The 72,089-nt window shown below is 38.6% G+C and overlaps 1 protein-coding gene across 1 annotated transcript; it reads left to right on the top strand.

Moving 5' to 3' along the window:
* The first annotated feature begins 22,404 nt into the window (after nucleotides 1-22,404).
* LOC150079080 (uncharacterized) lies at nucleotides 22,405-68,552 on the top strand. Its single transcript, XM_090382943.1, has 6 exons — nucleotides 22,405-22,491; nucleotides 41,054-41,203; nucleotides 51,905-52,048; nucleotides 55,857-55,946; nucleotides 57,309-57,432; nucleotides 68,464-68,552. Exons 1-6 carry the CDS (start codon nucleotides 22,405-22,407, stop codon nucleotides 68,520-68,522), a joined length of 654 nt encoding a protein of 217 aa, XP_090239069.1. The 3' UTR covers nucleotides 68,523-68,552.
* The last annotated feature ends 3,537 nt before the right edge of the window (nucleotides 68,553-72,089 follow it).

Below are 72,089 nucleotides of genomic sequence, written 5' to 3'. Positions count from 1 at the left end.
TGGGGAACACCACTAATAACATTAGTCCACAAAGAACAGTGTCCATTGGTTACCACTCTCTCTTTACCCTCTCAGCCATCCATTTATCCATTGTAGCAACTTGCCCCTAATGGCATACTGCTCCAATTTGTACAGCAGTCTTCCATGTGCAACAGTAGCAGAAGCTTTCCTGAAATCCAAGTATATGATATCAAAACATATATTTTTTGCATCCAGTTCCTTTGTGGCCACATCATAGTATCCAGTCAAGGCTTAACAAACCCTTAACAAACCCATGGTGTGTCTGAATTATTACTGCAGTCTTGTCTAGAATGATCCTCAAGTGCTTCTTTAACCAGTGACTCCATTCTTTTCCCTGGAAAAGAAGTTAAACTAACAGATCTGTAATTATTTGTGTCACCCTTTGATCCACTTTGTGAATTGGAGATACATTTGCACATCTCCAGTCTGTGTGGACTTCCCCCTGAGTCCAAGGATTCTCTCATAATTATGGCTAAGGGTTTGCTTACTTCCTTTGCTGCCTCCTTTAATATAGGTGGGTAGATCCCATCTGCCCTAGGTGCCTTTCTTACGTTTAACTTGAACAATTTCTCCTGCACTTTGCTTTCAGATATTACAAAATTATTTAACTCCTTGTTAAAGTTTGATAAACATATTGCCATCTCCTCCTTGAATAACTCCTCGTGTGAATGTAGATGCAAAATACTCATTTAGTTTGGCAGCTATCTGAGAATGATCATCTGCAGTCAAACCATTGATATCAAGTGGACCAATCTGTTTCACCCCCTTCCTTTTAGAGTTTGTATAAGTAAAGAAGTCTTTGCTGTTTTAAAATTTCTCATAATCTGCCTTCACTTGCCTAACCTCCTTTGTGACTTGATTACAAATTAGCTTATATCTACCATAGGCATCTGTGTCTCCTGATAATTTATATGCATCCCATGCATTTTTATTCTCTGCCACAAGTCTCATGCCAACCTGGCTATCCAGGTGGCAAAAGTGCCTGCCTGGCAATCCAAAGGTGTATGTAAAGTGTATTGATGTCTAACGGCACCAGGGATTCCCCCATCTCTGCGTTGCTTTCATTGTAGGTGTACCAGTTCACTGGGAAGGCCAGAGATTTAAAATTGTATGGATTTTGTATAAGTGTAATGTTATGTATCGTTGTTCATCCGGCCATTTAGCCGCTGGACCCCTACTGAGGCCCAACATTGCCCACACTTGGCCCCGTGGAGGCAGACCAGGTACACAGTAGTATGGAGCTTTACTCTGGCAGGCCCTGCCACCTAGTTTCCTGAGATTTCAATGGCTAGGGCCTATGTAAAAAAAAAATAAAAAAAAATAAAAAAATTGTAATGTAACACGCGGCGATTTTCAGGGTAAGACGCTAAGAGATTATTAGAGGCTAAAAGGCATGCGTGACTTGATTTGAACAATTAAAATTTTGGTGGTGTGGGGCATACGCTATGATATTTAGCCAGAGTGGGGAGGAGACTGAAGGCTGGGGGGAAAAGTCAGAAATATGGGGTCAATAGGGAAGACGGCCCCAGAGAAGGTCAGTGGGGCATGCCCATGCCCCACCAGGAGGAAAAGAGGTGTGGGCGAGGGGGAGAGAAAAACAGCAGAGCCGTCCCCTCTCTCCCCCACTCAAGAATTGGAGTAATAGCCCTGTGCAAGTGAGCACAGGTGTAGGATCGCCTTGTGGCGTCGGCAGCAAAGCTGCGTGTAGTCCCAGTAGTTGAAGTGTCCAAGCCGTGAAAGTTCGTCATTCCTGGGACAGTCCCGACCTGTCTAGTAGTTAGCACTGTATATCCATTTTTGTGCAGGCGATTAATGAGCGGGTATCCTCACACTCGTCATTCATATTTCCGCGCCTCTATCAGATAGGTTATTGTGCTAAGCGTCCGCGAGGTCCCTCCTTATTGAAGTTTCTTATATTCAGAAGTTGTGTTTTGCGCTGGAGGGGTAAGCAGATCTTGCACGAGTTTCTCCTTATTATTGTGGTTCCCTGTGAACAGCAATTCGTGTTTTGCGCTGGGTGAACAACTGCTGCGCGAATTTGGCTAGTGCCTTGTACTCTTTGCATGAATCTAGTAGGTGCGACTCGAGATGTCTTGGGAAGTATGTGGTTGCTGTCATAAGTCTGCAGCATAGGTCTTCATAGTTGGTACATTCATACATTATGTGTGTCCAGGTTTCTGGCTCCCCACAGGAGCAACGTGGGTCCTCTAGGATTCTGAAAGATGTTAATTTCGCGTTGAACGCTCCGTGGCCTGTCAGCAAATAGGTTGTGAAGAGACTGGGCAACCCAAAGGTCGTGGGTTCGTATCCTGCCTTGGGCTTGGATCAGAGTAAAATGCAAAAACTTTGGGAGGTGTATTATGGCCACAGAAGCTGATTCGCCAATAACTAACAAAAAAAAAAAAAAAAAGTCTCATCTGACATCCATTTGTGCCCAAACCTAGAACAATATTTCTTAGTTAGAACTAAAAGCCTAGTAGCTTCCTTGAATGCTTCCTATTTAGAATTTGCTGTTGGTAACATCATCAGTTGGTACCACTGTATAGAATTTAAAATATCTCTGAGACCACTGTAGTCTCCTTTACGAAAGCAAAAACCCTTCCCCTTACCCCAGATGGCAGTTACATCTTTAAGTGAATTCCACATAAGTACACTGCGATCACTGCCACCTAGTTGTTCCTTTATCTGCAGATTTTTAATGCATGAATAATCACTGCTCTAGAATATTACACCCTCTGGTTGCCTCTTGGACATGCTGCTGTAGAAAACAGTCATACAATAAATCCATAAAAGCCTTGCTAGTGTGAAAATGACCAACCCACAAGTTCCAGTCAATATCTGGGAAGTTAACATCTCCCATCTGACGCAGTATCCCCCAAGACCTCTCTCATGCTTCTAGATTCCATTCAGAAGGCAGCCAGCCAGGTTTATTAATGTCTCATCTCTCTTACAGAGTCTCTTCACTCTCTGTCTCATAGACTTTTTTTTCTGTTGCATGCATTTTCTATAGATACTTACATGGGCACTGTTCTTCTGAATTGGTTTCTATAATCCCCCCCCCCTCTCTCTCTCTTTCTCTCATAGACTTTTTTTCTGTTGCATGCATTTTCTATAGATACTTGAATGGGCACTATTCTTCTGAATGGTTTCTATAATTCCTGCCGTCTTTCAAAGCATTCTGAACATGTGCCGCAACCAGTCAACATCCTTTTACTGTCCAAATTCAAATTCACAGAACCAACTTTTCTTCTTCCTCGTTTATTCATTCAACTTCTGTTTGCTGGAAGAACCTTCCTTCATATGTATTTCCTGAAAATTACCATCTACAGAAGTTCAGATCTAACGTCAACAAGTATCTTCTTTATCTTTTCAACTTTCAACCCATGCACGATGCTAAGCACTGTAGGCTCTAAAAAAAAAAAAGTACTTATACGTAACAATGATCCTTAAGAAAGAAAAAAAAATTTGTATGGAAAACATTTATTTAACATGATATACTGTAAGATAGTAAACTAATAAGGAATTGTGGGAGATGTGGTTTCTTTCTTTGGAAATTCTCTACTTTTTATTTAATTTTATTTTACTTTATTGTTAGTTTTATTTTGTAGTTTACAATAATATATCCATGTAAATCTAAGCAGACGCCATTACAGAATTTTTTGTGCGAACTCCTTGGAACACATTCTCGAACCACCAGTTGGGAACTGCTGACTTATAGTTAGCAACCCAAGCCAGTTTTTCTCTAGTGACACATGACTTCCATTGCTCTTTTTTCTTAAAGAGCACAGTTAGGCATTGTTTTAAATACCATATGTAAATGGCATTTCTTCTTGGTAATCCATCTAGATTCCAGAATGTGGTTTGTTAAAAAAAAAAAAAAAAAAACCAGCACTGCCATTGGCTTGCATAACCTTTGTAATATACTGTTGGAGAAAATACAAAATTTAAAAAAAAAAAATAGTTCCATAGGATGGGTGGCTTTATCATGTTGCAGATGTGTTGCCACCAGAGAATAAAAATAGACCAGAGGCATGAAACAGGATAACTGTCAGTTAGTTATTTATTTATTATTTTTTTTTTTCAGTATGTATGGCATGGTCTATGCATACTTTTATTGTTCATCTTTTTTTTTTTTTTTTTTTCCTTCAAACAGGCCTCTGAGGTTGGGTATGTTCATATTGTAGTTTTAAATGTTTTTCACCAACCTTATGTAGAAATAAAACACAAAGAAAACGAAAACTGGAATCTTGATAACTGTATTTATAATAAGTTATATTTGTCTGTATTTACAATAAATTATATTAACTTTACAACTAAAATATATGAAATATACATTAAAATATACTGGGTTAAGAACAATAAAATACATTAAAATATACTAAATTAAAATCGATAAAACCAAAGCTTTCGAAGGCTCCTGCCTTCTTCTTCAGCGGTATTTTCTTTGTCCTGCGGTGCGTCTTTAAATACCAGCAGGTTCACGGTACTCATCATGTGTTTCATTCCCACGTGTTCCGTTCTCTTGTGTTACAGAATCGGAAGTGGCTCGAGAGTGGTCATGTGGAACCGTTCATCCCTTCTGAGGATAGTAGCCTCAAAGAGGGGATGGATCCGCATTCCTCTATCTCTATTAATGTTCACTGTGGAACAGATCCACAAACTCTCAAGCCACTTCCGGTCCCAGAACTTATTCGCCCGATCGGTGATGATAGCCTCGTCCGGGGAGAAAAACATTTAAAACTACAATATACTTTTATTGTACAGAATTTACAAGGGTGATAACTTCATATTTATGGAAAGCTAGGGAGTGTTTTCATTTAATATAAAATGCACCAAGTATTATGCAATTATGTGCTGTTAATCATGAGTTCATTTCTTGTTTGGTGATTATTACATTTATAATTGTAATTAATGGCATATGCCACATTTTGACTTTGTTTTTGAAAAAAACGACTTGTGTGTGTTGAAGGGTGGGTTAAGAATTTACTTGCTGCTTTGCTGAATAATGCTCTGCTGTTGCAGATCATTAGCATTAGCATTAGTAGAGGCATTTGATGCAAGAAAGCAAGCTTATGCAGCATCAGCCAAAAAAAAAAAAAAAAAAAACCACTTCCACTTCACCCCTCTGTTCGTTCAAAATACCTGTCCAGCTGAGCCTTAAACTTATTTAGGCTATCAACCTCCACCACAAGGGATGGAAGTCTGTTCCACCAACCAACCACACGCTGGCTAAAGGCAAATTTCCGCACGTCTATCCTACATCTGTCTTTCCTCAATTTGAATTTATGCCCTCTCAGGTGATTATTCTGAGCTAGAGGAAGAATCCCATCAGCATTGAGCATGCTTAAACCATTCAAGGCTTTATACACCTCTATCAGATCACCTCGCTGGTGCCTAGTCTCCAGACACTGTAATTTGCAAAACTTAAGCCTTTCTTCGTAAGAGCACCCCTTTGCTCCATTCACTAATCTTGTTGCCCTTCTCTGTACTCGTTCCAGCAGCTCTACATCCTTCTTGAAATGAGGCCTCCAGACCTGTATACAGTACTCTAGGTGTGGCCTGACCATCGCCTTATACAATGGAATAATCACCTCCTTATCCCTGCTGGAAAAATTCCTGTATATCATTGACAATACTCCATGAGCTACTCTTGCAGCCCGTCTGCACTGCTCAGAGAACTTCATATCTGCCTGCACAACCACCCCCAAGTCCCTTTCATTCTCTACCACTGTCAGTGTTGTACCACAGAGTTGATACGTTGCTCTGGGGTTGCTGTTTCCCATGTGTAGTACTTTACATTTGTCAATGTTAAACTTCATTTGCCACCTCTCAGCCCATCTGCTCAACCTTTCCAGATCCTGTTGCAGCAGCATAGTGTCAGTAGTGTCCTTGACAACCCTGCCAACCTTTGTATCGTCTGCAAACTTGGACATTAATCCCGATATACCATCATCAATATCATTTATAAATACAGAAAACAATAATGGACCCAACACTGAGCCCTGAGGGACTCCACTAATAACATCAGTCCACGATGAGCAGTGTCCATTGATTACCACTCTCTGTCTTCTCCCCCTCAACCACCCCTTTATCCATAGCAGCAATTTGCCTCCAATGTCACACTGTTCCAATTTGTGTAGCAGTCTTCCATGTGCAACAGTATCAAAAGCCTTTCTAAGATCCAAGTATATAATATCAAAGTTATTCCCTGCATCCAGTTCTTTTGTGACTGCATCATAGTATCCAATCAAGTTGGTCAGGCAAGACTTCCCCGTAACAAACCATGCTGTGTCTGAGCTATAACTGAAGTCTTGTCTAAATGATCCTGCAGTGCTTCTTTAACCAGTGCCTCCATTAATTTTCCTGGAACAGAAGTTAAGCTCACAGGTCTATAATTACTTGTGTCAGCCTTTGATCCTCCTTTGTGAATTGGGGTCACATTTGCACATTTCCAGTCTATGGGTACCTCCCCTGAGTCCAAGGAAGCTCTCATAATTATGGCTAAGGGTTTGCTTACTTCCTTTGCTGCCTCCTTTCATATAACTGGATAGATCCCATCCACCCCGGGTGCCTTTCTTGTGTTTATCTTCAACAGTTTCTCCTCCACTTTACTCCCAGTTATTTCAGGATTCTGTAACTTACTGCTAGAGTTGAATACACCTCTGGCATTCCCCTCGCTGAATAACTCCTCATGTGTGAATGTCGATGCAAAATATTCATTTAGTTTGTTAGCTACCTGAGCAGGATCATCAACACTTGACCCATCAATATCAAGTGGACCAATCTGATTCATCCCTTTCCTTCTAGAGTTTACATAAGTAAAGAACTCTTTGCTGTTTTTCTTTGCATCCCTTGCCAAGGATTTCTCGTAATCTGCCTTCGCCTGCCTAACCTCCTTTGTAACTTGGTTGCATATCAACTTGTATCTATCATAGGCTTCTGTGTCATGTGTTAATTTGTAAGTATCCCATGCATTTTTCTTCTCTGCCATATGCCTCATTAGTTCATCTGACATCCATTTTGGCCTAAACCTTGAACAATATTTCTTAGTTGGTATGTAAAGCCTAGTAGCTTCCAAGATAAGTTCTTTGAATGCTTCCCATTTTGAATTTGCTGTTGGTAACATCATCAGTTGGTCCCACTGTATAGAATTTAAATACTGTCTCAGTCCATCGTAGTCGCCTTTACGGAAGCAATAACCCTTCCCTTTACCACTAATGGTAGTTACCTCTTTGAGTAAATCCCACTTCAGCACACTGTGATCACTGCCACCTAGTGGTTCATTTATCTGCAGATTCTTAATGCATGAAGAATCACTGCTGATAATCAAATCAAGAGTATTACTCCCTCTAGTTGCCTCCCGAACATGCTGATGTAGAAAACAATCATCCAATAAATCCACAAAAGCCCTGCTAGTGTGTGAGTATCCAGCCCCCAAATTCCAGTCAATATCTGGGAAATTAAAATCTCCCATTATAAGACACTCTGATTTACTGGCCCACTCTATTTCCCTGTACAGTTCCTTATTATACTCATCAGAGTCATTAGGCCTATAGCACACTCCTACTCTCAATTTTGATCTCCCAATGTTTATGTCACACCAAACTGACTCCACACTGCACTGTCCAGCGATGTCGACTGGCTTCACTTCCTTGGTTTTTATGTGTTTCTTAACTAATAGCATAACACCTCCCCCCTTCCTATCCTGTCTATCCTTTCTGTAGACGTTGTACTCCCCAAATTGCAGTTCCACATCCCTTATATCTGTGTGACACCACGTCTCTGATATCCCAACAATATCTACCTTCGATGTTTTGAGCAATACCTCAAATTCATCAAATTTATTTACTAAACTCCTAGCATTGGTGTACACGCAAGTATACCTGCACCTGTTTCTATTCTTAGCTACCCTAACACAACCCATGTGTTTACTTGTACCACAATGGCTTCCAGCAGTCTCTGAAATACCATGCATCTTGTTTTTCAGGCTTCTGCTCATTCTAATAGAAGCAGTGCAAGAATCTCTTTCACCTCTGCCAGTGGCTACTGTCAATCTATTGGTCTTTGTCTCCCCCCAAGCTAGCAGTTTTCCGACCCACCTAACACTGCCTCGATAGCATCAGCAAATATTCTTGCACCCTTTCTATTTAAGTGTATCCCATCCCTGTAGAAGCAATCTCTCCTGTTAACAAGTACAGTCCAGGCTGAAAAAAATTCTACCCCTTGAGCCTTGCACAATCTTTCCAGGGCCGAATTGATCGACAAGGCTCTCATCATATACTCCCTCCTATCGTGTCTGGGCAGAATTGCAGACACTTTCAAATTCAACCCTAATTCTCGGCTTTTTTTCAACAGTGACCTGTACTTGTTGAGTAATTCTGCCGGTCTCCTACTCTTAATATTATTAGTGCCAACGTGTACAACTATATCACCTTTTGTGCCCTTAATCATTGTTGGATAGAATGGCATTAAATCTTAACTCGCATTCCCATATTGAGATCTTGGACTAAATGCACAATTATCACCTTTGCTCGTGGTTGAAAGTGCCCCAGCTGTGGGTGGCAAGTCTGAATATGTGAATTCCCGCATACACCCTATTATGGAGGGAGTTATTCTCCAGCATAATGAGCATTGGCAGTCTGCTCATTTAAACATCTAATGCATGCCTTCTTGTTTCCGCAGAGCCTGATTTATATGTGTATGTAGTTTGTATGTATGTTGTATAACTACACAATTGTATGTAGTTATACAACATTTTTTTTTTATCATATGCTGGCCAATCATACTTACCTAGTATAAAATGATCTTTTACTCTACCATAATTCCTATAGTTTTTTCATTGCCTTGAAAGCTACTAATGTGTATTAATTTATCGCTTTATATTCTGTGCTCCTGATTGCTTTTATACTTTTAATTTTTTATTTTAATTAAATTTATTTGTACAGTTTTATTTTATTAAAGTTTTATTTTTACAGTATGTCAGTGGCAACAAGATCTGTTTCAAATCATTTGGATTTCGTAGGTGGTTTTTGTGAATGATTTAAAATTAATAATTTATAAAAATATTTGTTCGGCAGATGGCTGTCACTCTTGCAATATCGGAATAATTTTGTAGTTTGGTCCGGAAATAATTTCTGAATACCAGAATAGCAAAATATATGCATTGTTATTTTAACTATAAGTATTTATTTGTTATTTGCATATTTTTCTACTTATTCCACAAATTGTTATTGAGATTCCAGAACAGGGATAGATAACTTTTTAGATTTGTTGTCTGGTTCACTTTAGCACCAGATTCACTCTTGTCTGATGTCAGTTGCAAGTAGTTTCTTCCTTATACTTACATGTGTAAGGAAACTGACTTCTAATTTCCCAAAATGGATTCGTGCTAGGAGGTGGGAGATTTAAACTTCCCAGATATTGACTGGAACTTGTTGTTGGTCACTCGCACACTAGCAAGACTTTTGTGGATTTATTGTATGATTGTTTTCGACAGTAGCATGTTCGAGAGGCAACCAGAGGGAGTAATATTCTAGAAGTGATTTTTCCTGCATTAAAAATCTGCAGATAAAGGAACAACTAGGTGGCAGTGAACATAGTGTACTGATGTGGAATTTACTCAAAGATGTAACTACCATCAGGGGTAAGGGGAAGGATTTTTTCTTTCATAAAGGTGACTACAGTGGTCTCAGACAGTTTTCAAATTCTATACAGTGGTACCAACTGATGATGTTACCAACAGCAAATTCTAAATCGGAAGCATTCAAGGAATTAATCTTGGAAGCTACTGGGCTTTTCATACCAACTAAGAAATACTGTTCAAGGTTTAGGCCTAAATGAATGTCAGATGAACTAATGAGACTCATGGCAGAGAAGAAAAATGCAAAGGATGTATACAAATTATCAGGTGACACAGAAGCCTATGATAGATATAATCTAGTCTGTAATGAAGTCACTTCTCTTTCTTGGTGATTCCCATCTGCTCTCTCTCTCTGGGTAACACAGAAAATTTTTTTTTTTTTGGCTGGTTCAGCATAAGCCTCAGGCTTCCTTGCACCACATGGCTAATAATAATAAATAAAGGAGGTTAGGCAAGCAAAGGCAGATTATGAGAAATCTTTGCAAAGGACAGAGGAAAAACAGCAAAGATTTCTTATATCAACTCTAGAAGGAAGGGGATGAATCAGATTGGTCCACGTTACCATTGGTTTGACTGTTGATGATCCTGCTCAAATAGCTGACAAACTGAATGAGTATTTTCCATCTACAATTCACACATGAGGAATTATTTAGGGAGGGAAATGTCAAAAGTTTATCAAACTCAACAGGGAGCTAAAGGATTTTGTAATAACAGAACAAAGTGGATTAGAAATTGTAGAAGTTAAACATAAGAAAGGCACCTGGGGTGGATGGAATCTATCCAGTTATACTAAAGGAGGCAGCAAAGGAAGTAAGCAAACCCTTATCCATTATTATGAGAGCAACCTTGGACTCATACATTTGCACATCTCCAGTCTGTGAAGGCTCCACAGACTGGAGATGTGCAAATGTATGACCAATTCACAAAGAGGAATCAAAGGGCAGACATGGGTAATTACAGAACCGTTTGTTTAACTTCTCTTCTGGGGAAAATAATGGAGTCACTGGTTAAAAGAAGCATTACAGGATCATCTAGACAAGACTGCACTTATAGTTCAGACACATCGTGGGTTTGTTAAGGGAAAGTCTTCTCTGACAAATATGATTGGATACTATGATGTGGTTACGAAGGAACTGGATGCTGCAAAAAATAATTTTGATATCATATACATAGTACTTGGATTTCAGGAAAGCTTTTGATCCTGTTGCACATAGAAGACTACTGCACAAATTGGAGCAGTATGGATTGGTGAGTGGGAGAAGACAGAAGAGTCATAATCAATTTACACTGCTTTTCATGGACTAATATTATTAGTGGAGTCCCCCAGGGTTCGGTGTTGGGCCCATTCTTGTTTTTTGTATTTATGAATGATATTGATGAAGATATATCAGGCTTAATGTCCAAGTTTAGAGATGATACGAAGGTTGACAGTAATGACGATATGCTACTACAACAAGGTCTAGAAAAGTTATGCAGATGAGCTGAGAGGTAGCAACTGAATTTGAATATTGGCAAATGTGAAGTGCTGCATGTGGGTAGCAGTAACTGCAGCGTAATGTGCCAGTGAGGTGCTACACTCATGGTAGTGTAGAATGAAAAAGACCTGGTAGTAATTGTGCAATCAGACATGAAGTTTTCTGAACTGTGCAAACAGGCTACAGTTGCAGCTCATGGGGTATTGTTAGTGATATACAGGGAATTTTACTAGCAGGAATAACACGAGGCTTCATTAGAACTGCTGGAATGAGAACTGAGAAGGATAGCAAGATTGATGAGAGGAACAAAGGGTTACTCTTACCAAGAAAGTTCTGCAAATTGTAGCATTTTGGAGACTAGGCACCTGTGAAGTGATCTGATTTGGTGTATAAGGCCTTGATTGGCGAACGGGAAGTTTTTTTAGCTATATTTAGCTGCTTTATTGACTAATTGTTATATTTAATTATTTTCTATAAGTAGCTTCTAGACCTAGTCAAGATCCTTGGTTTATTCTGAATTGAGACAGCGAGATTTTGGAAGTTAATTAATACTTAAGTGTGTGTAAATTTATCATTCGTAACTTGCCACCATTGTTATACGATACAACATTATATCCCGAACTAGATAGCATTAGCTTAATATAGTATAGTCTTCTTCTTTGTCTTCGCCTTTTCCCACGTTATATGGGGTCGGCATTCAATGTTCCCAATTCACACTTTACATCCTCTAGTTGGATTAACTTCTTAACCGGAACACATATATTGGTTTTAGCATAGTTTTTACGACCGGATGCCCTTCCTGACGTCAACCCTCACCATTTATCCGGGCTTGGGATTTAAGCTGCCGATCTACTAAACCTGCCACAGCCATATAAATGGAGTAGCTCTTATTCAGTGATGAAGCTTCCTCGTGATGTCACAATTTAATAATTTTACGCAATTTATGTCGAATTTCTAGTCACCACTGAACAAGCAGGTGGCACTGCCGTAGTTCTTTTATCTCCTGGAAACATCCAAATGGCTGACTGAGTAGAATTACTGTCACCTTGAAAATACCAATAATGTATAACTCAGAAACACGTGAGTATTTTTAAATACAATTTGGTATCCTGAAAACTTCTACATCAAAGCTATCAGGTAGCACAACTATTCTACTAAGAATTCCCAGTGACTGATTATAGTTCCTTAAAAATTTAATGACCTTGAAATTTCCTGTTTTCCGATGTCCGAACATAATGATAGCCATTTTAAAAAAGTTCAGTCCGAAAAATAAAACCACCTTTAGGTCTCAAATCTTAACCTATCACTCACCCACACTTATTTTATCTGAAATATAACTTCTTTTTGAGCAACACTCCTGAAAACCTTTATTAATTAATTTTAATAGTGCACTAATTTAGCTAGCATACAGCTGGTGCCACCAGCTTAGTATAGTATAGTATATATTATCAATTAATCAGTAAAATTTATTAATCTTGTTGAACTTCATTGTCAATTAAATTGTACTTTTTAACTAAATACATATTAGTGATGGCTGCATGGTGCAAGAAAGCCTATGGCTTATGCTGCACCAGCCAAAAAAAAAAAAAAAAAAAAACCGAACAAAACAATGATTAAATAAATAATAATAATAAAAAAGGAAATTAAACCTATCATCCTATGCGCTTCTCTGACCCGAAGGTACTGTCCAGATGACCTTTGAATCCCCCAAAACTGTTAGCCTTTACCACCCATGTAGGCAATTTATTCCAGTAATTTATAACTCGCTGGCTAAAATAAAACTTCCTGCAGTCCAATCTAAACATTTCCTCCCCCTGTAGAATTTATGTCCCCTAGTTCTAGCATCATTTATAATCATGAAAATTTTGTCCTCATTCATTTTACTGATGCCTCTCAGAGCCTTAAACACCTCAATCAAATCTCCTCTAAGATGTCTAGTTTCCAAACTGCAACCCGCATATTCGAAGTCTTTCTTCGTAAGGATGCCCTTTTGCCAATTTCACTAGGCGAGTGACCCGTCTTTGCACCCTTTCAAGAAGCTCGATATCTTTCTTTAGGTGCAGTCTCCATACTTGAACACAGTATTCCTAGTGCGGCCTAACAAAAGCCTTATATAATGGGATTATCACGTCCCTATCTCTACTTGCAAAAGTTTGATAGATCATCGATAGGACACCATGGGCCTTCCTTGCAACCTATTTACAATGCTCAGAGAATTTCATGTCTGGCTGTATCGTAACACCCAAGTCCCTTTCCTCCAGTACTGGGTTTAGTTGAACTCCAAGTGAATAAGTTATTTTGGGATTACTGTTTCCCAGGTGTAATACCTTGCACTTTGTTGGATTAAAGCATAGCTGCCATTTTTCTGACCATTCCTGAAGTCTATCTAGGTCTCTCTGAAGAACCTCAGCTTGACAGTGATCATGAACCACTCTACAAATTTTAACATCTGCAAATTTAGACATCACACCCTCTATCCCTTCATCAATGTTTATGAAAATTAAAAACAACAGTGGTCCTAATACTGATCCTTGGGGAACCCCACTTCTTACATCAGCCCAATCTGAGAATAGCCATTTATCACAACCCTCTGCCTCCTGCCCTGAAGCCATCCTGCTATCCATCTAAGGATTTTCCCAGTGATTACAACCTGTTCCAGCTTATAAAGCAAACCGCTCATGTGGGACTGAGTCAAAAGCTTTGCTGAAATCTAAATAAACAATGTCGAAATTATTCCCTAAATCCAGCTCATGAGTAACCCTTTTAAAATAGCGAACCAGATTTGTTAAACATGATTTTCCCTTTACAAAGCCATGCTGAGTATCCTTGAAAATTTCTGTTCGATCCAAATGATCCTGAATTCCACCCTTGATCATTGCCTCCATGATTTTCCCTACCACTGAAGTCAGACTGACAGGTCGATAATTTCCAACTTCACTTTTAGAGCCACCCTTATGTATGGGAGATACATTGGCATTTTTCCAATCCAAGGGAATCTCCCCAGAGTCTAGTGATGCTTGCATAATTAGCCTCAATGGTTCAATGCACTCACTTGCCGCCTCCCTTAAGATTATGGGGTATATTCCATCAACTCCAGGAGCCTGAGTTGATGGAATGAGTTGATGGAGTTGAAGCCTAGAGACGGTCGTTTTCAAAGCCGCTAAGTGGATTTTTGTTAATTATTGATTTGAAATTGTTTTTCTAAAACTTTTGATTTAAATTTAGTAGTATAACATTATTTTGTGATTTTCTGATTAATTTGGTGTATTTATTCTTTACTCGGCCTTGTAATTGCATAAAAGTATCGGTAAAGGTTTCCACGTGTTTCAACTCCGCTAACCGTTCGTAATTTTCCCGCCTTTGTGATACGATATACCGTACTAGATAGCGTTAGTTGAACTTCGTTAGCAGTTAAATTGTACGTTTAAATAAATACATATAACGACTTAGATTACAAACGTAATATAATTAATTTTATTTAACATAATTAATTATACATATAACCACTTAGGTTACGTAACATAAATAATTAGTAAAAACAAATAATTAATACATAACTTGATACGAAAGTTATATAAAGGGATTTCGCAGATAACACTCGTTACTGAAACGTAAATATTTCGTAGATAACACTCGTTACTGAAACGTAAATATTCCGTAGATAACACTCGTTACTGAAACATAAATATAGCGTTATAACTGTGTTTGGATACAAGTTTAGGATTTAATTTTGTACAGAAATTGAAATTTTATTGAAAGTAAATCTAAATCATGACTCAAACCAGAGCAGCAAAGCAAAGGGCTCAAGCTAATGGGAATGCTGTGGCCCAGGGGAGAACTGAGGGGGGCAGTTGTCCTCTGAATCACAGCCTTGTAAGATGCACTATTTGCTTGATGTTTGCGGAGCAGTCAAGTATGGGACATGATACTGCCATGGGGGATGTCTTTGTGTGTGTGCGATGCAAGGAGTGTAAGGAGATAAGGCGACAACTCAGCGTTGTTATGGGCCTATATGAGAGCTTGAAGGATAGGGTGGATGCCCTCGAAGGATTACAAGTGAGGGGCCCATCAAGCTCTCAGCTGCCCACACCAATGCCAGAGCTTGCACTTGGTCATCGCGGAACACGGCGGCAACCCCCAAGGCAGAATGCGCTGGTCCCAAAGGAACTAGTAGTTGTTGGTGACTCTATTGTCAGGGAAACGGGAAACATGCTTTGTAAAAAGGATAGGTGGAATAGGACCAGGGTATGTCTGCCAGGGGCAAAAGTTGATGACGTTGTAGAGCGGATATCATCTTTTAAGGGCACAAAAGGTGATATAGTTGTACACGTTGGCACTAATGACATTAAGAGTAGGAGACCGGCGGAATTACTTGACAAGTACAGGTCACTGATGAAAAAAAGCCGTGAATTAGGGTTGAAATTGAAAGTGTCTGCAATTCTGCCCAGACACGATAGGAGGGAGTATATGATGAGAGCCCTGTCAATCAATTCGGCCCTGGAAAGATTGTGCAGGGCTCAAGGGGTAGAATTTTTTTCAGCCTGGTCTGTACTTGTTAACAGGAGAGACTGCTTCTACAGGGATGGGATACACTTAAATAGAAAGGGTGCAAGAATGTTTGCTGATGCTATCGAGGCAATGTTAGGTGGGTCGGAAAACTGCTAGATTGGGGGGATACAAGGACTAATAGATTAACAGTAGCCACTGGCAGAGGTGAAAGTGATTCTTGCACTGCTTCTATTGGAATGAGCCGCAGCCTGGAAAATAAGATGCAGGATATTTCAGAGACTGCTGGGAATCATTGGGGTACAAGTAAACACATGGGTTGTGTTAGGGTAGCTAAGAAAAAGAACAGGTGCATGTATACTTGTGTGTACACCAATGCTAGGAGTTTAGTAAATAAATTTGATGAATTTGAGGTATTGCTCAAAACATCAAAGGCAGATATTGTGGGGATTTCAGAGACGTGGTGTCACACATATATAAGAAATGCAGAACTGGAATTTGGGGAGTACAATGTGTACAGAAAGGATAGACAGGATAGGAAGGGAGGAGGGGTTATGCTATTAATTAAGAAACACATAAAATCCAAGGAAGTGAAGCCAGTCGACATCGCTGGACAGTGCAGTGTCGAGTCAGTTTGGTGTGACATAAGCATTGGGAGATCAAAATTGAGAGTAGGAGTGTGCTATAGGCCTAATGACTCTGATGAGTATAATAAGAAACTGTTCGGAGAAATAGAGTGGGCCAGTAAATCAGAGAGTCTTATAATGGGGGATTTTAATTTCCCAGATATTGACTGGAATTTGGGGGCTGGTCACTCACACAGTAGCAAGGCTTTTGTGGATTTATTGGATGATTGTTTTCTACATCAGCATGTTCGGGAGGCAACTAGAGGGAGTAATACTCTTGATTTGATTATCAGTAGTGATTCTTCATGCATTCAGAATCTGCAGATAAATGAACCACTTGGTGGCAGTGATCACAGTGTGCTGAAGTGGGAGTTACTCAAAGAGGTAACTACCATTAGGGGTAAAGGGAAGGGGTATTGCTTTCGTAAAGGCGACTACAATGGACTGACACAGTATTTAAATTCTATACAGTGGGATCAACTGATGATATTGCCAACAGCAAATTCAAAATGGGAAGCATTCAAAGAACTTATCGTGGAAGCTACTAGGCTTTACATACCAACTAAGAAATATTGTTCAAGGTTTAGGCCTAAATGGTTGTCAGATGAACTAATGAGGCATATGGCAGAGAAGAAAAATGCATGGGATACATACAAATTAACACGTGACACGGATGCCTATGATAGATACAAGTTGATCTGTAACCAAGTTACAAAGGAGGTTAGGCAGGCGAAGGCAGATTAGGAGAGATCCTTGGCAAGGGATGCGAAGAAAAACAGCAAAGAGTTCTTTACTTATGTAAACTCTAGAAGGAAGGGGATGAATCAGATTGGTCCACTTGAGATCGATGGGTCAACTGTTGATGACCCTGCTCGGGTAGCTAACAAACTAAATGAATATTTTGCATCGACATTCACACATGAGGAGTTATTCAGCGAGGGGAATGCCAGAGGTGTATTCAACTCTAGCAGTAAGCTAGAGAATCTTGTAATAACTGAGAGCAAAGTGGAGGAGAAATTGTTGAAGATAAACACAAGAAAGGCACCTGGGGTGGATGGGATCTATCCAGTTATATTAAAGGAGGCAGCAAAGGAGGTAAGCAAACCCTTAGCCATAATTATGAGAGCTTCCTTGGACTCAGGGGAGGTACCCATTGACTGGAGATGTGCAAATGTGAACCCAATTCACAAAGGGGGATCAAAGGCTGACACAAGTAATTATAGACCTGTGAGTTTAACTTCTGTTCCCGGAAAATTAATGGAGGCACTGGTGAAAGAAGCACTGCAGGATCATCTAGACAAGACTTCAGTTATAGCTAGGACACAGCATGGTTTTGTTAAGGGGAAGTCTTGCCTGACCAATTTGATTGGATACTATGATGCAGTCACAAAAGAACTGGATGCAGGGAATAACTTTGATATTATATACTTGGATCTTAGAAAGGCTTTTGATACTGTTGCACATGGAAGACTGCTGCACAAATTGGAGCAGTGTGGCATTGGAGGCAAGTTGCTGCTATGGATAAAGGGGTGGTTGAGGGGGAGAAGACAGAGAGTGGTAATCAATGGACACTGCTCATCGTGGACTAATGTTATTAGTGGAGTCCCTCAGGGTTCAGTATTGGGGCCTTTATTGTTTTCTGTATTTATAAATGATATTGATGATGGTATATCAGGCTTAATGTCCAAGTTTGCAGACGATACAAAGGTTGGCAGGGTTGTCAAGGACACTACTGACACTATGCTGCTGCAACAGGATTTGGAAAGGTTGAGCAGATGGGCTTCGAGGTGGCAAATGAAGTTTAACATTGACAAATGTAAAGTACTACATATGGGAAACAGCAACCCCAGAGCAACGTATCAACTCTGTGGTACTACACTGACAGTGGTAGAGAATGAAAGGGACCTGGGGGTGGTGGTGCAGGCAGATATGAAGTTCTCTGAGCAGTGCAGACGAGCTGCAAGAGTAGCTCATGGTGTATTGTCAATGATATATAGAAATTTTTCTAGCAGGGATAAGGAGGTGATTATTCCCTTGTATAAGGCAATGGTCAGGCCACACCTAGAGTACTGTATACAGGCCTGGAGGCCTCATTTCAGGAAGGATGTAGAGCTGCTGGAACGAGTACAGAGAAGGGCAACTAGATTGGTGAATGGGACAAAGGGGTTCTCTTACGAAGAAAGGCTTAAGTTTTGCAAATTACAGTGTCTGGAAACTAGGCACCAGCGGGGTGATCTGATAGAGGTGTACAAAGCCTTGAATGGTTTGAGCATGCTCAATGCTGATGGGATTCTTCCTCTAGCTCAGAAAAATCACCTGAGAGGGCATAAATTCAAATTGAGGAAAGACAGATGTAGGATAGATGTGCGGAAATTTGCCTTTAGCCAGCGGGTGGTTGGTGGGTGGAACAGACTTCCATCCCTTGTCGTGGAAGTTGATAGCCTAAATAAGTTTAAGGCTCAGCTGGACAGGTATTTCGAACGAACAGAGGGGTGAAGTGGAAGTGGTTATTTTTATTTATTTATGTTACTTTTTTTTTTTTTTTTTTTTTTTTTTGGCTGATGCTGCATAAGCTTGCTTTCTTGCATCAAATGCCTCTACTAATGCTAATGCTAATGCTATCCAGTTAATAGAGGCCATGTAGCATCTTAAGCCGTCGTAATTTCCTTTCCTGAAATTTTATCCCATTCCTTTGCCTTTAATTGTTGTCCACCGTACAACTCCGTACGGTGGACAACAATTAAAAATGGAAACTTCGTTGTCCACCGTACAACTCCGTGATCACTTCCTGATACTGGTTCCTGTACTGTTAGCCCTATTATGTCATCTAGTTCATGAGTGATGATGAGGTCTAGAATATTCTTTTCGCTAGTATTTTCCCTGACATCATGTTGATACAAATAACAATCATCTAGTTTATTTAAAAATTTTGTCCCCCCCATTGTGTAGTTTCCTTCCCATTCATTCCAGTCAAATTAAAATCACCCATAATAAGACATTGTTGCTTACTTGCCCATTCCACTTGCATGTAGAGGCTCTCATCATAATCCTCACAATCACCGGGCCTGTAGATTACTCCCACTGTCATTATAGTTTTGCTTACAACTATCTCACATCACAGAGATTCTATACTAGCATGCGAAACACCTGAATCCGGGAAAGCCACCGTCGCGCTCAGGCTGCTTTTGATAAGAAGCATGACCCCCATCACCCCATCTATCTTCCTTATCCTTCTTAAAAACATACCGTACTGAAACTCATCATTCGCTATCTCCGGGTGGCACGACTATTTCGTAAGCCCTATTATGTCAGCGTTACTTGTCCTAACCAACAGTTCGAATTCACTCATTTTATTGACGACACTTCTGACATTACTATATAAACAATTAACACAGTGTTCTTGTATAGTTAACTACCCTGGCACACCCCTTAAAGTTATTTAAGCTCGCTTCCCTGTCAGTGGCGTAGCTGCCATGTAGGTAGGCAAGGAAATTTCCTCCGGGCCCTTTTGGGGCCTGGCGTCTTTGGCTGTCTCCTGTTTTTGCAATTTTCATTAATTAAGTAGGGGCCGAACATGTTCTTTGCCTCCGGGCCCAAAAAAAGGGTAGCTACGCTACTGTTCCCTGGCATTAGCTATCCGCTCATTTGAAACGGTTCTGCCCTCAGAACATCTTGCTAATATATATTCTGTTGCGGTAACAAACAAGAACTCTTGCGGTAGTGTAAGTGTTACTGTTTTTGGTAACAAAAAGTTTATCTAACACATGTAAACAATACACCAGGCATGAAACTCTATGAAGGCATACCCCACGATGGTGCGTATTTCCTATACGTATTTCGCATACACTTGTTCAAGTGAAGTTTTCAATATGGTAATGAACTAAAATGGCACACATGGATAAAGGTTGCCGATTTTTACATTATACACTATAATTTCGGTAATTTTATTAAATGTAATGATGTTTTTAATTGTTTCAGATATAAATTATTTGCGTTATTCACCCAACTTAATTAATATGTACTGTATTACTATATTTTTGCATTACGAAGCAACGAAACATGGAACGTTGTTAAAAAAAATAATAAGTAGTTTCTTAAAAATAACTTGGTCAGGAAAGTCCGTTGCATCAAATGCTGAACTACTTGTGTAGTCGTCTATGTCGGCGTCCTCACTGAGCCCTGAATCTTTACAGATTATGTTCCTGGTTGTTGATCTTGTTTTGATACCTGCTCCAGTAATTATTATTATTATTATTATTATTATTATATATCAACAAAGGCTATCCATATATTGTGTATTATAGTTGAAGCATTCTGGACATCATGTTTGTTGTATTGCGCTCATTAGAGGAATATACTAAATTGTGCTCATTGGAGGAAACTACTAAATTCATTTAGTAGTTTCCTTTTCTTATTTTTGCGCTTTCTGAGATTTTTTTTATTTGGGTCTAAAGCTTTTTCATAGCCCCCTAGAAGTCAGTCCAATGGAAAATCTTTCTGCTTGAGGTCGGCTAACAAATTTCCGTAGCCGAGTGGTCATGAGCGGGAGTGTAGTAGCACACGCTCTTTGAGTAGACCCGGGTTCAAGCCCCTGACTGCTAAATACGGTCGATCTGCCAACCCGCACTGGACCAGCGTGGCAAATTATGATCCATTTCCCTTGGCATGAATTGTTGAGGAAGCTTCCATCCTGCAGTGGGTTGATACTTTCCGTGGTAAAAAAACAGGTAAACTTCAGCCCTGCAAAGGGCTGAAGTTTACCTGTTTTTTTACCACGGAAAGTAGCTTTGCAGATTAGCGGTATAGAAATACAAAGAATTATGTCTGTTAGACTACAACGCTGCTTTGGCATACTTAAAAAAAAAACCAACATTCTTCTCGCACTCAGCTGTGTATGCTATGAAAAAAGGTATTTAACGAGAGTATGTTCAAATTTTTGTAGTAGAAGCGTTAAAATAATACCTCGGTTTTATCCTCTAGTAAGTACTTTAAGAAGCTGGGATCAAAAAGGGGATCGCTTATTTAGTGAATATTATCGGATTGTCTCCCTTTATACCACTTATAGGCAACCTTGGGCCAGCGGGCCAGATGTGGCCCGCAACCAATTCAGACAATATATTCAATATACTGTAAATTTTTAATATACTGTAAATTCTGCTATGAAAGATTTATAATTTTGCAGAAGTATAAGTGTTTGGTTAAATAAAATAAATAATATAATAATGGTAATTCATATATATGCCTAAAATGAAATAAAATTAAGTTAAACACGTATAAGTCCAAATTGTTGTTTTAGATAAATTTACCCTCATATCCTTTTCCCAGCCATTTTCTCTTATTTCCATTAAACAGCTGACACGTTTTCTACTTTTCTTCTGACAACCCATTCAGTTGGCCGGAAAAATCTTACTTTGTTCATATTTACGCCCTTTTTTTTTTTTTTTTTTTTTTTCTACCTAAACGTTTTGCGGAAAGCGAAGGTCTTTGCTCTGAACTATTTTCATAATTATCATAATTACAATACTGTATATATTTTTAGAATTTGATGAATGTTGATTATATATATGAAAATATTATTGCTTCAACTATATAATTTCTTAATATTTCTTAATTCATAATTTTTATGATTTATTTATAATAAAATAGTTGCAATTTTATTATTTTATGTTATTACAAGTTACGACTATTAGATAAATTTTCCATTCTTTTAGTAGTGTGGCCCGAATCAGGATGGACTTAAGTCTTGTGTGGCCCACTGAACAAAAAAAGTTATACTAAAAAAAGTAAGAAAGAAATATTTCTCTTTCTTATTTTTTTAGCACGCTTTAGTACTCATGAAGAATGTTTAATAAAGTAGCCCCCTAGAAGTTAATTCATCGGGTGTTCTGAATGGCGGAATCATAGGAGTCCCAAACAGGTGACCGAAACACGTGCTCACAGAGAACAAGCCGTTAACCTAATCATCGGTGCATTCACACTGCCGCCTACCTGTTTTGTGTGTAACGGTGTCCTGGGCAGTACCTGTTGCGCTTGAGACACCGTTATAAACATTACTGGCAGTTACTTTTCGATCAGTTTGTGTGTGGAGAGTATCATTCAGGAACTTGGGCCTGTGTTGTGCTAGACGGCAGCTACAATGGAAAAATCCAAAGTGGATGGGACTTCTGTAGTGGACTATGGCTCTGAAGTGCAGAGTTCTATTGGAGGTGATTTACCACCTCCGGTAAGTTTTTTATTTTTTATATTCTCTCTGATTACAGTATTACAAACAATTTTAAACAATCATGAATTTTTAGCGCTATACTGAAACAAAATTTCATGAAGTATTTCTGAAAGGTTATTAATAAATTCCCGTACCCACTTAATGATCTAATAGAAATTCATTTACAAAACGTTTGGAACAGAAACCTGGCTTTAAAAAAAAAATAGTAGTATAAAACAATTTAAATATCATTTAATAAACACTTTCCTTTTGAATGAACGTTAATCTTTCGTCCATTTTGTAGAATACATTTTGATATTGTATTATCCTGCTTGCTTCAGACAAAACTGCAACGTGGGTACGTTTCGTTATATTTCAGGCGCGTTCGAATTTTTATATTTATTCAATTATTTGAAGAAAAGCCCTAGTGCATCGTAGCATAGTTGGTAGGATCGCCATCCTCCCCGCACCGTGTGGTAAAGACATGAGTTCGAGTCCCATCAATAACGTGAGGAATTTTTATAGGCCGTATTCACAACGTGGCTGATTTAGTCGGTCCCAGGCGAGGATAGCATGGTTTTTTCACCCGGAAACTCTGGTTTTTCGTCCAAACAGAAAATTGACCTCAAACGCACGCAATTTAGAGACAACAGCATTTATGTTTATGAGCAAGATGGCCTTAGTCACTGATGCTCCTAAAACCAAACAACAAACAACATTTGAGTAGATTTATGTATTACTGAATAGTTCGATTTGATATTTAATGAAAATCAGTGGAATATAACCCAAGATATGAAAGAATTTTGTTCATACCTTGCATTCGATGGTTGTTGTTATTTGGTTTTTAGGAGCATTAGAAACTAAGGCCATATTGCTCCGGGAATATGCGGTGGTCATTCCCTGACCTTTCCGCATCCTCCGTATTTGGTGGTGAGGGGCTCGAACCCGGTCTAATCAAGAAGCGTGTGCTACGCACTGCTGCTCCTTCCCACCTGGCTACGGAGGTGCCCGCATTCGATGTATATACTCGAATTCCATTGAAAATCTATTCAGTGGGAGTCGAGTTGTTAAATCTCGTAGTTGCCAAAGCTAATAACTACTAGGCACTTGCATCATTTTGTGAGAGCGTCTAAAAACTTCTGCGCGGAGTGTGCATTCTATTTTTGGAAATCCGATCTTGTAATGAAGTTTTTCAAAACTGTCGTACGCGTACCCCCAGGGGTACGCGAAAGGGTTTTAAAGGACACCCAGCACAATTTTTTTTATTTTACTGTATCATAGTTTTTTTTTTTTTTTTAGCTGCAGAAAACAATTCAGTAAAATTTAGCACAGTGGGTTCCGCTTATAGGAACAATTAACAATTGGCTCAACCGCTTTATTGAATCGAAACTTAAAAACGTGGCAGTGTGTAAGAACTCTTCTCTCATTAGAATCACAATTTCAGTTTACTGAATCATAAAAGATGATAGAACTATAAAATGCTTATTTTTTATGGGGGGGGGGGGCTCTTTCTTATTTTCTCCGCTTTCATCTAATTTTATTGGACTAAAATTAGGACTTAAGGATGTAATTTTATTACATCCTGAAGTGCTCCGGTATATGCGTATAGCTCGCTGTGTATGTGTGTGGTTTACATGTAGACTCAAGCAACATTTCACCGGACATCTGCGGGAAGTAATCACTTGATAATTATGCATAACATTTAAACTTAATTTAAATGTATACATTTTAATACCAATTTCAATTTCAGTACCAAAATAGTAACTGTTAAAAATGTGCTTTAATTTCAGACTGGTGCGAATCCACCATATGTCTGCTCTGTCCTATCAGAATGTTTGTTGATGTTTATTATTATTTCCATTTTTTTAAATTATTATGTCTATATATAGTATATATGTACAGCATTTATTATATGTCAATAAATGAATGCCATATATTGTACTGTAATTGCTTTAGTCCAAATAAAATAGTATTATTTAAAACTACCCCCCAAATTATCTTCCCTCGAGAGGAGTACTCCGGTAAGACTAAACTTTCAAAAGAATACGCATTTATTGTAAGTTTGAGAAACACTGTTATAATGATTATTTTTAATTGTTCACTGAGTGATCGCAGCACTGAGTGATCACTGAATTATGATTACCCCTATGAGAACTGAATGCGACCCATTGACCACGTGAGGTACGAATGTGCGGAGTTAGTCGACCTACGTAGCATAGATAAGGTGTCAGTGGATAGTAAAATTCCGAGCGCGATGGGTAAAAGGAAGGATTTATCGGACTTTGATAAAGGATAGATTGTGGGTGTGTACGAGCTGGTGCCTCGATTTCCCAAACGGCTGAACTGGTGGGGAGTTCGAGAGCTGCTGTAGTTAAAGTGTACCAGGACTGACGTCAAAATGGTCAAACAACGGCAAAACTGTAAAGGTCAGCGAAAGGTCGATGTTAGAGGTGAGCGCCGGGTTCGACGACTCATTCAGGCGAACAGGCGCAGCACTGTTGAAGCGTTGACTACCCAATACAACATGGGCCAACCCGGAACAATAGCTGGCATGACCATGTGTCGCACGTATGGGCTATACCAGCAGACAACCCCTACGGCATCCGCTCCTAACCAAGGTTCATCGGCGTAAAAGACTCGCCTGGTGCAAAGAACTTGCAAGTTGGACGTTAGAAGACTGGAAGAAGGTGTGCTGGTCGGATGAGTCACGTTATTTACTCCACACCGTGGATGGTCGTGTACGGATTTGGCATCAACAACACGAGGCTCTTGATCCATCATGAATGGTATCAAACGTGCAAGCCGGTGGAGGTGGTTGTATATTGTGGGGAATGATTCACTGGCAGGAACTTGTACCCCTTGTGCATGTGGATCAACGTATCAGTGGTCTCCGCTATCGTCAACTGCTTGCTGACTGTGTACACCCCGCTATGTTACACTTTTTCCTGAATGGCGATGGTGTCTTCCAAGATGACAGTGCGCCGAACCATCGGGCACTTGTGCATGAATGGTTTGAGGAACACAGTTCTGACTTCCAGCATATCGATTGGCCTCCAAACTCCACCGATATCAATCCCATAGAGTACTTGTGGCACACTATGGAAATGCATATCAAGCGTCTGGATACATCAATCACCTCCATACCTGCATTGCTGACCGCATTACACACAGCTTGGTTGACCATACCTCCCGAACGCTTCCGACATCTTGTTGAATCAATTCTACGTCGGATAGCTGCTCTACTGAGGGCAAAGGATGGACCAACGAAGTATTAGGTAAAAAAAAAAAAAAAAAAGTGAATTGCAGCCATTATCAACCCACTGCAGGATGGAAGCCTCCTCAACAATTCATGCCTGAGGGAAATGGACCATAATCTGCCACGCTGGCCCAGTGCGGGTTGGCAGATCGACCGTATTTAGCAGTCAGGGGCTTGAACCCCGGTCTACTCAAAGAGCGTGTGCCGCTGCACTCCCGCTCCTGACCACTCGGCTACGGAGGTAGGTGGTCAGGAGCTGGAGTGCAGACCTCGCCTGAGACCGACTAACTCTGCCACTTTGTGAAAAAGGCCCATAAAAATTCCTCAAGTTATCGACGGGACTCGAACTCAGGTATTTTCCACCCGGCGTGGGGAGTACGGCGATTCGACTAACTGTGCTACCGCGAGGGCCCTGCTGATAGAGCTAGTATGGATGTAGGTTTGGAGTGGGGTATTCTTACTTGCACGTGTTCTATACATTGGGCGATGGGATCGTTTCGGTTGGCATTTAAGTCGCATTTCAGTTACAACTGAGCACAGTTTTATGATTGCAGGTCAGTCGCCCTCTGTAGTTTGTTGTTGTTGGGGCGAGGGGATGGTGATACAATACGTAGTTTATATATAGAAGGAGCTAATTTTCGAAGAAATAAATCTTCTTTTTTGGTTTGAGCTGCTTATATCAGACGCATGAATAATCACGGAATAAACATTAAATTAGACTTATCTCCATCCTATTAATGGATCGCGTATCTCTAGAAGTTGCTGATTTTCAACCCAACTCAGCAGACCGCATCTAGCTTTTATGAGCGCCGTGTTTCAACGTTCGGTATCATTGATCTCTATGGGAGGTTTGCCCAAGAGTCGACACTATTTGGCCATACTTAGTTGAGTTAACGAATAGTTAAAAAAAAAAAAAAAAAATTTTAAGGTTATTTTGCAGTTTCGAAATTTCTGGCCTATTGAGTGGTTATTATAGTAGGTTTGCTCGAATTTTGAGATGCGTCATTTAATCAATACATCATTCTCAGCTTTTGTTTTCTTCTTCTTTTTAAAATTGTAATATCATTTTGGTCAATTTATATTTTAGTAGTTAAAGGACGGCCTTTATTGTTTGAGGTTTGGAATAAAATATTATATACGTTATCCGCACTAGAGATTCCGTTTTGAATATTTATACATGTATTTATGTGCGAGCGTTTTTAGTTAATTATTCAAAGCTGAATGTGTTTGTTTATTGGCTTATGTTGTGTTGGGTCTACAGCCACTCACCTTACTGGATTAAGAGCAATAGAAACAGTACGTTCATCCTTCGCTTGCTGGAGTGCCTTGTAGCTTTTTCCTGAAAAGATGGGCTTCCATGGCTGAATTTCTCTTTCTATATTTTCCCAGGTATTTTCCATTTATTCATATACGACGCACAACTTCCATTCTCACTCCATTAATTAATGGAATGAGAATGGAAGTTGTAAAATGATCAATCTCGAGAAGAACAAAGCAGTCCATTTGGACTGTTTTGTTCTTCTCGAAATCGATCATTTTGCCCTGTGATAGCTTTTGTCCAATAAAGGAGACATATCGTCTTCTTTACTGGAGTTTCTCACTTCTGAAATTTCTGCCAGTAATTTTGTATACGTGCTCCATTTGTGATAACTTTATGCCTGAAAGGAGATCTACCATCTCATCGGATTTTGGAGTTTTCCTCTTTCTTCCAGTCACTCCGTTTATTTTGTACATGAGCAGACTTTATTTTATTTTCTTAAAATTTGGCACGGGTGGTGTCAGGTTTTCAAGTTTTATTTCCCGCTTGAACTCGATCTGCGATTTGCAAGAGTATCGTATGCACTGATTAAATGTTTATGTTTATTGGAATGTTCAGCTGTGTTATTTACCCTAATAATGAATAAATAAAATTTCCTCTTTTTTTGTCATCAATTCTCTTTTTTTCTTTCATATTCTGAAATTTTCTATTTCCCAAAATTTTAAATGAAAAGAGACGAACTACGTCCATTGTATTGCCCCTCTGTTCCAAATGAACAGATCATATACCTGGAAGGTTCAGATTTTGCATTCTCCGTACTATAATGTAGCGGGAACGAGTATTGCATTAAATACTCAAGAGTATGCTTCTGCCCATAAAGTAAAGAAACAGTTTTTCACACAACGTTGTTGTACAGCATATGCTACAGAGTAACTACAGCTATTGCATTGTGAAAAAATACCAGATAATGATAAAATCTAAACAACGCGCCATCAACTTTTAATTCTGCTTAGTGATTTTATCGTTCTTCAGACTTGCAGAAGTATTTTCGCTCTATTTCTTCTACATTCCACGGTCATTGACCTAAGCATACAATGCTACTATCATGCGATTTGTACGTGTACATAACTTCTTGTGCTCAGTTATTTGCCTGTCTCATATTCTGTGAACTGCTTTAAGGAAATGTTATGCCCTAAACCATAATGAAAATTTATTTTTCTAATTCTGCGTAATTTCATGCATAAAAGAATCCCTTCAAAATTGATTATGGAGCAAATACTGTGAGCTGTAGGAAGAGGTTAGTAGTAGTAGTAGTAGTGGCATGTGATGCAAGAAAGCAAGTGTATGAGCTTATGCAGCATCAGCCAAAAAAAAAAAAAAATCACACCATTCCCTCCAAATGCCTGTCCAGTTCCTCCTTAAATTTATTCAACCTATCAACTTCCACACCGACAGATGGAAGTTTGTTCCAGCAATTAACCACCCGCTGGCTAAAGGCAAATTTCCGCACATCTATTCGACATCTGTCCTTTCTTAATTTGAATTTGTGCTCCCTTAGGTTCGTAATCTGAACAAGTGGAAGAATCCCATCAGAATTCAGCGTGCTCAACCCATTCAAGGCCTTATACACTCAATCAGATCACCGCGCAGGTGCCTAGTCTCCAGCCACTGCAATTTGCAGAACTTAAGCCTCTCTTGGTAAGAGAATCCCTTCATTCCCCTCACCAATCTTGTTGCCCTTCTCTGTACACGCTCAAGTAAATCTACATCCTTCCTAAAATGAGGCTTCCAGACCTGTACGCAGTACTCAAGGCGTGGCCTGACCATTGCCTTATACAGAGGGACAATCACCTCCTTTTCTCTGCTAGCAAAATTCCTATATATCATTGACAAAACCCATGACCTGCCCTGGCAGCCTGTCTGCATTGTTCAGAAAACTTCATATCTGACTGCACAATTACTCCCAGGTCTTTTTCATTTTCTACCACCTTAAGTATAGTACCACACAGTTGGTACGTTTCTGTGGGGTTACTTCTACCCATATTCAGTACTTTGCATTTGTCAAGGTTAAACTTCAGTTGCCACTTCATAGCCCGTCTGCCCAAATTATCTAGAATCTAGATCGTGTTCCAGTAGCACACTGCCATTACTGTCATTAACAACCCTGCCAACCTTTGTATCATCTGAAAACTTCGACACTAAGCCTGATACACCTTCATCAATATCATTGATAAATATACAAAACAACAGAGGACCCAACACCGAACCCTGTGAGACTCCACTAATAACATTAGTCCACGAAGAGCAGCACCCATTCATTACCACCCGTCTTCTTCCACTCAACCATCCTTTTAACCATTGTAGCAACTTACCCTTAATACCATTCTGCTCCAATTGGTACAGTAGTCTTCCATGCGCAACAGTGTCAAAAGCTTTCCTGAAATCCAAATATATGATATCAAAATTATTTTTTGCATCCAGTTCCTTTGTAACCACATCATAATACCCTATCAAATTTTTCAGACAAGACTTTCCCTTAACAAACCCATGCTGAGTCTGAATTATTGCTTCAGTCTTGTCTAGATGATCCTGCAATGCATCTTTAACCAGTGACTCCATTATTTTACCCGGAACAGAAGTTTAACTAACTGGTCTGTAATTACTCGTGTCACCCTTCGACCCCCCCCCCCCTTTGTGAATTGGAAATACATTTGCACATCTCCAGTCCGTGGGGAGCTCCCCTGAGTCCAAGGATGCTCTCATAATTATGGCTAAGGGTTTGCTTAGTTGCTTTGCCAGCTCCTTTAATATAACTGGATAGATCCCATCCACCCCAGGTGCCTTTCTTAAATTTAACTTCAACAATTTTTCCTCCACTTTGCTCTCAGTGATTACAAAATCATTAAGCACCCTGCTACAATTTGATAACCTTCTGCCATTTTCAAACCTTAATAACTCCTCATGTGTGAATAGATGCAAAATACTCATTCAGTTTGTTTGCTCTCTGAGCAGGATCATCAACAGTCGAACCATCGACATCAAGTGGGCCAATCAGATTCATCCCCTTCCTTTTAGAGTTTATATAAGAAAAGAAATCCTTGCTGTTTTTCTTAGCATCTTTTGCAAAAGATTTCTCGTAATCTGCCGTCGCCTGCCTAACCTCCTTTGTGACCTGATTACAGACTATCTTATATCTGCCATAGGTTTCTGAGTCGCTTGATAATTTATATGCATGCCATGCATTTGTATTCTCTCTCACGAGACTCATTAGTTCATTTGATAACCATTTAGGCCTAAACCTTGAACAATATTTCTTAATAGGTATGAAACTTTTATTAGGTAATAGGTATGAAACTTTTTTGCATTCAAGGAATTAATCCACGATTAATTCCTTGAATGCTTCTCACTTAGAATTTACTGTTGGTAACATCGTCAGTTGATCCCACTGTACAGAATTTAAAAACTGTCTGATACCACTGTACTCACCTTTACAGAAGTAAAAACCCTTTCCTTTACCCCTGATGGTAATTATATCTTTAAGTAAATCCCACATCAGTACACTGTGATCACTGCCCACTAGTGGTTCATTTATCTGCAAATTCTTAATACACGAATGGTCACTGCTGATAACCAGATCAAGAGTATTACCCTATCTGGTTGCTTCTCGAACATGCTGCTGCAGAAAACAATCATCCAATAAATCCACAAAAGTCTTACTAGTGTGCGAGTGACCAACGCATAAGTTCCAGTCTATATCTGGGAAGTTAAAATCCCCCATTATAAGACATTCTAATTTACTAGCCCACTCTATTTCTCTGTACAATTGTTCATTGTACTCAATCGAGTCATTAGGCCTATAACACACTCCTACTGTTATTTTGCTTTCGCAGTTATGTCACACCAAACTGACTCAACAGTGCACTGTTCATCTATATCAACTGGATGCACTTCTTTTGATTTTGTTTTTCTTAATTAACAGCATAACACCCTCCCTACCTATCCTGTCTATCCTTTCTGTACACATTGTACTCCCCAAATTCCAGTTCTGCATTCCTTATATCTGTGTGACCCCACGTCTCTGCAATCCCAACAATATCCGCCTTTGATGTCTTGACCAACACTTCAAATTCATCAGATTTATTTACTATACTTCTAGCATTGGTATACATGCAGATATACATATTCTTATTATTAGTTACCCTAACACATCCCATATACCCACCTGTTTCACGACGACTGCTATCAGTCCCTGAAACCCCCAACACCCCTCGCTCCACGCACGCTGCTTATTCTAATAGAAGTAGTGCAAGAATCACCTTCACCTCTGCCTGCAGCTACTTTTAACCTTTTAGTCTGTGAATTTCCCCAGGCTAGCAGTTTTCCGACCCACTGAACACTGACTTGATAGCATCAGCAAATATTCTTGCACCCGTTCTATTTAAGTGTATCCCATCCCAGTAGAAACAGTCTCTCCTGTTAAGAAGCACAGACCAGAAAAAAATTTTATCCCTTGAGCCTTGCACATTTCCTCCAGGGCCGAATTGATTGATAAGGACCCTGAGGCGCCTCCGTAGCCAGGTGGGAAGGAGCAGGTGTGTAGCACATGCTTCTTGATTAGACCGGTGTTCGAGCCCGTCATCACCAAATACTGAGGATGCAGAAAGGTCAGGGAATGACCACCGATATTCTCGAGCAATATGGCCTTAGTTGCTAATGCTGCTAAAAACCAAACAACAAACAACAACAAACAAACAAGGCTCTTATCATGTATTCCCTCCTATCGTGTCTGGGCAGAATTGCAGACACTTTCAAATTTAACCCTGACTCTCGACTTTTTTGCAACATTTACCTGTACTTGTTAAGTGAATCTGCAGATCTCCTACTCTTAATGTCATTGGTGCCAACGTGTACAACAAATCACCCTTTGTGCCCTTAAAAGATGATTACAACGTCATCAACTTTTGCTCCTGGTCCTTTTCCATCTATCCTTTTTACACAATATATTGCCCGTCTCCCTGACAATAAAGTCATCAACAATAACTAGTTCCTTTGGGAACCAGCGCATTTTGTCTTGGAGATTGCCGCTGTGTTGCCTGATGCCCATGAGTGAGCTCTGGCGTTGAGTTGGGCAGCTGAGAGCTTGACGGATCCCTCATATTAATTTCTTCGAGGGAATATACCCTACACCTCAAGCTCTCATAGACGCTCAGTAGAACGCTGAGTTGATGCCTAATTTACAGACACTCTCTGCACCTGGCACACACAAAGACATCCTCCTTGGCTAGATCATGTTCTGTTCCAGCGAGTCGGCAAACATTTCACAAGTTGCACATTTTTTTAGCTGTAAAAGTGCCTCAGCATCACTGAAACAAACAAAATAAAATAAATTGTTTTTTATTTATTGTTGATTTTGCTATTTTGTTAATTACTAATTTCTATTTTGTACAGTATCTATATCCAATGTAGTCGTATTCGTAACGCAACAGAGCGAAGCAACGCTACCCGTTCCTCTCTAAAACTGGCTCTCATTGCCCACTGATGAAACTCTTCCGTTGGAAGGATAGCTAAATTGTCACACAGCAAAATTGGCTCCAGTTTTTAATCTCGCGCGTTTTTGCTAATGAGTAAGATAATTTAATAGATTAATTAACTTATTCGCAATGAAGAAGATAATCTATTAAAAATAATAAACGTTTCGTCGCTGCCATGCGATGATAAACTTGAAATTAAGCATCTCTGCCTAATTTAAATCTAACAGATTTTTTGTTGTTGTTGTTGTTTTGTTATTTTAGCACTTCTGATTGAAATCATCAGCAGCTGCTACTTCTGTTGAGGAAGAAATATTGCCTATACAGTATTCTTTTAGAATTCCTACCTTACCTAGTCATTCGGCTGAAGCAATGAAGAGCTATAAAACCTTGAAATTATAAATAGTGCGGCATCATTTGATTTTTATACATTATTATTATTATTATTTCTAAGGTGGCACCTAGACTTCCGTCTATCTCCACCTGATAAGCTGACTGTGTGCAGAACCTCTGCAAAATAGACCTGTATGGAAGGTCTCCTAGCCACCAGGGAGCAACTGGCACTAGCACGCCCACTCCCCGGTGGCGAAGAGACCCTAATAACCGCCCATATTCACTTGCTACTGGGCCTGGTCTTCTATTTTAAGTGCCTCATGCACAAAAATCCCGCACCCACCGGAAGTAGTGCTATACCGGTGGGTGCCAGCAATCCCGCTCCCAGGCTGCCCACACCTGAGAGCCAGCAAAAAAAATAATAAAAAATAAATAATAAATAAATAAATAAAACAAAATAAAATTATATACATATATATATACACACACATAATATAAACAAACTAAAAATTAAAAAAAAAAAAAACGGATAAAATGTATATAACCAAATCTTAATTAGTAATCATTAGATTATTCCAATGTCTTATCCGTTGAAAAACAATTACACAGAACTCTTGCAGCGCTTGAAATTTATCCTGATTAGCAATAAGGTCACTTTCACAGCCCCTAACTAAATTACCAATCTTCACTTTTAGCCTTTCTCTATGTTCAACATACAAACTACAATCATATAATAAATGACTCCAAGTTGAGCGCAAGTACATAAAGGAGAGCTGACTAGACGAAAGTAATGTAGTTTAAAATTAAATGACCCATGGCCAGTTAAAATAAACGATGTTACCATAGAAGGAACAAACCATTTGTTGTTACTATCATAAGTAAATGTAACTGTTGGAATGAACAATCTACTCACCTCCCCAGTTACACTAAGATCCCATCTCTGTTGCCACATACCAATCAACTGTGTTAGAACATTTTTCTTAGCTTTAGCTATCTCTATAGTGACATCAGATGTGATATTCATGAACGAAACCACAATGCCTTTTTTTAAGTAATAACAAAGGGCCCGATACACAATGTACAAGTCTAGAGGCAAATGCCTGGCCAAAACCTGCATAGCATTCGTTGAGACTGTTCTGCACAAACTAGAAATAACATAAAGCATTGAGCGCTGAATCGATAACAATTTCTGCTTAAATTTAACGTTAGTAACTCTGAAGTACCACACTGATGCTCCGTACGCAACTATGGGTAAGAAGACTGCCTTGTAGTATAAATTTAAAACTTTCCCTTTCAACCCCCAATCTGACCTAGTTAATCGAATTATTGCTGCACTAAATTTTTTAACTTTTTCGTGTAAGTAATTTAAATGTGGGAAAAACGATAATCTATCATCAATTCTTACACCTAGATATTTCACCTCAGATACTAGGGGAAATCTGCCTCCGCTTAATTAAAGCTTTTGGCGGTCGCGCATAATTTAGTTTCCCCTTAAGAAGCATCATAAGTTTTAGTTGTAGATATCAATAGTTTATGCAGATCAGCCCATGACACTAGACTTTCTAATACCTGGGCCACTCTTATTTCAAGCACAGACCTGGATTTACCAGTAACACATAAAACCAAATCATATGCATAAGCAATCTTATGCAGATTTTCAACTGATTGTTCTAGCCATAAATTAAGTACTAAGTTCCAAAAAAGTGGGCCCAATACAGACCCCTGAGGACACCCTCTCGAAATATTCCTATTAAACTGATTTAACTGATTCCAATTAAACTGATTAATTCCTATTCAACATTTGATTTTTATACAAAAAAAAATCAAATTATTATTTGAGGGTTGCCTGTGATTAAATACATTAACCCGTATTTGTGTCTGTAAATTGCGTATGTTCTATGGTTGATTTGCCTGTTTTGCTGGACGAAAAAACCCCAGTTACTGGGTAGAAAAACCTTGCTATCTACGCCTGAGACCAACTAACTCAGCCACGGAGTGAAAAAATCTCATTAAAGTTCCTCGCGTCATCGACGGGATTCGAACCCAGGCCTCTTCCACCTGGTGTGGGGAAGACGGTGACGATACCACTGTGCAGTTGATTTTTATACAGTAATAGATGTTCAAATGGAGCTGCAATAGTTACCTTGATCTGGAACACATAGATCCGTCTGCGTCGTTGTTGTTGTCGTTTGGTTTTTAGGAGCATTAGCAACTAAGGCCATATTGCTCTGGGATATGCGGTGGTCATTCCCTGACCTTTCCGCATCCTCCGTATTTGGTGGTGACGGGCTTGAACCCCGGTCTAATCTAGAAGCGTGTGCTACGCACTGCTGCTTCTTCCCACCTGGCTACGGAGGCGCCAATCCGTCTGCGTGGTAGCACAGTGATATCGTCGCCGTCCTCCCCATATCGGGTGGAAAAGGTCCGGGCTCGAATCTCATTGATAACGCGAGGAACTTTAATGGACTTTTTTCACTCCGTGGCTAAGTTAATCGGTCTCAGGCGTAGATAGCAAGGTTTCCTCTCCCAGAAACTGAGGTTTCGTCCAGCAAAACAGACAAATTGACCATAAAACACACGCAATTAACAGACATAAGACACACAGCACCGTTTGAATTTAAATATTCGGGTGGCCTGAAAATAATAGTTCGGTTTTTTTTTTTTTTTTTTTTGGAACACATAGATCAACGCATTTAAAATTCTTCATTCATTAACTCAAAACATTGACTTCGACTTTCCGAATAACGTATTATCGCGGAAATTAAATAATGAAATGCTTAATACGAAAGAGAAACCGTTTTGAAGTAAGATTCTGTGTGTAATTCTGAAGCTTACAATTCTTTGAAAGTACAGTATTGAATTACAGGCTGTGGCGGACCAAAGTATTTTCGCGCCCCGGGCAGAAAGATTTTTCGACGCCCCTTTTTCTAAAGATAGAAATATATTTTTTTCATGATTTGTAAAATTTGGCGTCCCGGGTAAGGGCCCTGCTGTCCCGTTCCTTAATCCGGCACTGATTACAGGGGTATTGTGCAAGGTAGTGCGTTCCGCCTCACACAACAGGAAAATGAATCCAGTTCAAACCTTCATTCACATTATTTTGATTTACTAACTTTAATTCTCATCTTTCAACAGCTTTCATAAAAGTTCTCTTACAATCAATCTTCGATTTTCAGTTTGTGAAAGTCTTTAACATTACATCTAAAATATGTAACATTAAAGACTGAGAATGAGTACACTATAATCAAAAAATAAAATCAGCCCCGTAGCTCTGATACAAATGCCCGAAAACGAAGACAAGCACGAGAATTCCCTCCGAAGTTCTCAGCTGTAGACTTCCGGAAGTTCATCGAGCTGTCAGTAGTGACTTGGTAAGCTGATGACCCTCACAGATACACAAGTTACAGTTCTTTCCGTCACGCAGTTCAACTGAACAGACCACAATTTCCTGCTATTAATAGTGCTATTGGTATTTTTGTACCTATGTTGGCGACATTTGACCTTCATTGAATGCCTTGAAGACTCCGTGGCTTGTTCTGTCCTATGTGGGAATAGGGTTACCCAAGTTCACAAATTATTTCACAGAAGCAGAACAATGGGATTAGTGTTTCTGAACTTCCGCAACAGGATCCTCATTTGCTGGGTAGTTAAAACACATAGTCTACTTCTTTCTTTCTCTTTTTTTTGTCTGTCCTAAACTTGTTTTTCGCACAAAGTTTCCCTGTTGCAGTTTCCAGTATAGACATTTTTCCCCATCCCGTCTCATTTTTGCATCACAACAAGAACTGCATTTAAACCTTTTCAAGAATAAACCCTTGAGAATATTCATGAAGAAATACAGAATAAATATATTCAAAAAATTCAGTATTACATTCAGTAATACAACGTAATACTGAATTCAGTATTATAATTAAAAGATTAATTATAATAAATGTTAATTGATTTTAAATAAATTAACCAATAAGTATACAACAAAATATATTGCAAGATCTGTAGTGAAACAAAATTGATTTGCAGAAAATACACCTTATAAATGTTGTATGAACTTGTATCATCCTGAAAGTTAAATATATGCCAGATGAACTGGTTACATATATATTGAGTGAATGCAGTAGCTCTGCGTTCCTATGTGCCGCCAGTAAGCAAAATAAAATTTGCCGCACTAAATATTGAATACTGATAAGCGTTAGCCAATCATAAAACAATATCGAAAAGAATTTCGGCGCCCTCTTGAACTGCTGCCCGTAAGCGACACTTACCTTACCTACCCACTTGCGGCGGCCCTGGGTGAGTGTTTAATAAAATTACCAACGATTTTAGCAAGAATTATGATAACCAGATATGCAGCATCGGTAGAACTCCTCCCAATTCAGCAACCTATCTGCGCGTGTAGTACAGTGGTATCGTGACCGTCCCCCAACACCGGTTGGAAAAAGTCCGGGTTCGAATGTCGTCCACGACACGAGGAACTTTAATGGGATTTTTTCACTCCGTGGCTGAGTTAGTCGGTCTCAGGCAATTAACAGACATAAGACACACAGCACGGCATATGAATTTAAATATTCGGGTGGCTTAATATAATAGTTTGGTTTTTTTTTTTTTTTTTTATTCAGCACCCTCGACTTCGAGTGGAACCATACATGACTTTGAAAATTCTTGTGATTAATAAATAAATAAATAAGTTTTCTGTTTATACTCCGGTCAGAGGAGTTCCCAAGGTAGGGAGAATACAAGAAACAGCACCGTATTCAGCAGTCACAGGCTTGAACCCGGATCACTCAAGGCACTTGCGCGCCTGACCATTCGGCTACGGCAGACTAGCGTACAAGGCTCCCATAACACAACGCAGAAGAATATCGTCCCATGTCCTACCAAGCGCCTTGCGTACTTCCTACATATCTAGTCAGCTCCAAAACCCTCGTACTACAGGAAACAGCCTTCTTGACGCAGCCATAACTCGATTTAAATTGTCACCATCCAATCTCCGCCTTAGATATGTTTCTATTCAGGCACGTGGCCCAACATTTTCTAGAGTTCGTAATCACTGTAATAGTATCTCACCAGCTCAACATTCGTTCCAGCGTTCGTTCCACGACCCTGCTGTAAGGCAGTGGCTGCAATTTGTGCCTACTCCATAGGCACAAATTGCAGCACTGTCTTACAGCATGATCATCATTCATCTCTTTTCATAGCATTCAAGCATAAAGGCTTCATTGATATTAACAGGAAAAGAAAAGAAAAGGTAACAAAGTTGCAACTCTCTTAGTTATGCAGGATATGAAAATAGACCTACCTCTCCCCTCTGCGAACAGCTGGTGACGTAAAAATTGCAGTCTGTCAAGAGCTACAAACTAAAACTGCTCAACCCTGCTAAAAAGAACGAACAATCACACTTCGTTCAAAATTGAGTGTGATGTCAAATACTACAATCAGGTCGCCTCAATGTCCAGCTGGTCAATTGGCTCTGATTGGACCAATACAACGAAGAGCTATAAGACCTTGAAATTATAAATGATGCGGCATCGGTCTGGTGAAGAGGTTGTACGAAATTTCTAAACACTGCACCATTTGATTTTATACAGTATTAGATTCTTTTGTTTTCTCTTCCTCTTGTAACGCATTTAAAACCAAAATTGTCGGCCAGAGCATCTAGCTGTCTATTATTTTGAAGCCAGGTTTCTGTCAGACAGACGAATTCATATTCCGAGCTTAATAGAAGGTTCTGCAAGGTGTGAAGTTTATTGGCTATGCTGCGCACATTTTGAAGGAAAAGAGACTTGCATATTTTCTTTAGAGTCTGATGAGGAATTCCTTAATTGCTACTGCGCTACTTAATTGCTACTGTACATACTAGACATCGAATACGCTTTTCGAAATCGTATTCGAAACATATTTATTGCATGATACGGAAGGAAATTATTAAACTGATTGAAAAGTATTTCACGTATTGTGCATAAATAAACGACTAACAAAAGCTGCTTCAAAAGTAAAATTGTAATTGTCGCTCGAATAACGTAAGTATATGAGATTATTTCTTACAGATTGCATCAGATAAGATTGACACGCGTAGTGATGACGTAATATTGCATCAGCAATATTACGTCATCAACTATATAAGCACGCGCTGCAAGAGTTGCAGTAATCCTTTGCTTGTGTCAGAATGGCGAGTTACGTGCAGTTGACGCCACGAAGAAAGATTGCTATTGTTGCTTTACGTGAGGAAAGATGTTCTTCCCGTCATATTGCTTACAGAGTGTCTTGTAATCAGTCGACAGTGAGTAGATTTCTATCCAAACTCAAGGATAATGTCTCTGCCACTAGGAAAAAAGGAACCGGACCCAAATGAGTCTCTACGCCGAAAACAGGACCGCGTTTTGAAGCGCTTATGCCTTAAAAACCGTAAAGCTTCTTCGTCTAAGCTGAAAACAGAATGAAAAGAACTTACCGGAGTGGTAGCAAGTGCAGTAACAGTCAGAAGACGCCTCTTGAAAAATGGACTTGTAGCCCGTTGTCCTATGAAAAAGCCACTCCTCACACAAAAAATGAAAAAGGCCCGATTAATTTGGTGTAAGGAGCATATCAAATTTATACTATACTATCATACTATTTATGCTGAGGGAAAGGAGGCTTCCATCCTGCAGTGGGTTGATAATGGCTGCACTTTACTTTTTTTTTTTTTTTTTTTTTTTATCATACTATTATTTTTAGGCCACCCGAATAATTAAATTCATCTGCCGTGCATTGTGTATTATGTCTGTAAATTGAGTTTGTTCTCTGGTCGAATTTCCTGTTTTGCTGGACGAAAAACCCGAGTTGCCGGGGGAAAAACCTTGCTATCTACGCCTGAGACCGACTGACTCAGCCACGGAGTGAAAAAAGCCCATTAAAGTTCCTCAGTTATCTAAATATCAGCATATTTAGATAACACAGTTATCTAAATATCAGCACAGTGTATGTGTATACTCCAATATACCTCCTCTCCAATAGAAAAAGTCAAATGAGTGATGTCACTATCCAAGATGGCAGCCTACAGCAGTGGTATCCTGCCAATTCCCCCCCCCCACTAAGTCGTTATTTACTTGTTTACCGTTATATTTTCAATTTTATTCACGTTATCTACCGTTATATTTTCATGTCTTTGCATATTGAAAGGCAAAAGCTGAAAAATTGAAATAAATCCAAGCCATCACAAAGTAGTCAAAAAATATCCCTTGACTACGTGCAGCAGCCCAGCTGTCCAAAAATGAAAATTTCCTCCCCAAATAAGTATTTGGGGAGGGCACAATTAAAATTAATTATACCAAAGCTGACAGTGTGAGAGACATAGCAAAAGCCATAGCCGCCATAACTGAAAAATACGAAGAATTCCAAAACAAAAGTCAGTTTTAGAAATCCATTTACATCAAGAGCTACACCCCAACTGTCAACTTGAAACTAAGCCATTTTACTCACAACACTTTACAAATAAGATGATAACTTTCTTTTGACTGGAGATAGCAAAGAACAGACAAAAGACAAAATAAACCTAATATCAGGGAGCTAACTTTTCAAGCTAAAGCACTGAACATGGGAGAGTCCACTCGGGCGCGAAACCCCGTACCGTCAGGTCTGTAAAACTGCGCAACAGGCTGATTTGGTATGGCCCTTTAATAACATCTGGAGACAATCGGAATTCTTGTGGGGCCCACAGTTTATGGCTTCGCGTCTGCTGATACTAATAGTAGTGTATCTACATATCCTCCATTCAAGCTTATATTCACTATATTTCATGCTTTATGACAATATGATAAAGTAATTAAACTTCTTTTAATAGCTACTCTTATTTAGCAAGAATGGGATCTGCAATATCGTATTATTTAAACTACCTGAAAACAGAATTTAAAAGATTCACAGTGGTGAAAAGAAGTTATGAAACACTGGTGAAAATGTCCTGCAATTGATCAAGAGAAGTTTACAATCTTAATGAAATTTATAGTGTTTCTTTTATTTAGTTTTGATAGTGTCAAGTTTCGGGGTAGAATTTATATTATGTTGTTGCTCGTGCTAGTTTAAATAAATTATACTGTTTTACCTTACTTCAGTCGAAACGGCTACTGGATTATTCTGAATATCATAATTTTTTTACATATGAATATTTTGGTTTCGTAGTTCATACGGTTACAATTAATAGAATAGCGTAAAGTGCATATTTTTTTATGTTATTTTCAGGCCTATCCGAAACTTCGTTCTACTTCATTGAAGGTGGCCAGAATTATGTCCTTTACTCTTGTGACAATGACCATCATTATCGGGGTTATCGTGTTGCTTGCCATTCATATTCATAATGGACATAAATGTGACTGTGATTCCGCTCCTCAGGTAAGAATTAAAGAAAATAAATGGCACTGATTAACTTATTTCTTAAAATCATCAGTGAAATTCGGAACTAAATATACTGCTCGACAAAATTAAGAGAACGTGTAGAAAACATTGTGTAACTCGTGCAGCTTGTGATGAAGCCGTACAAAAGTTGGTATGGCGATGTACCATAGAATAACGGTGAAATGAGGAGACAGCAAGAAACTTTAGATAGGTATAAGGGGCATTTGTAGGGGTTCTAAAAGAATTACAAAAGGACACATTACGGAAGTCGATACGAGATGCTCGAAAATATGGTCACATGACATCAGTTACGGCGTATGATCCCCTCCAGCGCCTAAACAGGCCTGACAGCGGTGAACCATGCTCGATATAATGGTGTCTATAAGATTCTGTGGCAACAAATATCATTCTTCAACCAGCGCAGACCTTAGCTCACCAAATGACCTAAGGGTTGGCTGTCGACGTGCAATGCGACGCCCGTCGACCGGGCTAGCCTGGTGGGTAAAGTGCCAAAGGTTGCGGGTTCGAATCCCGCCTCGGGCTTGGATCAAAGTACTGCAAAAACCTTGGGAAGTGCATTATGGCCACAGAAGCCGATGCGCCAATAACTACCAAAAAAAAAAAAAAAAAAAAAAAAAATGCGACGCCCAAGGGCGTCCTGCACATGTTCGATCGGATTGAAGTCTGTTGATCGTGATGTTGCTGGCCACGGCAATCTTCAATTTCAAGATATTCCTCCACTCCTTGAACTCTACGTGAAGTGGCGTTGTCGTGCATGAAAAGAAAATCTGGGTCAACCGCACCCCTAAAAAGTCGCAAAATAGGGTTCAAGAATCTGTTCTCGGTAACTGTGCGCAGTTACGGTACCCCTATCAAAAACATGAAGAGGAGTGCGGCGTTGATCATAATTTCGCCCCACACGAGAACACAGCCTCCATCGCAAGTGTCCCTTTCCTCTGATGATGGAGGGTTGGTACCGCATTTCTCGTCTCCAGTTGAAATAATGTCTAGAATCTGTTTGTAGGTTAAAACGGGACTCATTACAGAACAGAATTGTATCCCATTTGTCAGGGCTCTAAGTCACATGTTCATGACACCATTTTCGACGAGCTGTGTGGTGGTTTGGGTTTAATGGGATTAAGGTATTCTTGTTTTTTGAGGCGGTCTCCAGGGTTTCCCCTATGTGCTGAAAGGGGTTTATGGGATACAGACCACTGGCTTCTGTGCATAGAGTCCACTTGAATTGAACCATCTTAATACAATCCGGTTGGAAATGTTTTCATCTGTGGCCGCAGCAACTTCAAGAGACAGTTGATGACATGACATCGTAGAGTCTCGTCTTGCTCTTAGATCTAGATTGCTTTCTGTTCTGGTTGACGTGGCCGTCGGGCGATCTTGGCCAGCTTTTCTTGTAATGGTTCCTATGTCCTGAAACTGCTTCCATAGTGCCGAGACGACACTGAGTGACACATTAAGCCAACGTGCCACCTCCGCTTGCAACTGCCCGGCTTCAAGTCGTCCAATGGCTCGTCATCTCAAAGAATCATCAAAACGACGATGAGTTGCCATCCTGAGTACTGAAGTTGTGGCTATTCCACTGGGCAAGCCAAAATTGCATGCCAGGATGCCTATTACATCAAATATTCGCCTTCGGCGATACTGTTCAAAATAAAATATTCATGAAAAACATTTTATTCTCTTAATTTTGTCGAGCAGTATATTAAGGTTGGATATGGCATAATACTGCAAAATCTATTAATCAATAACTACTAGTGATACTTATAGAGGAAGATATCGATAGCAGGATAATGACACGATTTTATGATTATTATTATGATTATTAGCCATATGGTGCAAGGAAGCCCGGGGCTTATGCTGGACCAGCCAAAAAAAAAAAAAAAAAGGGGAAAAAAAAATAAAAATTCTGAATTACCCAGAGAGAACTTGTGGAATGCGTTTCAGACGGGGTGTAGGAACCTAGTATCTTCGTAGTCTCCTGTAACTTGTTCTCTAAAACCTAATGTTTGAAGTTTTACTTTAATTTAAAATGGAACCGACCGAATGCTCAGTTACCGCACCGATTTCTTTCTGTTGCGTCTACTCCGTACAATACTCGTATACTACATACATATCCAATATAATTTTATAATGATTACATGCGAATTCAACTAAAAATGCATAAAAAATCGAGAATTCCAATATACAATATCTCTGTGCTGTTTGAACATACGAGAGAGGAAGGATAATATGTGCATATAGATGGTATCAGCTAAAGAATATTAAGTAATTAACAATCATCAAGGTATGTGCCATGGTCGGCACAGGAGCACAGTCTCTGAATTTTTGTTTACGGGGACACGTTAAGAAGCTAATGCGTAAACACATAAAACGGGTGGAAGACCTTGCGTTCCACATTCAGGACGCCTGTAATTCAATTCAGAACTCGCTTAAGATTTTTGAACATGTGTGCCAGTGAATGAGAGTTTTATGCAAGTTGTATTGATTATTTTGGATGTAGGTTGCTTTGCCAAATTCGATCCACCACTTCGAACAACTTTTGTGATTGCTGATCGTGGTGTGAAGGGTATGTGAAACACTCGTTGAAGAGAGATAATTACATTCACTTTCCTTGTGTCTGAAAGCACACTTAATAGAAGCAGCCCTCGTGAGTGGCACAGTTGGTAGGATCGCCGTCCTCCCCACCCGGGTGGAAAAGACCTGAGTTCGAATCCCATCGACGACGGGAGGAATTTTTATGGGTATTTTTCACAACGTGGCTGAGTTAGTTGGTCTAAGGCGAGGGTAGCATGGTTCTTCTCCCGGAAATTCAGGTTTTTCCAGCAAACAGAAATAAAATCGACCTCAGAACACACAAAATTTACAGACAATATACACACGGAGCAACCTGGCCTTAGTTGCCGATGCTCCTAAAATCCAATAACAACAACTTATTAAAAGAATTTTTTTCGTCCATCGTTCTTGTAACTCTGAAAGGAAGCATTTCCGGACGCATGTTTATATTATTAGTAGCCATATGACGCAAGGAAGCCCGAGGCTTATGCTGCACCAGCCAAAAAAATTCTCGAGTTACCGTGAGAGAGAGAGAGAGAGAAGTAGAAAGGAATCACCAAGAAAGAGAAGAATGATAATATCCAGCTCAGGATTATGGGTGTGCCAAGCCAGATGTGAGCCCCTGGGGTGAAATATGAACATTTTGTTTGTTTTGGTACGTAGAACTACAACTCCACTATAATTCTGTGTATATAATTTTGAAACACCTTGTATATATAAATATAGCACAAAACATTTCCCCAGGAGTTCGGATATTCGTCATGATTCACTGAAGTTGTAGGTCACCTTATTGGAATCACAATAATATATATTATGTACGCCATGTTTGCCATCGCTCTTAGGTCAGTGCACTTTTCCGACCGGATCAGTCACTAAAACAATAGATATTGTAAGCCTTCAAGGAAGTCTGATAACAGATTAATAAAGGTCCAACGATCAGTCACCCATAAGAAATTTATTAGTAGGTGCAAATTCAGAAGTGGAACAAATGTTTCACTTGACTTGCGCTGTCGAAAATTTAGCAACAATTCAGGTTTCTTCGATAACTCCATATTCAGGTAAAACGGGACATATAAAATAAGCTGAAACATAATGGACTGAACCAATTACAATCTGTTACATCTCAGCATATTTTTATGAAGAATGATTTATTTATTTAGTTATATATATAAATTGGTTGTTTTGTATGGCTCAGAATGGCTGTTTTATGATTGAAATATGGTTATTATCTGAAATAACCGTTTCACATTTGTTATATAAGCAGTTTAGACGATTCCCCGTGTTAGACGATTTTCTTACACGGGGAATAACAGCGCGAAAGATTCAAGCAGAAGTGGCAGATTGGTTAAATGTGTGATTCAAATTGTGGAAAGCAGATTTGAAACAATTCTAGGAAAAAAATGTGTTACGAAAACTTACTCAGGATTATTCTAAGGTAAAATCGATCGATGTACAGTATTGCTTTAGTCGCTAGACGCATTAAAGCAGAGTTTCTCAAATTGTAAGGCTAGAAGTTTCAAGCGAATGGCGATTATAGTTATTATAATTCGATAATAAGAAAAGAAATGTCCATATATCTTTAACAAAAATCACTTTATATGAGTTGACATCACATATCTTGGGATAACAATTGATGGAATCATTTGTTTTGAACATGCTGAATGTTAAATATGGTTAATAAATACGGTTAATGATTATATTCCTGTCAAAATGATTAGTTGTGAACTCTGACCTATGTAGTACGAGTAGTTCCGGAATGTAAACAGAACGTTTATTTATTTTAATTTACTCTTCTCACATCAATCAATAATCGACCTACAAATTGATTTTCAACGGACACTCATCTGGAAAGAAATGGTTCGCTCTAATCCTCATACCTTCCAAGAAAGGAATAAATAAGAGGCAGTAGGTTGGTGATGATGTGGGGCTGCTGTTGGTGTGTTTTAACGTCAAGGCAAATAAGGTCATGAGGCGTCAGTATATATATTTTTTAATTGCATGTATCCTTCGATCAGTTTGCCTGTTTGCTGGACGAAAAATTTGAGTTTCTTGTAAATAAAACCATGTAACTCACACCGTAACCGACTAACTGGACCAGGTTGTGAAAAAAGCTGATAAAAGTTCCTCCTGTTAAAACAGCATTCAAACCCAGTGCAGAAGTACGTCGATTGTAACCAGTGAGTTGTCTGGCTAGCAGATAATACTGGAATGACATGAACATGTATAGTATATGTAAGGGTGGCACTTGGAACGTCTGTTCAACTTCTCTCCTCATATCGCTGTGAAGAACAGAATCAACTGTAAAAGGTTCAGAAATACGTTTGGTGTAGGTTTGTGTGAGTAGCGTGCATATTGTTGTGTTCTGGCCGCTTGGCTACCAGTCACCATCAGAAGCATCAGTCACTTGGAGAGATGATTCTGGGTACTCGTCCACACCACGGGAAAGTAGGCCAGTCTTAAAAGAAACTCTGACCCACCTAGTGTTGCCAGAAGGTAGGCCAGGATCCTCTGGGAGCCCATTCCAGAGAGATGAAAAAAAAAAAAAAAAAAAAAAAAAAAAAACCACCGTGGTGCAGGTTAGGGAAAGAAAAAAGTTTAAATTAGGCAGACTGCGCTAGAGTGGGAACTCGCACCAGAGCGCGTGAAAAAACTGGAATGACTTGTGCAGAAATTACTGTGAAACTCTGTAAATCTACTGTTTTCGTCAGCCTCCTCCCCACACTGTGAAAAGACCCGGGTTCGAATCCCGCCAATGACGCGTGGAACTTTTATGGACTTTTTTTACTCTTTGGCTGATTTAGTGGGTCTGAGGCAAGGTTAGCAAGGTTTTATCTCCGGAAAGTTTTTTCGTCCAGAAAAACAGACAAATTTATCACAGAACACGTGCAATTTACGGACATAATGCACATGGTAGATAAGATTATTCTCGGGTGTCATATTAGACTCTAATGTGACAGTTTCTTTGCATCCATCAGCATGAATCTAACAGGATACCGGCAGAGGGATGAGATCAGCGAACACTGTTACAGGTTTACTCGTTTAGACCTCATGGTAATGAACGATAATGTCGCACAGTCCCGACTACTTTGATTGACCATTTAAGTTATATGCGCTAACTCTCACTTCGCAATGTTTAGGGACCGAAAGCCTGACACGAATAGACTGACCTGAATGGTTCTTCAGTATTAATCCCATATAATATTCATTTAAGAATTTTAGTTGTAATCCTTCACTGCCCCGAATTGGTGTGGAAGAAGCTAACAGAAATGGATTCAGAATGCACCTTTCCTTATGTCATTTCCTCTATTGCCGGATTTCTGATGTGAGCAATGTTTTCATGGCACGGTACTGGTACTCTTATTATCCTTGACCGATCTGTCTAGTACACTTTTATATTATCGCAAATCATATTTTTCCTGTATTGCTGTCGTTGACCTGGACAGTAATCAAATGGTTCAGAACGATAACGCTACTGCTAACAGGAGGAGAATTTTGCAGATATGGCTGGAAGAGCATTCTTTATATATGAGGCGTCTTCTTGTGGATCTTTTTAGAAAGGTGAACCAGGAAACGATGTCGTAGGTAAACGAAAATGGGAAACCTAAAACGTACAAATGTAGGAGCAGCTAATATCGTCAAGAATAGCTGTCCATGCCTTGTAAAATCAATGCTAAGGAAGGCTGCTGTCATTGCCTCTGAAGTAGAACTAGTCCGCTATTAACTGAATTCTTTAATATTTTTGTAGGGGAAGTATTGAGACATCATTTAAGGTGGTTTTTTTTTTTTTTTTTTTTTCATATTGGTCTTATTTCTTAATAATGTTAATCATTTTGCTTTTTATTTATTTCTATTTAGTCAAATTTGTTTTTGTTATATTATTCAATATACACTGTGCTGCCACTTTATTAGGTACACCTACCTAGTAGCGTGTTGAGCCTCATTTAGCCTTAAAAACAGCCTGAATTCGTCTAGGCATGGATTGAACAAGATGCTGAAAATGTTGTGCAGGAATGGAGTACCATGCAGACATGAGTGTGTCACGCAGTTCCTTGAGATTCGACGGAGATGTGTAAGCCTGCAGCGAATAGCCTTTTCCAGCTCATCCCAAAGATGTTCAATAGGATTGAGATTCGAAGACTGAGCGGGCCACTGCAGCAAAGAAAAATCATTGTTATGTTCCTGGAACCATTCCATAGTGATTCGGGCTTTGTGCATCGGCGCATTATCCTGCTGGAAGTAACCATCTGACTGAGGATAAACTGTCAACATGAACGGATGCACTTAGTCAGCAACGATGTTTAGGTACGATGTGGCATTCAGATGTGAATCTATGGGTATCAATGGACTCAACGTGTGCCAAGAAAACATTCCCCATCACCTTGCACAGTAGTCGGCAGACATGACGGGTCTATGGATTCATGTTTTCGCCAAATTCTGAGCCTTCCATCAACATGATGCACTAGGAACTTCGACTCGTCAGACGAAGAAACTGTTTTCCAATCCTCAATAGTCCAGTGCTGGTGTAGCTGTGTCCACTGGAGGCGTGCTCTCTTGTTTTTCATTGATAACAAAGGCACGCGATGTGGCCGTCGGCTGTTGTAGCCCATTCGCGACAAAGTGCGACTAGTAGTCCGTTGCTATATTTTGTTCTGCGCACCAAGGTTGTATTCTGACGTGATGTGCGACATTGTGGCCCAATGACTAGACTTGTGCAAGCAAACAGTGCTTGCACAAGTCTAGTCATCCTCCTCTGACCTCTCTCATCAACAAGCGATTTTCTTCCACAGGAGTGTCGTTGAGAGGATGTTTTCTGTTCGTTGTACCATTCTCGATACACCGTTGAAACTGTGGTGCGTGAAAAGTTCAGGAGAACTGCCGTTTCAGAGATGCTTTGTCCAGCACGTCTTGCACCTACTACTATGCCACGTTCGAAGTTAGATCACTCCTTTTCCCCATTCTTGCTACGGTTTGTAGGCTTAACTGATACTAGAAAGGTTGTTCTGCTGCATTTATATCCACAACTGTGGTCATGTGACTTACAACGTTGTGGGACAAACCATTTGTGTGCACAGCAGGGGTGTACCTAATAAAGTGGCAGCACAGTGTATTTAGTATATGCGTATGCGGCAGCTAAGGCCACGAGGCATATCTATATTGTATCTGTAAATTGCTTGTAATCTTCGGTCCATTTGTCTTTTTTTTTAGGAAAATCACATTAATCGAGAGGGCATTATAGCCACTAATTGTTCAGACAAAATACTGAAGTAAAATAGTGTGGTCAGTCATTATTATAAGAATTAAATGCTATTTCGAAAGACACACACATACTTTGTCACATACTTATCATCTTATATATATACCTGAGTACGACGTATGATTCAAATTTTGATTGTCGGCAAAGAAAGGGAAAATAATATTCCACACATTTCCTGGTTGATGAAGTGTTATTAAATAGGCCATCATATCAGTGTAGCAAAAAGGACTACTTTCCTGCTTTAAACTACTGAGAAGCAGCGATACAGAGCGTACAGTATATTTTTTATTAAAACGGAAAAGTAACAGCTATCCTCATTTTTAAAACGGGTTTCGAATTTTATTTCCTGCAGCAAAGAAAGTCGTTTTAATTTTTCGAACGGGCTCTCTCCATAACATCGAACATCGATTTCGCTATTCGCAAAGAGGCCAAAATAATCCAACATTAACTTTATTATTCGTTTCATGTTACACTTTAACGGTGCTGTGGATGTAAGTCGGTTAGTAACGCCACAGTAGATCGTTAACCCCTTCCACTGACGGATTCTTCCTTTTTTTTTTTTTTTTCCTTCTCGGCAAGGTAACCAGGACAAAGTTGAATGCCCGGAGACCTCAATACGCATATACAAAACAAGCATCCTTCTTTTTACAAACTTGTTTTTAATCATAATGCGAACTAAACTATAATTATTAAAAAAAGTATTTTAAGAGCAAAATATTTAAAATTTTTCTTTTAAAATATTTCTATTCTTATAATCATCTCACTATTCGTGAGATGATTATAAGAATAATCATTACAGCACTCCCGCTTATAGAACTATCCATCCCATTTTAACGCCCTTTTCTTCTGATTCCATGGTCAATCCATGAAGTGCGATACAATTTTTAGCGGCTTCTTGTTTAAATACTTCCATTAAAACAAGAATCGCGATTACATATTTATTTTTTAGTTTTTTTAAAGTTTTCAAAAATGAATAAATCGGATATAATCCTCTTGCCTCTTAATTTTACCATTTGGGAAAGGGATGATAGAGACTAAATTTTAGGGATCGCTGAATTTTAGGAATCGTTAATCGTGAAGTTTTGTTTACTTAATAGAAACAGTTCCCGGTGCAAGCAACGTTTATTTTATATTTAATTAATTCGAACCTTGGAAGGTAGATAGGAAACCATAGGCCACTGTTTATAACTCAGAGTGCAGCTATTCATTGCGTTTGGAAACTCTCCTCAGAGTTTTTTAATTCTATATTATTTGTGCGCTTTCTTTTGCTGCTGCTGCTGTAATTACCATCTCTTGTGTGCGCGTTGTTCAACATGCAATCAATAAATTTCGTAATGACAGCATTATTATTATGATCATACTATATTTATCAATTTTATACAGTAATACTCAATAGACTTAATGTGTAGTTTAATAAAATCTTTAAAAAATTTCCATTCTTTTTTAAAACATGGTTTCCTCCTCCACCCAAACTTTTCCTTCGTCTATATCAGTACATTGCGTCCTTTGTGCTTTTTACAGTGTAAATGTTTGCAAGGTTCTCCTGTAAGTATTTAGCAGATGGATATGCACTCCTCTTTAAACAAATTCTGCCATTTCCAACGCTTGGAATTGATGTGGACAAATTTTCTTCAAGTTCAGCATATCACCCTCATTTCTCAACTGGATTCTCCTCCTCCTCTTCCTCCAAAGCTCACATGCTTGACCTCGAATGATAACTGTGCATTCCCAGGACACTGCCAACCTAGCAGAACTGCTGCAGATTTAAAGTCCTTAAATATCTGCAGCAGTCACTTATAGGCTGGATACAATATATTGAACGTAGTTTCAACTGAATTGAGGTACTAATACGATTGAGTGGCTGATCCTGTCACCTAAATGATGTGAACTTAACCCATTGTGATTTTTATTTTACATTATTTTGTTTTATTTTATATTATTTTATACAGTTGTATGAAATAATATAAAATTATACAATTCTATATAATCATGGGAACAGTCCATTAGAAAAGAGATCTAAAAGCAGTAAGCAAGAATATTATAACGGAAGTTTACTATATAACATTTATTTATCGGGACTGGGAGCGTAATATTTTTATTTTATCCCTAGCCTTGTTGCCATCGCTTTTCGGCCTTTTGGCTTAGATCGTATTACAGTATTGGCCTTGTTATCACGGGGAACAAACGTATAATAAGGATTATTCGTTATAGTAGATACAGTGGATATTTCAATGAATAAAACTAAAATATTTATGGGAAAAATAAATCAAATATGAACGAATATATCTCTTCATATATTCATTCAGTTCAAATATTATTTCACTAAAATACATCATCTCATAAAATTGACAGTATTTTCAGAGCAGTAAACTAGGGCGGACACTCGAAACATTTTTCCGAGTGCATTAAAAGTAGGTGCGAAAAACATAGGATTCAAAAATAATATAATATATACTGTATATTTGATATACTGTATAATATATACTGTATATTATACAGTATATATTATACAGTCAACCTTTTAAATGAGTAAGCGCAACACGCATTTTGTAGTACAGTATTTCGTCATTCATTTACTCTGTTATTTACAGTAATTACCCGTTATAGCGCTTTCGAATCGGACCCAAAGAGCACTATAAGCGGGGGAGCATTATGAACAGGATCCCCCACTTGATCATGGAACCAGAGGAAGAGAGAGCCAAAAGCAGGATAGCTCTATAAGCGAGAATGTTATAATGGGAGTTTACTGTATGTTGTTTATTTATGGGGGACATAATATTTTTATTTTGTCTGGTGCAGGAATTTCTAGTTACAGTCTGATATATACAATATATATATTTATATTTATATTTATTTTTTTTCTCTCATTTCAGTTACCAGTGAATCAGCCGCATATGTCTGCTCTTAGTATTGATAGGGTTGACACAGAACCTATGGAGGCAATCGAAACTAAACCAGATCCCAAAAACATTTCTCTGACTGTTCCACTGAAACTGAAGCTCAGTTCGGCTGATGGGGTAATTAGATGTTCAGTTTTCTTAAGTTCAGTGACCGAATCAAAAGGAAGCATATATTTATTTATTTCTCAGCGATTAAGTCAATAAACTTAATTTTATTTACTAGATGGACAAGATATCGATCGGAGGGCGCACACGAATTCGACATAAAATTACCTTACTATTCATCACAACACACATATATACTTACACACACACACACACACACTTACACACACTTGCCGGCTATAAATAACCTACAGATGCTACAGCGGTATATAGGGGTAACCCTGGAGGCCCCAATCAATACAAGAATACTTTGTCCCTTACTATTCGGGAGACATTTGGCCTACCTGAAAAGGGGGTGCATGAACTCTATGCCATTAATCTGGTTAGTCGATTGTGAGGGGAATTAAAATTCTTAATAAACGCAACTGAGTTAAAAAAAAAATCAACTTTATTGTTGTTTGTTGATATGTATAAAAACACAATTATGAAAAATGAGATTATACATTTTACAAAATGAAAACTTTATATTTCCTTTAATAAGTTCATAAATAATCTTTATTGTAGAGCAGTTTTGCTCTGTACAAATACCACTTCACGGCAAGAGACAAGGGATAATATAAATTTACTAATTTGTATTATTACAAATAATACAAATTAGTAAATGACAAATTTATTAAAAAAAATTAAACATCATTAGACAATTAGTTAAATATACTAAAAAATAAGTATGTAATAAAATTAAATGAAGGCATTTATAAAATTTTATAGAAATAAAGAAATTATTCAAGGTTCTTGGTTATTTCCAAGGTACAATAAGGTGGTACAGTATATACTATATTGAATTACATAATACAGTACGTACCTAGTAAGACATTCACTAGGTACATGAACAATCAAAATTTTATATTCATGGTACACATACATAATGTAAATATAAACGCCTAAATTTTGCATTGATGGGAGCATGTTCTTTGGTGGGAATCGGTCAGAGAGGGCGAGCCTTGCGTGATGCGCCAGTGCTGATGATCGTAGATTGGATCTTAGTATTCTCCATTTGCAATGCATGCCATGCAATGGTTGCTGAGATTATCCAGAAAGTATTCTTGCTTTAGGACTAACCGCTTTTCAGCTGCAAAGGAGCAACTGTGTGAAGCCTAGGGAGGACACCATGTTCTTCGTTGCTAGATGTGGAGTGATTGCAATTTATAGCTTATCTACAAAAGGAGCCAGCATTCAGAGGAGTAAATCTTTTTGATGGGGGGGGGGGAACTGTTGCTTCAGGGAAAATACCATTTGGGTACCTAAAATTTTAAAACCCCAATTGCCTCCTTTATTCAACTTTAACTTAAATATTTAAGTTCAATTTATCTTTACCTTCAATATTTATAGGCTGTTTAGTTTTAATGTTTATTATTTACTTATTCTCTTTCTCAGTTTTTCTAATTCTATTCTCTCTCTCTGTTTTTTTTTTTTTTTTTTGTATATCTTTCTATTTTTTCTCTTCTGTTTTACACCCACTCACCTATTGCTGACTTATATTTTGTTTCTTCCATCACTGTTGGATTCTTTCAGCAATGATGGATTTTGATAAGGTTTCTGATAAGACAAAGGAAGTTTGCAAAGACGGTTCACTTTGCTGTGGCATAGACGTCTTCCATCTTATGGGTTGCCTTCTATTATTTGCATTAGGGTAGCCAGTTTTTTCTCCGACCCTCACCGTGGGTGATAAAAGATGGTTCTCTGCCTTCTAGCTTCTCAAGTAAGGCTGGTGTTCCTCAAGGTTCTCTTCTTTCTCCAACCCATTTCCTCTTGTATATTAACGACCTTTCCAGTGACTGAAAATCTTATTCATAGTTTTTCTGATGATAGTATAGTACATTACAGCTTCCAGTTTGAAAAATTGCTCTGCACGAACAGCTTCAACTCCTGGAATATCCACCATCGATTCATTAAGTGCTGAACTCCAAGTAATTGTTTAATGAGGCGAAGATAAGTTTCTAAAATTCATTCCTATATTATTTAGCTGAAAAAATCGTCTGTCGCTCCTATTCTCATCTTCGAAAACACTCCGACTTCCAGAAAAGATCACACATCTTTATAGGGGATTGTAAAGACTTAATCCCTTTTGGCACGAGCAGTCACGATTGTTGTTACCTCTGTATTAGAAAAACTGGGTTTTCTTTCTCGCTCTTTGCGTTACTTTTCTTCTAAACACTATTTATTCTGTACAAATCTCAAATCCTTACCATGGAACATTGTTCCTACATCTGATGCGGTCCTTCTAAAACCTCTCTCATGATTCTAGACTTCATTAAAATAGGATAGTCAGGTTAAATAATGATTCAGCTCTTATAAGCATTCAGTTTCATCTGGATGCCTTTTTATAGATATTTCCATCTCTCTCTCTCTCTGAAAAGAAGACATTTTGCACAGGTGCTTTTCTTTGTTTTTCCGAAGAAACTTAACACTTTAATGATGTTTTAAAACATTTCATGGATGTAAGAAGCAGCTGTGCAAACCAAAGTGGAATTGTTCAATATTGTTTTCATGAGCTTCGAAGACTTAAAAAATAATAAATCACATGACTTATTTCAATTTCAATAGTAAGCTTTTGTATACTTTATCTACAGATTCTCGATCACCCAATGACTTTTTTCTGTTCCTACAAGTTAGTAGAGACTTAAGTAGTTTCATTGATTATGAACTTTATAAACGATTTAGAAACCATTGATTCACAAAGTTTTCTAAAATGTCCTAAGGTATTTATTGCTAACTGCGATTTGAATGACTGTGTTCAAATTGAAATTGTTTGTTTACTTCCATTAAATCAGCTTAGAAGTTTTGCTGATGGTAGTATACTACATTACATCTTCCAGTTTGAAAAACTGCTCTGACAAACACCTTCAACTCCTGGAATATCCACCACAATTCCTTAAGCGCTACACTCCAAGTAATTGTTTAATGAGGCGAAGAAAACTTTCTAAACTTATTCCTGTATTATTTAGCTCCAAAAATCGTCTGTCGCTCCCATGTTCATCTTCGAAAACACTCAGATTTTCAGTATCAATGCTGAAAATACCTTTCAGAATTCACGTTGAAGAAAATTAATCAAATAATTATCTGGAAATCACTTTTAAAGACTGGTAGTTCTTCTACCAGTATTTAAAGAGGCCCGGACGACAATTTCGTTTAATCATCCAAACAAAGCGTTTGCGCTAAAGTCGCTACAGAGACTGACAAGCTTTCCGCTGTTCCAGTTTAAAGTGAAGGTCCCTCAGAAACTTCGACTTAATCCTATGTGCACCCATTTTTACAAAATAAAAGCAGGTAATTCCTTACACAGACTCTCTCATTTCAAAATTTCACTGGAACTAGAAACTCTATCCTAGAGCGAACCCTGCACATCGCCCCTTGAATGGCTGAATAGCCCGATAGCAGGAATAGATCAATAGCCCTTATTATAGTTGTGCCTTTTTTTAGGAAAGTTAGAATCAGGAGCGGATCCAGACTACTTTTTCTCGGAGGGACGATATAGCGATTATGGTATATGTGATTGACAGTAATGGATAATTAAGCCGGCAATTAGTTTGAATTTATCTGAAATTTTTAATCAGATTTTCGTTCCAATTTCTCAGGCTCTGGGGAAAGGAGCGTCCCGATCTCCCCTCGTTGGGAAGATCGAAGCGCTCACTATTCATTATGCAGTAGCGCACCCTTTCTAACTGTTATAGCAGCAAATTAATATTTATTTTATTTATTTACTTTGATGTTGTACACTTTAGGCATTAAACTAAATGAGATGTTTAAATCTGTGTTCTAGAGCGTGGTAAAGAAATCTAAAAAATCCCAGTTGAACTGTGTGGTGGAAAAGAAGAAAGCGACACAAATAGTTGCTCATGAGCCAAAGACAGTAAGTATATTTTCTGGTTATCTTCCAAATAATGATAAAGTTCAAAGAATTTAGCAACAGATGACTCGCGCGTATCCAAACGCCTATTAACCCCGTTCCGTTTCAAATGCAAGCACTTAACATGAAGCGGAAGCAGATCGTAAAGACTAACCTGAGCATGTAAGAAGGAGGAGAAACGCAACTTTTTGTCAGTTTTTTCTAACTACTTAAAAGAAAGAAGATTAAAAAAAAAGAAGCCAGGTTTCTTTAAAAAGTAGGTAACGGGATCTGAAATAGAGGCATGAGTGAGGGGGGGGGGCATCCGCAGCACCATCAAAGAAGCAGAAAAAAATTGAATTAATATTATAAATTGCTATGTTTCATATGAAAAATATTATTTAATACGTGAATATTTTCTGTCCTTTATAATAAAATAAAATAATAACAATACAACCATAACATTTCACTATATTTGGAGAATGCTACTGAAACTCATGGAAACAGCTTTCTTATATAATCAGTTAACATAATTTTAATTGATTATATAAGAAAGCTGTTCTGCTAATTATCAATTAACAATTATGTTAATTGATAATTAGCAGAACTTACCGCACTTTTTATTACATAGGTATGAATAACCTATTGAATGAAATAAACGATGAACACAGGTTTGATTATTTATTTATTTTTATGTTTTTTCTCATGAACTATCCTGTCTTCCAAGATACACTTATTCCAACATTCTTATGTATAAAATGTGGCACAAACCTTATCTTTTTATGACAAACATACCTGTGCAAATTCCGTAGGACTTAACAGTGTTGCGTGGTTTACACAGGCGAGTGTGAAAACTGCAAGGCAAGAGATCAGTCCTGACCTGTCAATCTTTGGCCCTCTTTTGAAGATGCTGAAACGTTTTACTCTGACGATGGAGTGAAGGGGATCTTCACAGATCGATTTCACCAGCAGTGTTCTACTATGAGGGTGCGTCTTGATACGATGGAAACGATGCCTCATTGCCGTTAGTGCCTACTTTTAACTGGGTGTGTCTCTCAACTTCTATGCTTCGTTTGGACGTTTCTTATAAGTAAGGCTGTAAATTAATGATATTATACAGTCCCTTAATAAATAAATAAATATGCTGGTTATACTCCGAGACCTTCACTCAGAGGAGTTTACAAGTTAGATTACAAGAATACGGGCGCTGACAACTCGGACACTGGTATGATTATCCAGTATTTCTCACTATTCATTTATTAGTAACTTACTATATTATCTACTTCGTGAACATCTCGGTAACTGCGGTGTTCATAATAATCAACTATTGCTGATTATACACTGATTTCATTATTTATGTACAAATATTTATATGATTTTCTGCAGATAATGACCCCATTTGGTAATCTTACGAGCGATCCCCGATTGCTACACGTGGTTGGAGAAAGAGTAGTATTTTCTTGCGTTACCGGAGGGCGGAAGAAAAAACCGTCATCTAAGAAGTTAACAGGTTAGTCGTTTATTTTTTTCCAAGTAAAAGACCGAGTTTTCGGTTTTCTCTCTCTCTCTCTCTCTCTCTCTCTCTCTCTCTCTCTCTCTCTCTCTCTCTCTCTCTCTCTCTCCTTTTCTTTAACCGATATAACATCATGATAAGCAAAAAAAAAAAAAAAAAAAAAAAAAAAAAATCCACTAACAAATTGAATATGTTATTAGCATTAACATGGCACATGATGCAAGAAAGCAAGCTTATATAGCATCAGCCAAACAAAAAAAAAAAAAAAAAAAAAAAAAATTGTACGGGATCACAAGCGCAATCGTTTAAGGCGTGAATCCGTCTTTGTGTTATTAGCGCCCGTAATATATAATTATATAATTTTATTTATCAAAGGCCGATGATAGGAGAAGTAAGATACATATGGCATAGTATTTACATCGGTGTTTCTTACAAAGGTTAAAGCTATACAAGTGTTGCCTAGAGTAGTGGACGATGTAGAAATGTACTTCAAGTTGAACTCACGTTGAACTTTTGAATTTTTCTTTCCAATGATATACGTTTCTTACATTTCTGTTCATATTTCTTTTGCAATTTTTTCGACATTATGAAAATATTCTTCAGATCAGCACACTTATCGGCTTATAACTTTGCAAATTTTATTTTATCGGTTATTATTGTTAAATAATATTGTAGATCCTTTTATTCTCTACAAATCGACACCAATTTCAACGTCCTATCTCTTCGCAATTCATAGTTACACTGCCCAAACGCCGCGCAGCGTCGCCATTTCCAGTGTTCACGCTCAAGCGCTACCCCTCCCCCCCTCACCGCTACACACCCGCACTACCCACCATTTTAGATATGAACAGACATAATCCCTATATCCAACAAAATTTAAATCATTATATTATCAAATATAGTTTACGAGATATAAGCGCGACAAAGCTTGCCATTTTTTTGGTCGCTAGAGTTTTCGTAGAGACCTCCTTATACCGAACCGAACCGAACTTAAAGACGTATTCACGTCAAAACACAGACCGTTCTCATTTCACCCATCCAGTCGCTCCAAATGTTTGTCTAGTTCTGCCTTGAATCTGCTTAAGCTATCAACTTCTACAACGACAGATGGAAGTTTGTTCCAGCAATCAACCACACGCTGCCTAAAGGCAAACTTCCGCGCATCTATCCTACAACTATATTTCCTCAATTTGAATTTATGCTCTCTCAGGCGATTATTCTGAGCAAGAGGAAAAATTCCATCAGCATTGAGCATGCTCAAACCATTCAAGGCTTTATACACCTCTATCAGATCACCTCGTAGGTGCCTAGTCTCCAGACACTGTAATTTGCAACATTTAAGCCTTTCTTCATAAGAGCAACCCTTTGTTCCATTCACTAATCTTGTTGCCCTTCTCTATACTAGTTTCAAATGCTCTACATCCTTCTTAAAATGAGGCCTCCAGACCTGTATAGTACTCAAGGTTTGGCCTGACCATTACCTTACAAGGAGATAATTACCTGTTTATCCCTACTAGAAAAATTCCTGTTTATCCCTACTAGAAAAATTCCTGTATATCATTGAAAAGACACCATGAGCTTCTGCACAATTAACCCCAGATCCTTTTCACTCTCTACCACTCTCAGTGTAGTACCACACAGTTGATACGTTACTCTGCGGTTTCTGCTTCCCATATGCAGTACTTTACATTTGTCAATATTAAACTTCAGTTGCCACCTCTCTGCCCATCTTCTCAACCTTTCCAGATACTGTTGCAGCAGCTTACTGTCATTAGTGTCATTAACAACCCTGCCGACCTTTGTATCGTCTGCAAACTTGGACATTAAGCCTGATATACCATCATCAATATCATTAATGAATACAGAAAACAACAATGGACCCAACACTGAACCCTGGGGGACTCCACTAATAACATTACTCCACGAAGAGCACTGTCCATTGATTACCACTCTCTGTCTTCTCCCACTCAACCATCCATATCAGCAATTTATCTTTATCCATAGCAGCAATTTGCCTCCAATGCCACAGTGCTCCAATTTCTGCAGCAGTCTTAGAAAGGTTTTTGATACTGCAACAGTATCAAAAACCTTTCTAAGATCCAAATATACGACATCAGAATTATTCTTTGCATCCAATTCCTTTGTGACTACATCATAGTATCCAATCAAATTGGTCAGACAAGACTTTCCCTTAACAAACCCATACTGTGTCCGAGCTATAACTGAAGTCTTGTCTAGATGATCCTGCAATGCTTCTTTAACCAGTGCCTCCATTAATTTCCCTGGAACAGAAGTTAAACTAACAGGTCTGCAATTACCTGTGTCTCCCCTCGATCCTCCTTTGTGGATTGGAGTGACATTTGCACATCTCCAGTTCATGGGTACCTACCCTGAGTCCAAGGAAGCTCTCATAATTATGGCTAAGAGTTTGCTTACTTCCTTTGCTGCCTCCTTTAATATAACTGGATATATTCAATCCACCCCAGGTGCCTTTCTTATGTTTATCTACAACAATTTCTTCTCCACTTTACTCTCCACTCAGTTTAATACATCTCTGGCCTTCCCCTCCCTGAATAACTCCTCATGTGTGAACACAGATGCAAAATATTCATTCAGTTTGTTAGCTATCTGAGCAGGATCATCAACAGTTGAACCATCGATATCAAGTGGACCAATCTGATTCATCCCTTTTCTTCTAGTGTTTACATAAGTAAAGAACTCTTTGCTTTTTTTTTGCATCCTTTGCCAAAGATTTCTCGTAATCTGCCTTTGACTGCCTTACCTCCTTTGTGACTTGGTTACAGACCAGCTTATATCTATCATAGGCTTCTGTGTCACATGTTAATTTATATGTATCTCATGCATTTTTCTTTCTGCCATACGTCTCGTTAGTTCATCTGACATCCATTTAGGCCTAAATCTTGAACAATATTTCTTAGTTGGTATGAAAAGCCTAGTAGCTTCCAAGATTAATTCTTTGAATGCCTTCCATTTTGAATTTGCTGTTGGTAACATCATCAGTTGGTCCCACCGTATAGAATTTAAATACTTTCTCAGACCACCGTAGTCACCTTTACAAAAGCAAAAACCCTTCCCTTTACCCCTGATGGTAGTTACCTCTTTGAGTAAATCCCACTTCAGCACACTGTGATCACTGCCAACTAGTGGTTCCTTTATCTGCAGATTCTTAATGCATGAAGAATCACTAGTGATAACCAGATCAAGAGTATTACTCCCTTTTGTTGCCTCCCGAACATGCTGCTATAGAAAACAATCATAAAATAAGTCCACAAAAGCCTTGCTAGTGTGTGAGTGACCAACCCACAAATTCCAGTCAATCTCTGGGAAATTAAAATCTCCCATTATAAGACACTCTGATTTACTGGCCCACTCTATATCTCTGCACAATTGCTCATTATACTCATCAGATTCATTGGGCCTATAACACACACCTACTCTCACTTTTCCTTTCCAAGTACTTATGTCACACCAAACAGACTCAACATTGCATTGTCCATCAATATCAATTGGATGCATTTCCTTAGATTTTATGTTTCTTAACTGACAGCATAACCCCTTCTCCCTTCCTGTCCAGTCTATCCTTTCTGTACATATTATACTCTCCAAATTCCAAAATTGCACTGCTTATATCTGTGTGACACCACGTCTGTGATATCCCAACAATATCTGCCTTTCATGTCTTGACTAGCACTTCAAGCACATCAAATTTATTAAGTATACTCCTAGCATTGGTGTACATGCACCTGTTTCTACTCTTAATTATCCTAACACAGTCCATGTATTTACTTGTTCCACTATGACTCCCAGCAGTCCTGGAAATCCCCATTGCCTTGCTTTCCAGGCTGCTGCTCAATTGCATTTCAATAGAAGCAGTGCAAGAGCCCTTGTATCCGTCCACGCCACGAGAAGTCGTGCCACAACTATGCACGCTGACCAGATAAATGCGCACATGAAAAATCTATTAGTCCGTGTATTCCCCAAGCTAGCAGTTTTCCGATCCCCTAACTCTGGTTCGATAGCATCAGCAAATATTCTTGCACCCTTTCTATTTAAGTGTATCCCATCCTTGTAGAAGCAGTCTCTCCTGTTAACAAGCACAGACCAGGCTGAGAAAAATTCTACCCCTTGAGCCTTGCACAATCTCTCCAGGTCCGAACTGATCGACAGTGGTCTCATCATATACTCCCTCCTATCGTGTATGGGCAGAATTGCAGATACTTTCAGATTTAACCTAACTCATGGCTTTTTTTTTTTTTTTCAATATCGACCTGTACTTGTTAAGTAATTCCGCCGGTCTCCTACTGTTAACATCATTAGTGCCACCGTGTACAACAATATCAACCTTTGTGCCCTGAAAAGATGATATCTGCTCTACAACGTCATCAACCTTTGCCCCTGGCAGACATACCCTGGTCCTGTTTCACCTATCATTATTTTCGTGAGATGTACACACAGTATTCGAATCAGGCCGAATGCACTGGAACGCCGTGCGAGTTGATGCAGAATTAAGCTAAAAGCATTCCGATTTTTAAAATATTCAAAAAAAAAAAAAAACTGTTGAAAATATTAAAATGTTCACTGGCGATTACAAATTCTAGTGAAGCCTGAATTACTTGTAGTACTGAACGTCAGAATCAATAACTATAGTATAATGTTGCAGACATTTATTTGGTTCTTTATTTTGCATAGAAACCTTTCCACCCACAAAATACTGATTTCATTATTTATTTCACTGCAAAGCTGCAGATCCCAGTACTGAAGTATAGCAGTAATATAAACCTAAAGAACAACACAATACAAGCTGAAAGAAGTAATTTATTAAACAAAGAGATATTAAAGTAAAATCATACTTGTAAATGTAGACATATGTTGTGTCTTGTGTAGGGCTGCTCCCAAACGTTACTTCAACTTCGCTGCTGGAAAATGACCAGTAATAAGTAGTGCTGTATTTGTGCCGCTTAGTTATTTCTGGCCAATTTGCTACCGGGAAGCAGCGATCGCCGGATGGCTGCTTCCTTGTACCCGTCCACGCCACGAGAAGGCGTGCCACAACTATGCACGGTGACCAGAAAAATGAGCACATGAAAAAAGCCCACACGAAAATTTCGCACAGAAAATGCCCCACTGTCATAAATGCTCACATGAAAAATACCCACACATAAAATTGCTCACATGAAAAATGCTCACAGGGAAAAATTTTCACATTATTTTTATTTTTACAAAAAAACAAATTACTGTATTTCAAAACGCAACGAAATGTTGAATTTATATATTTTATTTCTACTTAAATATGATGTATTTTAATATAACGTTTGATATAAAACTTTTGATTTTAATATAAAGTAGAATATTTGGATGTAAATGTTTGTAAGGGAAATTACAGGAAATAAAATGCTGTGGTTTTATTGCAACTAAAGCCTTTTATTTTATTAATAAAAATAAATTATTTTTTCTCTGTCTTACAAAGTGAATAGTCAACACCTTTTGGTTTTTTATCAACAAACAACTAATTCAGACATATTTCAGTGATTTATTTGTCAAGGATTTGAATAGAATTTTCTTTACTATAAGGTAGCCAATCTCTGCAATTATTTCAGTTTGTCTTCTACCTGCTCATATTACTGCACAAAAGTGGCAACCAAGTCGTGCGGTGCATCATATCTTCTGTTTTTCACCTCTAGGTGGACCTGCCTGTGCATTAGCCAGTTTCAATATGTGGCAAGCCAGGTCTCTCTTCAGTCCATCAAACAAAAACCGCACGCTGGGATGACTGCAGTGGAATAGGGAATTAAGTGCATTGTGAAATCCCTCACAGCAGTTTGTAGTTTTAGGCAACCGTTCAAGAGCTGCATCATGATGATTCCATATTCTTATTGGAAACTGGGGATCTCCACCTGCTGCACCCCCAATGTATGTAGAAAAGACGTACATGAGCACCATTATAGCTATCGTCGTCTGGAAATGTGGCGGCAAGCTCATCAAAGACACTCCTCATATCATGGACTGGGACAAAGTTTAATGCAGCAAGAGACTTCAGCTTGAGTTTAATATTTATATCAGTTTCCAATTCAGTCTTCAAGCCAACGTTGTTGAGTTTCCTGATGAGACTCTGACACAGATGGAAATAGGACTCGTTGACCTTAGCGTGTGGAAAGGCAATCCTCACTGCATTCATGCAAACCTCAAATTCACTAAAACCTTTTGAGGCACCAGATTTGGAACCAACAGCTTCATGATTTCAAACATTCTATTATAAGTATCTAAGTTATTTTCTGTATCAAAAGTAAATATTTAGAAATCTTTATTGCAATAATAATAATAATAATAATACAATGGATACATTGCAATAAGCCCTTCACGGCCACAAGGCCAGGGGTTATATGGGTTACCCACCTTGACATACCACGTATACAGTTGGTAAAACATGTTTGGGACTTTATCAAAGATGCCATCTCCATAGATTGTATCTTTTTTCAATTCAACCAAGAGTTTTTATCACCTAAAACCAGGATTCGGTCTGCATCATCCACACCTGAATCATGAAGTATGAGTTGACGGTTCTCAGGAATGTCAAAATTTATTGTTGTTGGATTAGTCAAATTACCGTCTCTTTTCTGTGATTGAAAAGATTTCTCGCAAGGAATGGTTGTTTGGGCATATGGCCATCGTTACTAAACTCTGACAACACATTCCCCATCACATTGCGAGGAGTGGAACAAACTACTCTCATGTATTGCCTCATTTTGCTTCTGGCAACGTTGGCTTCTGCTTTTTGAGGACAGGAATCATGACAATGTTCGGTTGGTTGTTGTACTATGTTGCCATCTTTTGCACGTACATCCTGAATGACAATTGAGGGTGCAGCAGGTAGAGATCCCCAGTTTCAAATAAGAATATGGAATCATCATGATGCAGCTCTTGAACGGTCGCTAAAACTACAAACTGCTGTGAGGGATTTCACAATGCACTTAATTCCCTATTTCACTGCAGTCATCCCAGCGTGTGCTTTTTGTTTGATGGACTGAAGAGGGACCTGGCTTGCCACAGATTGACACTGGCTAATGCACAGGCAGGTCGTCTAGAGGTGAAAAAGAGAAGATATGATGCACTGCATGACTTCATTGCCACTTTTGGGCAGTAATATGAACAGGTAGAAGGCAAATTAAAATACTTGCAGAGATTGACTAACTTACAGTAATGAAAATTCTATTCAAATCCTTGACAAATAAATAAATTACTGAAATATGTCTGAATTAGTTGTTTGTTGATAAAAAACCAAAAAGTGTTGACTGTTCACTTTGTAAGACGGAGAAAAAAGAATTTATTTTTACAAATATATTTAAATAAATAAAATAAAAGGCTTTAATTGCGATAAAACCAGAGCATTTTATTTCCTGTAATTTCCCTTACACATCCAAATATTTTACTTTATATTAAAATCAAAAGTTTTATCTCAAAAGTTATATAAAAATACATCGTATAGAAGTATAAATAAAATATATAAATACAACATTTTGTTGCGTTTTGAAATACGAAATAATTTGTTTTTGTAAACTAAAAATAATGTGAGCATTCTTCAATGTGGGCATTTATCCGTTTGAGCAGTTATCCGTGTGAGCAATTTTTCATGTGGGTATTTTTCATGTGAGCATTTATAAGAGTAGGGTTTTATCTGTGGGGAATTTTCGTGTGGGCTTTTGTCAAGAAACCTCTTTGCACGTACATCCTAAATGGATTAGAAGACTTACTTTGTGAATTCGTTTAAACCAACGATCTTAAACTTCAGCATTATACTCCTTATTCAGTGTGTTACTTTGTGAAAAAAAATTCTTGCCATGATTCACTTGTTGTCTAAGAAAGTGATCAACATCACTTTGATTTTCAATTTTTGAAAACTAAATTTATTTCATCTTATTCCCATGTCTTGTTTCTTTGTTTGTGGATTGTATTCGAAATCCCAGCTATAACGATAGAGTAGAGTGTTTAGTGTCAAACAGCACCAGGGGTTCCCCCATCTCCGCGTGCTATACATTGTGGGTGTGAAACAGAACACTGTCAATGCCAGAGGTTTAAAAGTATATGGATTTTGTATTTGTGTAGTGTCGTGTAACGTTGTTCATCTGGCCATTTAGCCGCTGGGCCCCTAATGGGACCCAACGTTGCCCCACTCCGCCCCGTGGAGGCAGACCAGGTACACCACTATTATAGTTATTTACTCTGGCAGGTCCTGCCACCTGAGATTGGGAGGGAGACTGAAGACTGGGGTGGAAAGATAGAGATGCAAGGTCCATAGAGAAGATGACCCCAAGTCAGTGGAGCAGGCCCATTCCCCACCAGAGTGAAAAAGAGGGGTGGCGAGGGGAGAGGACACCAGGGATAAACCCCCCCCTCCCGCTGCGGAGTTGAGGGAAAGGACCACGCAAGGGAGCGTGGCTAGGGAGGCCTAATGGCAGCAGCTGAGCTGTGCTGGTGGGTTCTGTCGCTCCTGGGACGAAGGAAGGAGTTTTTTTTTTTTTTTCCTCCTGAGAGGACTGTCATATCCACGAAGTTTCTTACTTTGATCTTCAGTGGGTGGTGTTTGGGTGCCTAACCCGTCTAGCAGTGAAGACAGACTGCGCAAACTCGGTGAAGGCGGCGTAGCGCTGCTCGTCCATTATAATCAGGTGCTCAAAATGCCGGGGATTTTCTTGGATTTTAGTGGCAAACCTTAGCCTGAACTCGTCATATTCATAGCAATCATACATTATGTGATACCACGTTTCTTCAGCTCCGCAATGACACAGTGGATCATCTTCAATGCCTAGGGATGTTAGCTTCGCTTTAAAGGGCCCGTGGCCTGTCAATAGAAATGTAGTATGGAGGCCTTATGAGTACCAGGGAGGAGGCTTTGGACTTATGAGGTTCACAGAGGGAATGAACTTTTTAGTTATCAATCCTTTGTTGGTGGTGTCCCATGTCTCTTGCCAGGTCCTGTACATAATTTCAGAGATTCTCTTCCTTTCCTGTTTGGGGTTGTTATCAAGGTTAAGAGTGATGCCTGCTGTTTCGGTGGAAATACTCTTCTTCAATCGTTGATACAATCCTCTTCTTATTACCTCTAGGTGTAGGGATATACATCCAGCTAGCACCTGTAGAGCTGGGGTGCTTACTGCGCGGCACGCCCTTGTTACGGCAAGGAGTATAGAACGCTGTACGGAGTCTATGGAGTATGGAGTCTAGTTTACGGCGATTTCGGTCGAGGGAGGCCCTAGTACACCATACTGAGGCTCCATAGCAAGCTATTGGGATAAATATGGCATTATAGATGAGGACCAGAGCCCGGCGCTTAAGGCCCCAGTCTGCACGGCTTATACGGATGATCATGGCCGAGTATTTTTTTGATTTTCTGTGATATATATTTCAAGTGAGGATAGAAATGTAGCTTCATATCTAAGACGATTCCTAAATACTTGATTTCTGGGTATAATCTTATGGAGGTGTTGTCAATTTTGATAACCGGTGGTCTTCGTAGTTGGAGCGTTCCCTTGAACAATATGGATGTTTTCTCTCCTGAGATCTTTAGTCGGTGAATGGCTGCCCAATCCTGGAGCTTAGTTAGTGCGCAATTTGCTCGCTCTTCTAGATCAGCTCTTGTGTCACCATGCAGCACCAAAACCAAATCGTCAGCAAACGCTGACGATTTGGTTTTGGTGGTGCATTTGGTGGTGCAAGGGGTTGAGTCATTCCCAAGTCCATCCCAAGGAACTCGTCCAGAACGATGGACCAAAAGAAAGGCCCCAGGACCGAGCCCTGGGGACAGCCTCGGAGACCTGGCTAGTGACAGATTTGTACTTGGTACTAACATGGACAGTGCGATGTCTCAGGTACTCCTTGACACAGCTATAAAGGTTGAGTGATGCTTTGGCTTGATGGAGTCTTCTGAGAATAGTTGGCCACTACAGCCGATCAAATGCTCCAGCAAAGTCAACTGTGATGGCTAGCGCATACTTGGCTTCAGTGCTTGAAGCAGTAGATATTAATTGAAGAAGAACATCTTCAGTGCTGCAACCAGCTTTAACGATGGAATGTAGCAAGTCGGGATCATCAGCATCTTGAATGAGCTCTTTGAATGCTTCTGTTCTGAGTAGTTTTGTTCTTCAGTCATACAACGCGAAATGAACCGAGCGCTGATCTTCAGTTTGTCCAAATCTTCTCTCAGAATTGTTCTTCCATCTCTCGAAGAGTCATTCAACCATCAGGTGCAATCAATGTGAGAACTTTTTCGGTCGTTTGTGGGGTTCGAAGTTGTTGGACGTCCACATTGCTGGTCGTCTTCCAGATTCTCACTGCCGTCCCGAAATCTTGCAACTCTGTGGAAAACTGCTTGAGTTGAGAGATTAGAACAGTGGTTTTTCAACCGGGATGCCGCGGCACATTAGGGCGCTGCAACAACATTCCAGGGGTGCCACGTAATTTGGGTTTAAGTTACTTAAACTTATTTTTTAATTTATATGTTTATTTCATTATAAAAAGGTGTACAGTATCTTTTTAATTTTGTGGTGATCTATAATTGATGTTTAACGTGAACGTGAAATGAACTTAACTTCATTTCACGTTCTGTCCTTTACACAACACAGTTATACAGTATATTCGTAAATAAACAATTAGGATGAATTTAAGCATTGAGGTAAATTCCTCTTTATTTCTGTATATGTGTAAATAAACAATATATAAATAGCAGCCACATTTAATATCCATTGTGTGACAAATTTCATTTTCAGGAAGAACCTTTGACAAAACAAATCAAAAACCCCGTGTTTTGTCATACTCTCTTTTGCTGTTAAATATCGGCGTTCGCATTTTTAAAATTTTCTAGTTCGAGCACTGGTAGTAGTAGTACATCACGACAAACGAGGTCGTTTTATTTACCCATTTTCTGCCTACGATGGGCGTATTATATTTGTATATGGTTAAAATAATAAAAATAATATCTGCATTTTCTATATGATGATCATTTTATTCTTTCAGATGCTTTCCCTCGACCTAGAAGATCAATAGATGAGTGTGCTTGTAACTGTGATTGCTGAAGAGAAATCAATCATATTTTTATAGTTTCCCTAGTGCGTTGCTGGGTTTTATTTTTTCACTTAGAAAATGAATTCCATTCAAGCTCTGAAAAATCAGACAAGAAAGAAACAAATTGGATTTTATTTATTTATTTATTTACGAGTATTTAGGAAATTATATGCGTATGACAGCTTTTTTTTTCTTTTTTTTTTCGTTTCAGAGAGATTTATACAGGAAATCAAAAGTGTTATAAATCCATTAGTTTAGATTGCAAATATATTTGTAACTCTTACTCTTAACTCACTAAAAAAGGCAATTAATTTAATGTATTCGTCCAGAATTTTGTTGTATTTTTAGGCAATAGACTAAAAAATATTATATTGCCAACATATCTGTATTTAATACTTCTTTGGAAGAAAGGGGATAAGTTATTCTGTTCCTTCCCTCCTTTCTTAAGGCTGTTCCTAACAAGTTAGTTTTGTCTTTTTGGAAAATCTCTGTTGACAAATTAGGCTGACAGACCAGATTACCTGTGTTGAGATTCATTAGAACTTTTGTTTCTTTTAACCAAATATCAGCTAACTATTAACGTGAAAATAAGGAATATGATTTTTATGTAGCCAATTAAAATTAATTTAATACCAATTTTCTTCTGTTATATTTTTTTAATTTTTTTTTAACGTTGAAACGTCTTAACAGTTATAATAATTTACCAAAAGCAAACATTCTCAAGTATATATAACAAATATGCAGAATATTAAAAAATATATACAAGTATGTGAAGCATTAAAAAAATTCGAAATTACTCAGCGAAAAATAATGAAAGAGGAAACATTTATCACAGTAACTGCACTCCAAAAAATGTATTATCGTGAATTAGCAACAGACATTATTCTGTGGTAATTGTTTAGAGAATGCCATTCACGATTTTTTTTTCTATTTCTTTTCCGCCATAATACATTCTGTTCATTCTATTCTATTATTACAGCTTCTGGATTTCGAAATTAGAAGAAGTATACTAATATAAGCAGAAATTAAATTTTAATAGGTGTATAGTATACACGCACTATCATTTAAATATAATTCAAATGACAATATAAATTACATTTAAAAAGTTCATAATACATACCTATATCTATAGAGATATAGGCATATATTAATACGCCTATATCTCTAATATATGCCTATATACGTGTTCCGTTAATCTAGAAAGCTGAAAAGAACCTTGTATTAATATTAAAGGAACATTACTGTATACTAACATAATTTTCATTTTAGCAAGGTTTATTGGATTGTAATGCATATGGTATAAATGCTTTGCGTGCGTTGAACAAAGAAAAGATTTTATTAATACCGACAATTTCTTTACAAAGCAATTTTAGAGTAACCTGAAGAGAATCTTAGAATTTGGGCACAATTGAAGAAAGCTGAATTTACGGGAATGCAGTTCCTCCAACTTCCCGACGTTGCGGGGAAAACCCCCCTCCAACGCAATTACTGTAAAAAATAATATAGTAAATGAAATGCAATTAAAACCACATTTCATTTACAGTTATTATTTTGTTTATTGTATTCACATCTATTATTTTTATCTCCCCACCATACAATCTTTCGCATCCTGTTGTTATTAAAATACTCCACTTGCCTGTGTATACGGCAAATATTAGAAAAGAGCTTTAATATTGTGTTCTAGGGCCGCAGGTTACCGAAATCCGGCATTGCGATGCAATTTTGAAATGGAACTGAATTCAGTTTGAAATGAAATCGTTTTCTTTATCTCCAGGTAACTACAATTTTATTTGTAGCGTAATCGAAGTTATACTACAAAATATTGTTATGTTCTTATCTGTTTTTGGCTGTATAAAAATACATCATTGAATTTGTACGGTGAAATTCCATTTAACGAAGAAGGCTTTGATGTTTTCAGTTATAGGAAAATTTGTAAAATAAAATTTGCTGCATACATTTGTGAATTAATGTACAGTACTTGGAATTTCACGTGTTATATTTATTTAAGGTTAATAGATTAAGATCATCTCCGGAAAATACACTTACAATAAAGGTTTATTGGACTGTTAAAGTTTTAGACTATTTCGATACAAATAAGCGATCACAAATAAAGATTTATAATGCCCGTAATATATTTTTAATAGCTGTATATTTGTAGTTTCACTACTTTTACTATCTCACGAGTGTTACAAAATAAATGCGGTCAGATGAATAAAATGAAATGAAATGGATAAATAAACGTTTATAATTTTATTTTGCCTCACAAGAAATTAAAAAAAAAAAATCGCTGAAGATGTTTATGCATTTCAGTGAGGAAGCATATTCCTCACCACTCGGCATAGAATTGAAGTAACTGCTTTTCAAACGATCCCGCGGCTGTAGTCTCATGTAAGGCTACGGCAACGAAGTTTATTCAAAGTTTCTTAGCTCTTCTCTCACCTTCTCAAGAAACTTGTGTTTAAGAATCCATCAGTGTGATCTCTCCAATGTTACTTTGAAATCCGCGCCAAATTGAAAAACTACACCAACGCCGTGACTCGCCTATTGACCCTTATTACGTATTTGGCACAAAAATGGTACTTCGTAGTACAGTACTAGATTTCCCAAGAATTTCCCGACATGGGTAACAAATCTTTTCTGGGAAAGGAATCATCTAATATTTCTATTGCAAGCTTATTTTCTTTGTTTCCAGCTCCTATTGGTGATGCCATGATTCATCTCCGGAATTTGCGCGCGCACACACACACACACACACACACACACACACACACACACACACACACACACACACACACACACACGACCTTTTAATAATGCAAATATTGTGCGTTGTGGTGTATAACACTACATTGTCCAGTATCAAACTAGATACATCATAACCAACACCATAATATATACCATAACAGACTGATATTCATCACTTTTATCACGAGTGTTACATAGCAATTTGTCTGTCACCAGTAATTTATCTGAACTCTTGTTGAATTGTTAATGATATGACGTTGTTTTGTTTGTTTGTTTGTTTGTTTGTTTGTTTGTTGTTTGTTATTTTGGAGCATTAGCAACTAAGGCCATATTGCTCCGGGATATGCGGTGACCTTTCCGCATCCTCCGTATTTGGTGGTGACGGGCTCGAACCCCGGTCCAATCATGATATGACGTACTTATATGTGTTTGTTTAGGTGGCGAAATATCAGCAGTGACTGTTCTTGTATTCTTCGCAAACATATAAGTCATTGTAGAAAGTGTTCTCTATAATTAACTTGAGCCGACCGGGCTAGCCGAGTGGGTAAAGTACCTGCCCGGCAACCCAAAGGTCGCGGGTTCGATTCCCGCCTCGGGCTTGGATCAAAGTACTGCAAAAACCTTGGCAGGTGCAATATGGCCACTGAAGCCGATGCGCCAACAACTACCAAATCAAAAAAAAAAAAAAAAAAAAATAATTAACTTGAATGTAGGGAAAATTCTCACTTTCTGCAGTCAGAATTGGCACATTACAGCTAACTGTGCACACACACACACACACACACACACACACACATATAGGGCTTTCATCATTCGTTTGAATTTTGAAAAGT

This window comes from Mastigoproctus giganteus, chromosome 10 (assembly GCF_048544385.1).
Source record: "Mastigoproctus giganteus isolate SK-2022 chromosome 10, ASM4854438v1, whole genome shotgun sequence".
Classification (NCBI taxonomy): domain Eukaryota; kingdom Metazoa; phylum Arthropoda; class Arachnida; order Uropygi; family Thelyphonidae; genus Mastigoproctus; species Mastigoproctus giganteus.
The sequence above is the reverse complement of the archived record's forward strand: the minus strand, read 5'-3'. Positions and strand labels throughout refer to the sequence as shown.

What these genes read in the sequence shown, in the direction of transcription:
- LOC150079080 (XM_090382943.1), top strand. Translation starts at nt 22,405, where the DNA reads ATGGAAAAATCCAAAGTGGATGGGACTTCTGTAGTGGACTATGGCTCT. An exon ending in GAGGTGATTTACCACCTCCG is followed by an intron (nt 22,492 to 41,053) that starts GTAAGTTTTTTA and finishes TGTTATTTTCAG; the next exon opens with GCCTATCCGAAACTTCGTTC. An exon ending in TTGCTCATGAGCCAAAGACA is followed by an intron (nt 55,947 to 57,308) that starts GTAAGTATATTT and finishes GATTTTCTGCAG; the next exon opens with ATAATGACCCCATTTGGTAA.